This window comes from Cryptomeria japonica, chromosome 10 (assembly GCF_030272615.1).
Source record: "Cryptomeria japonica chromosome 10, Sugi_1.0, whole genome shotgun sequence".
Lineage (NCBI taxonomy): Eukaryota > Viridiplantae > Streptophyta > Pinopsida > Cupressales > Cupressaceae > Cryptomeria > Cryptomeria japonica.
Window position 1 is genome coordinate 201,990,090 of NC_081414.1, and position 64,281 is coordinate 202,054,370.

General features: G+C 36.3%; 1 protein-coding gene across 3 annotated transcripts; it reads right to left on the reverse strand.

The window, feature by feature from the left end:
- Positions 1 to 29,827: 29,827 nt before the first annotated feature.
- Positions 29,828 to 53,415, reverse strand: LOC131031462 (SAC3 family protein C). 3 transcript variants are annotated; one of them, XM_057962579.2, is made up of 8 exons: positions 52,768 to 53,413; positions 52,569 to 52,669; positions 42,426 to 42,647; positions 30,946 to 31,164; positions 30,712 to 30,800; positions 30,481 to 30,574; positions 30,286 to 30,378; positions 29,828 to 30,185 (listed from the first exon to the last, which is right to left on the reverse strand). In XM_057962579.2, exons 1-8 carry the CDS (start codon positions 53,171 to 53,173, stop codon positions 29,982 to 29,984), a joined length of 1,428 nt encoding a protein of 475 aa, XP_057818562.2. In that variant the 5' UTR covers positions 53,174 to 53,413; the 3' UTR covers positions 29,828 to 29,981. The 3 variants fall into 3 exon arrangements, with proteins under 3 accessions (XP_057818562.2, XP_057818563.2, XP_057818564.2); XM_057962580.2 differs by having other exon boundaries at positions 30,712 to 30,797; positions 52,768 to 53,411; XM_057962581.2 differs by lacking the exon at positions 42,426 to 42,647 and having other exon boundaries at positions 52,768 to 53,415.
- Between the last annotated feature and the right edge of the window lie 10,866 nt (positions 53,416 to 64,281).

Sequence of the window (64,281 nt, forward strand, 5' to 3'; positions counted from 1 at the left end):
ACAAGTCTAGTTGTAGGTTGGTAAAAGATAGTTTAATGATATCTAAAATATCTCAAATAGAGACTTTTTTTAGGCTAAATGTCTCTATTTTTTGTAACTCTACCAATGTAACTAGCAATGAAAAATGCACATATATTGTGGCACCATAGATTGGGTCGTATTGGTGAAAAAGGTCTTTAGACCATTCTTAATAAAAAATTGGTTGACAATATTTCTAATTATTGTCTTCATAAAACCAATGTTGTGAGCATTATATGTTTGTTAAACAGAATAGATCATTATTCATAAATGAACTTATAAGGCAAAGAGACAATTAGGGATTGTTCATTTACATGTATGCAGTCTAGTGGATATTATTTTTGTTGATAAATCTTGGTATTATGTTTCCTACATTGATGATGTTTCAAGGTACATGTGGATTTATTTTATGCATTCTAAATATGATTTTTTCATTAAGTTTAATGAATTTAAGGCCTTAGTTAAAAAGTAATCAAATTATAAGATAAAAGTGTTGAGATTCAATAATGGGGGTGAATATTATTTTAAGAATTTGATGATTTTTGTAAGCATGCAAGTATTGTTCGACAAAATACTACTTCTTATACTCCCCAAAAAATGAGGTAGTTGAAAGAATGAACCAAACCTTTATGGAAAGAGCTAAGAGCATGCTAAGTGGTGCTAAGTTTGATAGACACTTTTGGGTAGAAGTTGTAAGTATTTTTTTATATTGGATTAATACATCTCATTATTTAGCTTTTGTTGATAAAACCTTTTATGAAGTGTGGATGGCTAGAAAACCTTCAGTTTCATATTTAAAGGTCTTTAGCTATTAGGATTTTGTTCATGTGCGTAAAGAGAAGCAATCTAAATTGGATCCAAAAGCTTAGAAATGCATTTTTGTTAGTTACAGTGAGAATGTAGAAGGTTATAAGATTTGAAATCTTTGAACTTGCAAAATGATATTTTCTAGAGATGTGATTTTTAGAGAGTTTTAGAGCTTATTCAAGTGAAGAACAACTAAAGGAGAAAAATAAGACAAAAAAATGCACTTTGAGACAAAGATGGAGAAACAAAATGATGCACATATGGAAGAAAAATTAGATGAATCTAAGAATGGAAAAAAAGAGGGTTCAAAGAGTTCAAAGGATGTGCGAGATGATCACATAGAAGAAGATGAGAAAGTATAGACCATTGCTCCTACCTTGAGTAGATCCACCAGTTGACAGGAATAGTCTGCTAGATTTTCATTGTGCATTTTGTTTGGTTAATATTAACAATGAACCTACATCTTTTAGGGAGGCTCTCACTTTGAAGTAAAGTGATTCTTGGATGCAGGCCATGTAGGAGATGATGGCATCAAGGATATTTGTGACACTTGAGATCTTATTTTTTCCAAAGGAATGAAGCCCATTGGATGCGAGTGGGTATTTAAAAAGAAATAGATTAGATGATTGATTAGAGCAATACAAGGCTAGACTAGTGGCCAAGAGCTATGCCTAAAGAGAGAATTGATTTTGGTGATATTTGCTCTCTAGTTGCTAAATTGACTTCTATTAGGCTCCTATTATTCATTCTTGTTGCTTGTAATTTTGAGATAGAACAAATGGATGTTAAAATTGCTTTTTTACATGGGGATATTGAGGAGGAAATTTATATGCAATCACTTGATATTTTTTTTGTTTGCAAGTTGAAGAGATCTTAGTATGGTTTGCACAAAAATCACCCAGGATGTGGAACCAAAAGTTTGATGCCTTTGCATTGAATTTGGCTTATGTTAGGAGCGAGGGGGATTATTGTGTTTAAAGTAAGGTTATTGATGATTATATACTAAGTATTGTTTTATACGTTGACTGCATATTTTTTATTGGTAATAGTTGTTTTATAGGGGAATTTAGCATAATTAATCAAATTACTGGATTAACCACAAAACTGCAATCTAATTAACAAATTTGTAAATACAATGAAAGTTTATTTGAATTAATAAAGAATGAAAATAAATCAATTTAAAAATCCCTTATTGAATTGATATATCGCTTCCATTACTCTTCTCAATTCTCGCAATCAGATGGCTCTCAGAGTTGTGCTTGAAAACTAGGATAAAGACGACACAAGAAATTCAAAGATAGTGGTTGATCAAAATAGGAGAATGATGTTGAATTTATAGAAATTGGAAATGGTTCTCAAAGATGCACTTGAAAACCTGCATAAAGACAACACAAGAAATTCGAAGATAATGGTTGATCAAAATAGGAGAATGATGCTAAATTTATAGAAATTGGAAGGAAATTGAATGGTTAAGATTGATATGCAGACTGAATAGATCAATGGTTAAGATTAATTGAGAGAAATTTGATTGAAAATTAAACTAAAGTGAGCTTAATGGATGAACTTGTTCAAAAATATGATTGAGAGTTAGAAAGGTGATTGAGGAAGTTAACTGAATTAATTAATTAATCAGAAAAGGTGATTGACAATTGAACTCAAGGGTGAGTGTTGGTTAGAAATTAACATGTACTATAGGAATTAGCATGAAATGCATTTCAATTAATTTTGGATTTCAAATTTGGATTTTGAAAATATCCAAAATCATGCACATGAAATGAAATTAGTTGGAAATTAGAATTTGGGATTTTTGAATTGAGAGAAAAATTAATTTAAATAAATTTAAGAAATTTATTTAATTTGGAAGACATTTTTTTTATGGTAAGTGCTATCTTTTATGGGGATAGCTCCCTATATTACTCCATAAAACATACATATAGTTTTTTCAATCACATTACAATAATAGCATAATTTTGAACCAACTACAGATTCTCATAATCTACCAAAGACCTGACTCCAAAAGCTACCTTATCCCTAACCAGACCCGACTTGGTATTCAGTCATCACATACCAACACCAGAGGAAAAAATCAACCCATTACCCATAACTCAAGAAGTGTAGTAGTTGCAATATCAGTTCTCCCAAGTTGAAAAGACTATCTAAAGATGCCTCTATCAACCACCAATCTTTTGCATTCTTAAGCTACCTAAAATCGATCAGATCACCATTCACAACCCCATCTCTGGAAATCAATCATGCTTTCTTGATGAATTTCCTCTTTCTCCTCTTCACAACTCTCTGAGTCCTTTCCTCTCTCCTCATCACTGTCATTCAAATCCTGTATGTTGGAATCCTCCTCAACCTCAGTTTGCTCCTCTTCCACTTTAGATTCCTCTTCTGAATCTGAAGAATAATAATTTGTTGGGTTCAAATATACCTTCAATATACTCTCATTTACACCATTTTGCAATTCACATAGGGCATCCATCACTGCATCCCTGTAGTCTTCTTTCACAAAATCCCCTAGAATCTCCACACATCGCTCCTTCAATTCCAATACATCAACTAACGACACTAACATAGCTTCGTAGATGAAGCCATCGCACCAATGTCTCTCTAGGTTCAATGAAGTATCCACCATTTCCAAAATTGCCTCATAAATATCCTCATCTGCATTAAACAGAAATATACATTGATGCTCCAGTGTCTCCTCACAATTCATACACATAATCCCTACAAACGGAGTCATCCTGTAGCGACAATTCTGCTTACTTTCTCCTAGAGTTGTCAAAACCTATCCAACAGATCTCCACATATAGGTTCTCGTCGCTTCTATAACTTACTAAGGTGGTCTCCAAAATCTAAAAGCATATCAAATCCTGAGTCAACGAAATCTTGATCAAATCTTGTTTAAGATCTCATATCCTTGCTATTTTTGCGCCTGCCACTGTCTCTGAGTTGTCTTGTCCTTCTAGAAAATGCCACCTCAATCTCCAAATTCCTATCTTCCTCTCCCCTTGACTTGGAAAATCATGTTACATTATTTTATATGATGGTAAGCAAAACTCTGATCCCATGTTTGCACTACATGTCTAGATTTCTGATCTTCCTGTACATTTAAGTTCCTTATGAAAAGAAGTGTTGATCGCCTCATATGTCACATACATTGTCTTCCCCTAACCTATACCTTGATGAGGACAAAAGGGAACGCCTTTTTTTATGGCTTCCATTAATTCTTGTGAAGTGTCATCTTGCCTGATCGAGCAAAACTGATTCTCCCCTTCAACTCCCATATTCGTCAGGAGATCTGCCACTCTATTACCCTCTCTATAAGTATGGATAATTTCAAAAACACCAATCTGAGCCAGCAAGATATTGATGCAAGGCAACCATTTGTTTAGTCTCCAATTGTGAAATAAGGAATGAATCATGTCCTTAATGATGACTTGGGAATCTCCTTTTATGATGACCTTGGAGATATTCTCCTTAACACACATGCTCGGACCTGCTTCCAATACTCTGATTTTCGCTTCATTATTTGATATTTCTCCTGAATTACGATACACTCCGCAAATCAAACTCCTATTCTCATCTCTAAGTAATGCCCCAAAGTCTTCCCTCCCAGGATTTCCTTTACTGGCACCATCAAAATTGAGTTTCACCCAGTCCGTCAGTGGCGCAGTCCATTTAAGCTAACTCCTATCCACTTGTCTCTTGGATGAGAAGTCAGGCCCTTTATCTTTCAGAGACCACTTTGTCTCCATATACCTATCCCAATTATTATAGCTATAAGTCTTCCTCTTGGAACTATTGCCACTTATGACTTCCTCTATGGCTGCCTTAATTTTTGAAATAAGTTGCTCGATAAAGAGACTGAGTTCCTTGAAAATTCTCCTATTTCTCTCCTTCTAGACATACCATGCCACCATAGCCGATCCTACCAGCCAAATATCTCTCCATTTAGATTTGACCATCTAAGGCCAAGACAATAGGAAAGCTTTCAGACCTTCATTCCTGACAGTATACAAGTTCACCATATCAAACAGCCAATCCCAACACCTACTGGCATAGGGACAAATGTATAACAAATGATTCATTGTCTCTTCATCGCCTTTACACATTACACATCTAATGGGTCCAGCAATGCCAATGGTCTTCATTCTACTCCCAGTAAGAATCTTTTCATGAAGGGAAATCCAAAGAAAAGCTTCAACTTTAGGAAAAAATTTGTTATTCCAACACAACTTGTGCGGCCAAACTGTGTCCCTCGGTCTATATCTTTTAATTTCATAGCCAAGATTTACACTGTACTCCCCTGATTTGGCAGCACACCAAAGAAGAGTGTCTTCCTCCTCTGACACCAGGATCATCCTAGACCTTAAAATTCCTTCCAGTTTGGATCAAATCTCCTTGTTCCCTATCCCTATATTCAACCACCTAACCCTGTCTCCCTTTAGTCCTCCTTCTTCAAAATTCTGACCCACTCTATCCCCCATTACATTCACCACATCATTCACCCAGTTCTGATCTTCGAACATCTCCCTAAGAGGTTTCTCTCCTTCCCACGAGTCATCCCAAAATTTTGCCTTCCGCCCATTCCTTACTTGCCAAGATAGATACTCATTGATTATGTTTCTACTTTCCCACAAAAAATTCCAAACAACTAATCCCTTATTTACATTTTCATAGTAAATATTCTCTCTAGCTCCTCTGAATCCAAATATTTGCTCCTAAACAATCTGCACTAGAGTCTCTCTGGATATTTATACATTTTCCAGGCTAATTTTGCTCCTAATGCAAGGTTTTGAAGATCCATTTTCCTCAACCCTGCCCCTCCTTCTTCCTTAATTAGACAGGCGGTCTCCCAATTGATCAATGGGATTCTTCTTACCTCCTTCGCCCCTTCCCAAATGAATTTTTTGAGTATCCCATGAAGCTTCTTACTAGCCACATAATACATCTTGAAACATGACATACTATAGATGGGGATGGCTGATAATACCGATTTAATCATTGTTAACCTCTTTGCTTGATAAATCCATCTATTTTTCCACTGCGTCGATTTGGCCTTGCATTTGTTGATCACGTCCTCCCATAGTTGGCTTTGTCTGCTCCCCAAATTGATAGAGACTCCCAAATACTTGAAAGGGAGCATGCCAACTTGATATTCCGAAAGGAAATAAATCTTATCTTGGACCTGTATGTTAGTGTTTGAGAAATACACCTATGATTTCTCTTTATTCATTATTTGTCCAGAGGCCTTTGAGCACTCCTCCAGTACAGACATTATCGTTGATGCCTCCTGCATAGTGGCTTCCCCGATAGCAGCGTGTCATCTGCAAATTTGGAATGAGTGATGGGTTCAAACTAGGAATGGACAAATATCCCTTTCCACCTGCCCGTTCTGCATATCCTTCAGATACTACTACCTAACACTTCCACCATCAATACAAATAGAGATGGGGACAAGAGATCTCCTTGCCTCAATCCGTTATTAGCATCAAATAAACCACACACCGATCCATTAACTAGAATGGAGAAACTGATAGAAGAAATAAAGAATTTGATGCACTCTATCCACTTACTATCAAAACCCATACAAACAAGAACTTATAACATAAAATTCCAAATAACCCTATCATATGCTTTCGACACATTAAGCTTGATCGCCATACCTTTTGTCTTCTCTTTATACATGGAATAAATCACCTCCGAAACCAATATGATATTGTCTGCGATCTCTCTGTCTGGGGTAAATCCATTTTGATTATCAGCAACTAGTTAGGCAAAATCTTTCTAAGCCTGTTTGCCAAAGCTTTGGATATAATCTTATATATCATGTTACAGAGGGAGATCGGATGATAATTCATCATCAACTTTTATGGATATAGCTTCTTTTAGATTGAAGCAAGTAATATATAACAACATTGAATGAAGGGTCATGTCCCTATAGGGTCATGACTCTACATGGAATAAGCCACGTAGAAGTCATGCCCCTACGTGGACATGACTCTTCACCCTTTTATTTATAGGCATCGACACTTGTTGTGAACTAAAACCAATAACCGTGGTAGTTTCACGAACCAGCAAGTTGTTGATATTATCATAGAAGATTAATAATTAGATTTATATATATATATACACACACATCGAAGGTAAAACATATTCATTGCAGTGATCTTATTAAAGTCTATCCTCACTACATATTACCAGACTATTATATTCTCTATCTCTAATCTAAATTCCTTAACATCAACTCACACTCTTGTTTCTTTGGTATAAGCACAATCACGGTATGATTCATCTCCCTCACAAACCTCTTTTTATTTTTGAATTCTTCAACTACTGCCCAGATATCATTACCCATGAAATCCCAACAAGATTGAAAAACTTCAACCGTAAAACCATCAGGACCAGGAGATTTGTGCAGATGCAAGGAGAAGGATGCCTCTTTCACCTCCCCCTTTGAAAAATGGTCAATAAGCATCATATTATCTTCCGTGGAGATCAATATATCAATAGTCTCAGTGATGAGCGGAATGTGATCTTCACTCAAAGGATCTCCTTTCCCCAAAACCTGCAAAAAGTAATCCAAGGCTGCATGCTCGATCTCTTTCTACGAAGAGCACCAATTGTCTTTCTCATCTTTGATGGAAGTTATTTTATTGAATTTCCTTCTAGACTTAGAGGAGGCATGGAAAAATTTGGTACTGGAATCCCCTTCTGCAATCCATAGTTCTTTGGATTTGTCTCTCCAATAAATTTCTTCTCTCTTTAGGATTTCCATATATTCTTTTTCCAGCTTCCTTTCTGATGTGAACTCCTCATTTGTCATACCAGCTATCATCACTTTCTCATTGATTCTTTCCAATTCTTCTTCTATTCTAAACTTTTCTACAAATATGTTTTTGAAAGACATTTTATTCCAAATTTTAATTTTTTGTTTCAAATATTTCATCTTTTTCGCAAAAAAAAAAAACTAGGAGAACCCAAAAACTTGTTCCCTTCTTCCCACCACTTTTTGAGATCACTTTTAAAGTTTGGATCTCTCCACCACATGCTGAGAAATTTGAATTAACTCCTCTAATTGTCTTGTCTTGGTCTAAACTTAACAAAACAAGTAGATAATCTGAGCCATCTCATAGGATAATAGATGTGGTTACAATGAACTTCCCATTAATCCAAAAATCACCCACAAAAAACCTATCCAATATTTTAGATATATTTGAAAAATTAATCCTCCTATTTGTCCAAGTAAACAATTCATTCTTTGGGATCACATCTGCCACTTTGACGGATTTGAAGAAGTCTCTGAAGTCCTCCATGACTTTGGAACTTTTTCTGAGACCACCCGACTTTTTCATATATGTCAAGGATAGCATTAAAATCTATAACCACCATAATTTTGTATTGGTTAAGCTAGTAAACTTGGTCAATAATCTCTCTACATACTTTCTCCTTCTCCTCTGTTTTATTAGGGCCATATACATTTATCAGGGTAAATCCCACTATACCAACAATGTTAGAGACCCAACAGACCATCCAATTAGTTTTGGAGATAATTGGAGACACTAAAGTTCATATCGGATTCCAAAGAACCCCTAGACCCCCCATTGTTCCTCTAGCCACTTGAAATATACCATTCCCCTTATAACAAAACTTCAAGAAATCTCGGACCTTATCATCAGATAGCTTGGTCTCTTGAAGCAAAACTATACCAATAGCCATTTTGTCAATCACTCTCTTGACCAAGTGTCTTTTGTCAGGGGTTGTTAGACCCCTGATGTTCCAAGTTAGAATCTTCATCTACCCCCAAGGGAGGAATTACCTCCCTTGGGCTTCTTCAGAAAATCCAACGCACTAACAATACCTTTTTTAGAGGCTCTATCCTCCCTGACTTGCCTATTGCTCCTACAACCCATACAGCCCTTGGTTCTACCCAATAGAACATTTGTTGACTAGCTAATGCATCTTGGGTCCACGTTATCCAATTCATCACCTTTGATTTTACCATCTTCAAAAAAAAAATCAAACTCATTCTTTGACTCTGGAGATAAAGTCTTCGCCTCCCTAGGCTTGTTCTCAATGACCTTGACCATTGCTTGCAAGAGCAACATAGAAGGATTGGTTGTGTTGTCCATTGCAGTCTATTGATTCTATTTTGAAGCAGCTACCGGTTGGTGATCTTTTCTCCCCAAGCATTGTTCGTTATGCGGCAAACGGAGAAGGTTCTGAGAGATTGTATTATCCTTAACCACCCAATTTTGCTTAGGCCTCCTAGCCAGATTACTCCACGCCCTTCTAACAAACATTTTGCACTCTATGGAAAAATGGAACTTACTTCCACATCTCTGACAAGGAATAATATCCTTCTTGATCTCAATTTGTTGTCTCCATTTACCTTCCGAAGTGATAAGAGTGACATGAGATGGAATAGTTTTCACTGCCGCAATCCTCAGTCTAGCATATGTGTATAAATCCTCCTCTATTATTTTTTCATCAATTTCTAACAAGGTGCCCAAAGCTCACCCAATATTCTCGAGGCTACTAGCCCCCTAGTATTCAATTGGCAAGTTGTATAACCTGATCCACACAGGGCTATCGTATACAGCCATAGGAAGGGGATCAAAATTAGATTGCCAAGGTTGGATGTATAAAGGATTGTCTTCCACAAACCAATTCTCTTGGTGCATAATTTTATTTCTTTTAGATTCTTCTGCAAACACAATCACAAAGAATCCTCTAGGTAAAAACTTCACCACTAATCCCATTCCCCATTGCTTGGCAATCCAATATTTAATGCAGCTTCTTGACTTCTTTGGTCCCACAATCCTGCAAATGACTATATGTTCCTCCCATAATGCTCGGTCTTCCTTCATTTCACTGGAAAGATCAATTTCAGGGTCTGCTTCCCTCTCCGATCTCCACAGACTCATTGTAGTCATCCCTAAAGACACCATTAGAATGTAACTGATTTTGCAGAGGGGAGTTCCTTGCTCTCTCCATGCCTAAGAAGTATTCACTTTCAAAACATTTTAATTTGGAAGACATAGTTAGTTAATTAAATAATTTTAAAAAAATTATTTAATTAGAGGAAAATAGAAATTGAATTTAATTAAATAATAAAGATTATTTAGTTAAAGTAAATAAATCATAATTAATTAAATAATAAATTATTTAATCAATTTTAAAGGAAGCTTGCATGATTGAATGATTAAATTATTAAGATAGAAATAAAATAATTAATTATGATGAAATTTGTTGATTGAATTAATTTAGAAGAATAAATTAGATTAATTAAATAATTAAAGAGTTATTTAATTAATAAAGACAAATAATTAGTATGTTAATCATGAGACATTTTTAGGTGTCTACAATAGCAAGGTGATGGTCAAAGAGCTCAAGACTTATATTTTTGATAAATTTGATATGAAGGAATTGGGGGTTGTAAGATATGTTCTTGGGATGGAGATCAATAGAAATCGTATATATAGAAAGCTTTGGTTAAACCCAAGTAAGTATTTTGATAGCATTTTGCAAAATTTTGATTGCATGGTGGAAGCCAATTAATATTCCATTTTTTGTAGGTACTAAGTTGAGTTTAGACATGCATCCTAATTCTAATGGTGATTTTGAGATGTGTAAGGTTCCTTATGCTAGTGTCATTGGTAGTTTGATGTATGCAATGGTTTGTGCAAGACTAGATATAGCCCAAACAGTGGGAGTTTTGAGTGGGTTTATGTCTAATATTGGTAGGGAGCATTGGAATTTTGTTAAAAGGGTGTTTAGATATTTGTGAGGTACTTCTTATTATAGTTTGGTTTATCATGGTATTTGTCGACTAGAATTTTGCAATGCTAAGATAGTCCTAGAATAACCATTGAATCCTCAAATCTAAGCTAACTTCCAATATAACCTATGAATAATGTGATAAGGGAGCTAAAAGCATAAACCTCAAGTATTCAACATACTATGATAAAAAAACAACTAAGATATCTCTATGAACTCCAATGCAAACAAAGTGATATCACCAAACATAATCGATAAACACAAAAAACATAGAAATAAAGAAATGACAATACTAAACATGAAAGCATGAATCAAAATCTCCCTTGAAGATCTCCATAGTTTTCAATTTTCCTTCAAAATTTTGGTAGAGTTTCCCTTAGAAATATGCAAGCACAAGATAAGATAAAAGGAAAGCTCAAATATGGTGGTTAACCCAAAAAGGGAGGCAAAGATTCGAATTTATAGACATGGGGGAATATGATCAATGATCGAGTTCAAATTGAACACCAAAAGGAATGACAGATCAGATCACGAAGGAGAAACTGTGCCAAAGATGGGGAGAGAGTGGAGAATCTGGTGAAAGGAATCAAAGGACAAGTGGCGGCAACTGTCAGAAGAAGAAGAAAAATTGGTTGAGGTTGTCAAAAAGTGGAGAGAGAGGGAAGGTGGGTGGGAAAATAGAATAATTAAATAATAAATTATTTAATTTCATGAGCAAGAGAGGGGTAATAGTAAAAAGGTATTCACCTTTTACCAGACAAGTGGGTGAAACTACAAATGGTAGGATAAATGTGCTTATTCATTCATTCAACCATGGAGGAATTGATTAGTTAATCAAATAATAAAGATTATTTAATTATAAAAGGACTCTAGAAGAAAAGGATAGAAATAATTAATTAATTATGGGATAAAGGATAATTAATTAAATAATATAAAATTACTTAATGTAGAGAGGGGGGATAGTCAATAGGTTGATTAAATAATTAAAAATTATTTAATTAAGGAAAAAGGTCAATGATTAGAGGAATGTTATTTTTTGGTGTCCGCAGTATTAATTATATGGTTAATTCATTGGACATATAGGGGTTTGTTGATGCAAAATGGGCAAGTGATTGGATAGTCGGAGGTCCACTAGTGACTATGTGCTTACTCTGTTTGGAGGAGTAATGAGTTAGATGCGTAAGAGATAGTTTATAGTTGCATTGTCCACCACTAAAGCATAGTATAAGGCTGCTACACACCTCTAAGGAAGGAGTATGGCTATAGAGACTTCCATAATGGTATTGGTTTTGATTGCAAGACTATGAGGATTAGATGTAATAGTCAAAGTGTTATTTGTTTGGCCCAAAATAGCATGTATCATGCGCGTACTAAGTATGTTGGTGTCCAATATCACTATGTGTGAAAAATAGCTATGAATGATAAGATCTTTATTGAAAAGGTTCACACTTTGGATAATGTTATAGATTCTCTGATGAATCTGGAGATCACAAATAAGTTCTCTAGATGTAAAAGGCTATGGACCTTGATCACTAGAACTGATTCAATTAATTGTATCTCTTGGATGTAATTGCAATGTATAATGTCAAGTGGGAGAATGTTAGGGTAAGCTACATTAACTTTGCATTCCTATGTCATTCATGTGTGTCCATGCTCCGTGGAAAGTGTTCAAGAGGACATGATGTTGGAAATCTAAGCTATGTTTGTTGTTTTGAATGGTGTCTGGTCTGGATATGATCTTGTACTATTGTAGGTTTTTGTATTTGGTGTTGTTGTTGTGTTGTGTTGGTGAAGTATCTCTGGAAAGTTACAGTTGTGGAAAGCTCAATATGCAAGAAAGAGTATTTAATTCTCCAGTAGTAGAATGCTTTGTGCATTCCTCTAGATGGTGAAGGTTATGTTTTGTGGTTCTAAATATATTGTCTATTCTCTACAGATATTGCATCATTTGGTTTTTGGTTTGCAGATTGTAGATGTTTTTTTATTGTTCTCTAATAGTGAGGGCATTTGTTAGACTGGTTTGAAAAGTGTTTGGTGGCCTCCGGATATGAGGAATTTTGTTGCGCTTTGGTGGATATGATTATTTGGTTCATACAGTATTTTAGTTCAATTCTCTGGTGACGTTTCTGCTTTGCAAGTGAGTTATGTTGGTCTGTGATTGGTATGTTTAGTTGTGTTATGTTTTTTCAGTATGCTCATTTGGATTATCTTTATTGGATCATACTTTTTGGTCTGGATATGTATTGGAGGATGAGTCATAACATTGTTATGGGTCTCACCATGGTGTGTAGCAATCCATGTTAAGTAATTTGTATTTAAAAATGTTTTGGCCAACTAGTTACTAAGTTTTATTTCTTATCGACGCATTAAGTTTTGTGTTGACTTTGGAGGATGTGTTAGTGTGTGTGATACATTGGATTCAAATTATGTTGTGAAGGATTTGGGTCCCCTCTTTCTCGTGGAGTGGACCGCATTGATTATTTTTGGTCTAGGTGGTTTATTCTATGCAATATTGTATACTTTGTCTATGGTCGACCCTCAACTAGGTTTTTTATTATCTAACTTGTATTTAAGGGGTACAAATGTATGAGTTGTGAAATGGAAGAAGTGTGAATTGATGTGAAGTTAATGTGAATGATGTGCAAGAAAAATTAATATTGCGGATGTGGGAAAGTCATTTTGTGAAGATCTTTGATGATATATTCAGTGTGACAGTGTTATAAGAAAGTGGTTGATTTCATATATGTTTGCCATGATATTGTTCGCATGCCACAGAGGTTCAAGGATGATTTCATGATCAGGAGATTATTTTCATATCAGTTGTTTTATTCTTTTTATTTTTGGAAGAAAGTGGGTCTCTTGGTAGATCTTTGTATCTTGCCCCAAAGCAATGAGCTTCAGTTGTACAAGTCTATGTATCTTTCCCTAAGGTAGTGTGCCTTAGTATTGCAAGTCCATTGAGTGCATGATACTCCTTGGTAGTGAGCCTAAAATATTGTGTTTTATTTATATTGTGAGTATGATTCTCACTCTGGTTTTTTCTTGTTGGGTTTTCCACATAAATTTGGTGTTCATGTGTTGATAGTTTATGTTTTTCAGTATTGTTGTAGAATGGTTAAACAATGCTTAGAATTTGATAGATTAGTTCTTAGAGATATGGACTGATTCACCCTATGGGTTCAACAATTGGTATCAGAGAAAGGTTCCTATTAGAAGAGATTAATCGTTGAAGTAGATTCAAAATGGCATAGGAACTCAATTTTAAAGCATCAAGGTTTGATGTCACAAATTTTTCTTATTGGAAGGAGAGGATGGAATCTTATTTAGAAACTTTATCAAGTTGAATTTGGGAAATTGTCAAATTTGGCTATACGCCTTCACTAAATGGACCTCAGACTTCGAATGAAGTTAAGAATCATGAGAATAATGCAAAGGATAGAATTGTAATCATCAGTTGTTCAAGTGATGCAATATTTGCCAAATTTGTTAGATTAAAAGAAGTCAAAGAAGTCTAGAACAAATTAAGTCAATCATATGAAGGAGATCCTAATACAAAGCAGGCCAGGTTAATGAATCTGAAACAAAAATATGAATGTCTAAAGATGGTCGATGATGAAGGTGTTGAAGGTTACATACATAAGATAAAATGAGATTGTGAATGCTATCAGAGGTGTAGGTGGAAAGATAGAAGAAAGTGATGTTGTAATAAAGATTTTGTTGACTCTACCTAAACCCTACAAACCTTAGAAGTGTGCTATTAGAGAATGTCACAGTTTAGATAATTAAACAATTGATCAACTCCTTGGATCACTATCTGCCTAGTAAACATTTGAGATGGAAGATATCAAAAGGGAAAGGAAAGAGGTTGCATTCAATGTTTCAAAGATAGTTGAAGATGAACCAGAAGCTATTGAAAATATGGCTAAGATCGAAGCAAACTTTGTGAGAAGACTGAAGAAAGGAACTGGAAAATACAAAGGTGAGTTACCTCTGAACTATTATATGTTACTATTTACTAAGTTGTCATTAGTTTTATGCTCAAAGTCATCCTATATACCCTAGTCGATTAATACTATAGAAATATTCAGTCGGTAAGCACTAAGGGTGTCGGTTACAGAAGAAAGGCTAGTCACCGAGATGATATATACTGAGCTGTCTACCGAGTAAATTTCCTATGTCCACCGAGTAGCAAAGAAGGTACACCGAGTTAATCTAAACCGAGTGGAAATGTGTTACCAGATTCAATGAATCTGGACACATATGTGGAAACGTGTTACAAGATTCGAGAACAAGGAACTGTTATTTCATAGGGAATTGCACTTGAAGATTTTGTATGATTTTGAGGAAGTTTATCCAATGAAATAATTTCTATGTTTATTCATTCGATAAAACATGTGTTTGTATAATCGATGTATGAACAAGATCATCGCCTTAGAGATCTATATAAAGAGTGATTTGAGTATCTAAAAAAAAGGATGGTGAGTTGAAGATAAAATCTTGTGAAAAGATAAGATGTGATGATTGAACAGAGGTATTCAGAGGTCACCGAGAAGATTTTCAGAAAAGAGTTTAAGGGACAGAGAATACAAAAGAGGTCACCGAGATGATCTATCAATTACCGAGGTATGCTATGAGCATGGTAATTTCATATTGAGCACATAGAGTCTGCTATAACATTTCAGATGTAAAGTTGTAGATATTTTGTAAAAGATTTTGATTGAACTATTTTGAATTGTGTTAGAAACCTTTAACAGGGTAAAAGACTCTAACAAGGTCTATAAATTGTAAAGCCTCTAACCAAGCACAGCATTTTATAAAAGTGTTTGTAAAAATCCTTTAGCAAGGTAGATCTAAAGATCTTGATACTCCTAACAGGGTAAGCTATAAGAAATAGCTAAACATGTAGCTCTAATCGAGCAACCTTTATTACTGCAGTAGTGAAGTTGTGGGTGCCATCCCCACCATAGTTTTTCTCTCTAACCTAGAGTTTCTACGTAACCAAAATCTTTGTGTTATGGAGTGAAATGTGTATGGATATAATTTCTATGATTGTGTTTTGGCTTTATATATTATGAGATCAACCATATACAGTTTATGTTTATCAGTAAGATTGTTTTTAAAGAAAAGTTTTGAAGTACTGATTCACCCCTCCCCTCTCAGTACATTAGCTTTCATTGTTGAACCTAACATTATATTTATGGAAGAATTGGCCATTATGCTTCTAAGTGTATGTATAAGGAAGAATGAAAGAGATCTAATGATGATGAGAAGAAGAGTAGACACAAAAGATGTGACTCAAAGAAAAAGACAAATGATAGAGATAAAGGAAAAAGGAGCCTATGTTCTATGGAGACACATTCATTTGAGGATGAAGATGGTGATGACTCAAATGAAGAATCTTTGTTTCTAGCTATAGAATAAAAGAATAAGGAAATTTCTGGAATGCCAAGAAGAATGAAGAACAATAGAAATTCAGTAAGTGAAAATAATGCATTGCATGCCAAAGTGGAATCGAAAGCTTAGATCATTAACTCTGGATGCTCAAATCATATGACTGGTGATAAAGAGAAGCTCATTAATCTTGAGAAGTATGATGGAGTATCAATAAAAAAATTAGGAGAGGAAGTTGAACCTATTTGTGGGATAAGAAGCATTGCAATTGATGGTAAGCATAAAATCGATGGTGTCTATTATGTTGAAGGTCTGAGACATAGTTTATTGAGTGTTAGTCAAATGTGCAATAAAGGTTATGAAATCACCTTTAGTAAGTCTAGATGTTTGATTAGAAAAGAAAAATTTGGGAGATTGGTTGCAAAAGGTATTAGAACAAGTGGAAATGTCTACTATATAAAGGATAAGAGTGGGAGCATGTGTTTGCTGCCACAAAGCAAGGAATGCTGGTTTTGGCATAAAAGAATGGGACATATAAATTTTGATAATATTGTGAAGATTAGTACTACTAAAGTTGTGAGAGATTTACCAAGAATCATCAAACCTACTAATATTGTGTGCAGGGAATGTCAACTAGAAAAACGGACAAAGAGGAGATTCAAGAACAATTAATATTCTACTTCTAAACCTTTGTAGTTGGTTCACAAAGATCTAAGTTGCAAACGTAGTAGGATAAAAGGACTCAATGAAGAAAGATACGTTATGTTGCGTATTGATGATTACTCTAGGATGACATGGGTTACATTCTTGAAAGAAAAATTTGAAGCCTTTGAAAAGTTTAAAGTATTCAATTCAATGGTTGAAAATCAAGTAGATACTAAAATCAAATATTTGAGACTTGGTAGAGGAGGAGAGTTTACTTCAAATGAATTTGATAGAATCTATGTAAAACATGGAATTAGAAGGCATTTTTTTGTCCCAAGAACCCCTTAGCAGAATGAAGTTGTAGAAAGAAAGAAAAGGATTGTTATTGAGATGGTTAGAACTATGTTGAAAGATGCTTACTCAAGGCTCATGTGTATTGGAAAGAAGTTGTGCGTACTACTGTCTATATTCTTAATAGGGTACAAGTAAAATTAAATCATACTAAGACACCTTATGAGCTTTGGAATGGAAGACCTCTTACTGTGAAGTAGTTCGGGATCTTTGGAAGTGTTATATCAGGAGAGATGATGATTATCTAAGAAAGTTTGATACTAGAGAAAATGAAGGGATATTTATGGGATATGCTACAAACAACAAGGCTTACCAATTTACACAATTAGGGAATCTCCTTAATCAATAGAAACTTTATGTCGTTTGTTGCCTTGTCGTCCACTGCTATGTCGTCCACTGTGACTATGTTGCAGTCCGCTAGTGGAACACAATTCATTGCTAGTGCGATGCAGTTTGTGGATGCGGCTAAGATTTTGATGATTTTAGCAGCTGATTAGGGTGTGACAGCAAATGCTATCGCCACTAGGGTTTTGCAGTCTCTCGTTGTTGGATCTGGTGCGATTGTGTCTATTGTTGTTGGCTCTGGTGCACAATTTCAGCAAGGGTTGAAGAGACAGAATGTCGATAGAGGGTTTATACATGTTGCAAATGCCATTTGCATTAAGCTAAAAGTGGAGACGGAAGAGGAAATAGATTACAATGTTTCTATTTTTTTTCACACAAGGAGTTATCTGTCGATTTAGAGGTTTTTGGCCTAGCCTCCCTCAACTGCATTCTTGGATCTCAGAACACTGGGAACCACTCATTATGAGTAAAGTTCATATTTACCCCATGGCGAAAAGGTTTTTTGTTGCAAAGTTTGAGAACGCTTAGGACATAAATATAATATTATGTGATCATTATTTTAGTTGGGAGGACAAATTTATGTTGATGATTAAACCTTGGCAGTCGGATTTCAATCCTTCTTCTAAAATGTTTAACAAGATCCTGATTTGGGTTCAGCTTCCTAATTTTCCCCTTGATCTATGGGTTGATCCTCTTTTAGAGAAAATGGGTGAATCCCTTAGTGATTTTTGATGGTGGATGATGATCTTCTGATATTCTTCACTCCACCTTTGCATGTATTCTAGTCGAAATGGATGTTTCAAAAGGGTTTCCTACTGAGATTGTGCTCAAATCTTCTAAGGGATACTAGGTTCAATATTTGGACTATGAGGGGATACCTTTTTCGATGTAGAAGATGTTTTAAACAAGTCACACGGCTGCACAATGCGGATTAGAGAAAAATACTATGTCACCTTCGTGGTGGAAAGGGGCTTCTGAACAACACTATATGGTTAAGAAAAAATCTAAGCAACCTAGGAGTGTTTCTCAGGTGGTTGCGTTGGATTCTCAAGGTGTTGTGGCATCCCCACCGGAGACCACAAATGGTGGGAACGTTGATGCAGCATCTTCTTTGGATGTCTCAAAGGGAGAGAATGTTGATACTGAGCAGGTTGTACCTAGTGATTCCCCAAATGTGAGAGGGATTGGGCCTCAAGCTTCTATGTCTTGTGATAGCATTTTGGCTATCAATATCAATGGCTCTTCTAATGTTGGGAGGAATGTTGTTGATTACCCTGATATGGTGAACACTCTTTCTGTTGGTTCTCTTTCTCAAGTTGATGGTGGACCTTCGTTGGCTTGGCATAACAAGGCAACACAGGTGGAGGAGGGTTGGATTACTATTAAGGGTAAGAAAGATAAGCTTTCAAAACCCTCTTTTGATATGACTCTCTGATCCAACAAGACTAGTGTTAAGTGTAAATCTTGATGGTTTTAGTTTGGGGGAGCCCTGGCTGGATTTTTTCTAGCCTTTCTTTGGTTTTGTTTCAGGTTGTGGGAGCCTTCTGTTAAAACCCACGTCTTTTTTGGGGGGATTTTTATTCCCTATTTGGCTTTGGCTCTGTCCCATCATTGTAATTTTGAAAATTTCTTCTATGGGATTGTTTTGTTGTTGTGGTTTGTTTGTGAAGAATAAACATGATAGTAGAAAGTACAAATGTAAAAGTTTGTGAAGAATGGGGTCAGATTGCCTCTGAACCTAAATTGAAGATTGAATTTGAGATTATTCTAGTTGTTGGAAAAGAGAATGTTGATCTGGAAGGCAATAGTGAAAAAGAGACAAATGAAGGAGAAGAAGAACCTAAGCAAGTATCCAAGACTCCAGTCGGATATGTGCAAAAGAACCATTAAGAAATTTAGATTATTGGAGATTAAAAAACAAAGGTGTTTAGACAAGAAGAAGAGTTGTGGAAGCCAATGAGCAAGCAAATTATTGTTTTCTTTCACAGGTGGAACCAAAGTCTTATGAGGAAGTAAGCAAATAATAAATTTGGGTAAAGACAATGGAAGAAGAGCTTAATCAAATACAGAAAAATCAAACATGGGAAGTGGTACCCAAAACAATGCACAAAAATGTAATAGGAACTAAGTGGGTGTTCCAGAATAAGCTAAATCAATAAGGACAAGTCACAAGGAATAAGGCAAGGTTGATATGTAAAGGTTATTCACAAGTTGAAGGTATTGATTTTGAGGAAACTTTTGCTCCAGTAACTTGGATGGAAGCTATAAGAATGTTTCTTGCTTTACTTTAAGGTGTATCAGATGGACATTAAGTCATCTTTTCTAAATGGAGAACTTGAAGAAAAGGTATATGTTGAACAACTAGATGGGTTCAAGTTGTCAGAAGATTTGGATATCATTTTCAGGTTGAAGAAGACATTATATGGACTCAAACAAGCACCTAGGGCTTCGTATGCTAGATTTTATAGATATCTGTTACAACAAAATATCAGAAAAGGTACTACTGGAAACAATCTTTACTTTAAAGTTGAAGGTAGCAAACTACTGGTTGTTGTTGTTTATGTTGGTGATATTATAATTGGAGGAAATGATGATCTATGTAAGGAGTTTGTAGAAGAGATGTAGAAGGAATTTAAAATGTTAATGATTGATGAGTTGTCATTTTTCTTGGTTTGCAAGTTACGCAGCTAGATGATGGAATTTTCACTTCTCAAGCCAAATATGTCAAAGATATGTTAAATAAGTTTGAAATGGAGAATCATAAACCGATTGCAACCCCCTCAAAACTGTCGGTTGTAAGTTGAGAAAAGATGACAAATCTTCGGAAGTTGATCAGAAGAAGTACAAATCCATGATTGGAGGATTGTTATACTTAACCACCTCTAGACCAAATATCATGCATGTTGTTTGTTCAGTTGCAAGATTTCAGGCTAATCCAAATAAATCACATGATCAAGCGATAAAGAGTATTTTTAGATACTTGAAGGGAACCCTAGATTTTGGTCTTTGGTATAAGAAGAATGAAGATTTCATGCTAAAAGCGTACAAATATGTTGATTGGGCTGGATGTGTTGATGATAGGAAAAGCGCAAGTGGAGGTGCATTTTTTTTGGGAGACAAGTTAATCTCTTGGTTAAGTAAAAAAAGATTCAATATCTCTATCTACTATGAAAGCATAATACATTGCAGCGACATCTTGTTGTACTCAAGTTATGTGGATGAAACAAACTCTTAAAGTATCAGAGTAGTGTATGATGAAGCTATTCCCATCATATGTGATAATACTAGTGTCATGAATATTTCAAAGAATCTAATAATGCATTCAAGAACTAAACATATCTCAATTCGGTATCATTTATTAAGAGAGAAGGTTGTAGAAAAGGAAGTTAGATTGGAGTATATTTCTATTAAAGAACAAGTTGTAGACATATTTACTAAAGCGTTGGTGAAGGATACTTTTGAGTATCTCATGCTGGAATTAGGGGTCATTGCCCCTCCTTTCTCTAACCAGATGTATACATGAGGTGCATCTTCTTGGGGGGAGATACAAGGCTTATGTGTTGTCTCTTGGATTGATGTTGTTGTTTCTCTCAAGGGGAGAAGTGGAGTATGTAATTTCGTTTGGTTGTTGGAGAGTATTGGTAGAAGTATTGGGTCTCATGGCAGCTCTTTGTATCTTGCTCTGAAGTAGTGAGATTCAGTTGTGCAAGTCTATGCATCTTGCCCTAAGGTAGTGCACCTTAGTCTTGCAATTCCATCAGGAGCATGATTCTCCTTGGCAAAGAACCTAAAACATTGTAATCAATTTTATTTATAGTGTAAGTATGATTCTCACCATGGTTTTTCCTTCTTGGGTTTTCCATGTAAATCTGGTGTTAATGTGTTGATGGTTGATATTTTTCAATATTGTTGTATAATGGTTAAACATTGCTTAGAATTGGATGTATCATTTTTAAGAGATGTGGACTAATTCACCCCCCCCCTGTCAATCATGTCGTGGGTTCAACACATGAGAGGAAAAATATTTAATATTTGTATTCTATGACAAATTATATTTGTATCTTCAAGAGGTGAACATGTGTTGAGGGTTACAAATCAAAATGGGATAAAATACCTCCTAAGAGTTCATTTTTTAAATGTGAAGTCCATTATCCTAAGTTTGAATTTTTGCAAGTAGTTTCTTGCCTCTTGTTTCGAGTTACCACAATGTATTTCCCTCCCACAAGTTTCTAAAAATGGAGGCATGAGATGGTAGTGTTATGAGTTAAGTTTTTGCAGGTAATAGGGTCCTACCAAGTTGATTAGAAGATAGTAGTGAAGTTTATTATTCGACATCTCTTTATTGAAGATTAATAATATATACATGCCCTCTTTCTCCATGTAAATTTGATGTCTCTTATGGTTTGAATATTTTTATACGAAAGTTGAATGTATAAGCATATAATCTCAATTTGGTTATCTTATGCTCAAATTTGCATATATGTGCATAAGTTAATATTGCAACTAAATACTTCACCTTGTTTTCTACAATTTTATCAGTCGCGCTTAAGAAAAAAAGCCTACTTGAAATTTATTACTATTAAGATATTTATGTTTAGTGATAGTGATGAATGATAATGGATAAAACTGGAAAATATTTTTTAGTTTCCTTATTTCTTATTGATGATTCATAGGGTCTAATCCATAAACATCATTGTTGCATCTATGTTAGGCATTAGATACAAAAGTTCAATTGTGATGGCTTGAACCATCAATGTGGACCAAATTCTACAATTTGTTTCAATCTTACAAAACTTATTTTAATTTTTAGATTTTAATTACACCACTAAAATGACTCATTGTTTGCAATATTGAACAATTCTAAAAAAGACCCCTTAAATTACTCTAAAATAGATAACATGACCTAAAAAATATATCATCACTAACAAAAAAAATCGCTTTTAACTACAATGAAATACCCTCAAATATAACTCTTGTTTTGACTTAGAACACCCCAAGCTAATAAGAATGGCTCATTAAAACTCTTCAGTTTCTAGTAATCCTAAAAAACAAAATCCCAAATAATTTCCATGAAGATTGTGTTCAAAACCTCCTAAGTGGGGCATGGATTTAGGAAAATGTGAAATTTTCCTTAAGAGACAGAAATTGATCTTTGCTTTAGAGAAGGAATGCATTAAGAGTGTCCCAATTTAGGTTTGACTACTTGGTTCACTAATGGAATATTGGGAGGATGTTTGGTCCAATATTGCTAGCTCTTTTGACCAACTCATTAATGTTGACAAGGTGAACAAATCAAGAAAATGTTTATTTTTCATGAGGTTTCATATTAATATTGATTTTGATAAGTTACTTCCATATTTTATTACCTTATCATCTAGATTGGGTGTATGGATGCAATAGATAGTGTATAAGGATTCCCTAATGTTTAGTCACTATTGTCACATGCTTGGTAATGTTGTTATTGGGTGTAGGATCTATAGAGGAAGGAATAGTCACAAGCAGAAAATGGATCAAATAAAGTCATCTCTTCCTCAAGGTTTAGATGAGGTTGCCCTAGGGAAAATTAGAAAGGTGATTAGTCCTCTTGTAGACATGACTAATTTAGATGGTGTTAATCTTGTTTTTGAGAATGGATCTCATATTGATGAGAGAAGATTGAAGGAGATTTATGAGGTGACTATTAGGGAAGGCTTGGATGGGGAAAAAGTACTTAACCCTTCTCTTGGGTCGTAGTGTTCATCCAACAAGATGGCCTCTAATAAAAAAAATAGAAAGATGGTTCATGGCGAGAAGCATTTAAATTAGTAAGTTAGAGTCTTGGTATGTGCAATGGGTCTGCTATAAATCAATAATAAGAGTATTTGATTATTCTAAAAATAAAATTCAAAATTCAACTTGTTTGGGTCAAGTTTGTGTAGCTAGATTTTTTAATTTTCTTTCTAATGTTCATTTGAAATTGTCTTCAAAATCAATTTGTACATGTCCATTAGAACCCATCTTAAATCCCTTGCAGTGGCATTGTATTGCCTTGCTACAAGGATAAGGTTGTCCTCCACTGGGTCCCTCTATTGTTGACTGTATAGCTCCTCAATCAAAATCTTGGTGAATATGAAGGAAACAACAAGCTACCAAGAATATTATTATCGGCTAGGGTTTCCTATTTTTTCTCTACATATTGGTTGTTTGCATCTGTCTTGCATCATACCGCAATAACTATGGGACTTTTTTAGACTTTTTTATGGCCACAAACAACTTCAAACCAACAATTGATGGCTAGATCTATACATGCTTATTGATTATTTTGTTGAGAGGGTCCCCCCTGAAAGCATGCTCCAAGATTGGGTTGCCAAGGCATGGACCCCTCATGGGATCTGCCTTGTCAGCGTCCAAAACCTTACCGAAAACTTCTTTCTTTTTCATTTTGTCGAGATTGACCATGTTCAACTCATTTTTCATAATAGCCCATGGTATGTTTGGTCATCTCTACTTGTCTTTCAACCATGTCCTGAGACTTATGTCTTTCATGACAAGTAGCTTTGGGTCCCAGTCTAGGTTGAATTATGGGGTCTTCCTCTACCTTGTTGGCATTTTCTTCTTCCCTAGGAAAGGTTATTTGTGTTGAACCAGACTAGTTCTATCATGCTCAACCCAAGAAAAGGGTCTATGTTGAAGTTGATTTGTCTCATGACCTCAAAGACACGATTGACATTTAGATAGGAGGTCTTTGTCACTCTTAGTGTGTGCTCTTTCGAAATCTACCTAATACATGTTTATGTTGTCAATCTTATGAGCATAAGATTAGTAATTGTTAGTTGGCTACTTCAAGGACTAAAACCCCTTGGAGGGGTTATAGAGCCTCTGCACACCTCTCCTGAGGTAACTAAGCCTAAAGAAAAGTGGATGATGATGACGCATAAGGGCAAGGCCACCTTGTCAGGGAATGTGCCTGCCAAGCACTAAGAGGCTATTGTTTCTTAACTGGCCCCTCTAATTTAAAACCCTTCAAACAAGGGGAAAGAAAGTATTGTTCCCGATGATATTGAGGATTTTGTTCGTCAACTCATTGTGTAAACTCATCAGCCAACCTTGGTGCTCTCAACTCAGGCTCATCATTTGCATCATTGACAAAACCCTTATGGTCATGTGGAGGAAGATGAGATTGTTCTAGAAAAAAGGACTGGATTGCCTAGTTTTTAGCCGGCCTCAAACTTCTTGTAGAACCAATTCTCGTCTCTTGTGGATGATAATGGCATGCAAGAGTTTATTACATTAACATTCTCTCATGGAATGTCTGAGGTCTCACTAGCCACGCCAAGAAGTATTTCATGCAGGATACTTGACAAAATTGTTCTGGCATTGATGTGTTATGTCTTTAGGAGATTAAGATTGATTCTTTCATGCTCTTTGCAACATGTCGGGTTATTTGGCTAGCTAGCCTGTTTTTGTCTCCAAACAAAAGGCTAGTCTTGGAGGGGTTGTTATGCTTCTTGCACCATGGTGACATTCTTGTGTGATTGATCATGGGTTTGATCCTACTTAGCAATTAGTGTCGATCCTCATGTCAACCAAAAATTATTCTTTTGGGATCATTAATGTTTATACTCCCACTGATGTTGTTGAAATATCTTCCTTCTAGCAATGGATTATGGATTCAATGCCCCATGCCACTTGGGTTATGGGCAAGGATTTCAATATGATTGAGGTGGTATCTAACAAAGAAGGCTTATTACCTTTTCGTTGGACAGCTAGTGAACAAGAGGCGTGGTTCTATATGTGCAATAAATTGATTCTTTAGAATCCCAATTCATACTGCTACCATCCTCAAGTTGTTTGCCATACGTGGAGCATTTTTTAGGTGGGAAATGACAAAGTCCTTAAATGGCTTGATCATGAACTGATTACGACACAATATTTTTTTGTTTTTGCTTCTTGTCAAGCTCTTTCAATTGTACCTCTCCCCGAGGTCACTCTATTAGACCACTACCCCATTAAGTTTGGCATTGAATGGTATGTGGGCCCGGTGTAGCTTTCCAAAACATAGCTTTTTAAATACTTCCTTGCTAAGTCACAAGCCCATGTTGGCTCACATACAACGGGTTTGAATCTTGAATGTTGTCTCATTCAGACTTATTGGTGAATTGCCTAGTGGAACTGTGCGATCTAGCGCATGTCCCATTTCCTTCGCATTTATGGATGTCGACTTGTTATTTTCATCGACGGTCTTACAAGGCTACCACCTTGGATCTCCAATATACCATGGAAGCGCTTCTGGTCAACCCTTTCTCTCCAAGTTTGGAAGTTTGGGTGGCTCAATTACGTCAATAGAAGCAAATTGTTGATACACATTCTACTAGAGGAGCTCAAATCAAGGCCATAATACATTGGTTAAAATTTAGTGACCAAGCTTTTAAAGAGATTTTTTTGGCTATTCATGCTCAACACTCTTCACCAGGCATCAAAAAAATCAAGACCAGATGGTGCTTTCTGAGCTACCAAATATTCTCCGAGTGTTTGTGTGTCATTATGAGAAAGTTTTCACTACTTAAGAAACTTCTCCTGAGTGAGATAAAGCTCTCCAAGAATGTTTCAGAGTTGTGCCATGTCGGCTCTTTGAGACCTGGCATAATTTTTATGAGCAACTCCTCAACCTAGAGAATTTGAAAGAGGCTTTGAGCTCCATGGCAAATGACAAAGCTCCTGCTTGTGATGGTTTTTCATGCAAGTTTTACAAATCCCTTTAGCCTTGTGTTGGTTCTGACCTTCATAAGGTCTACTTGGAGGCTTTTTATAACCAATCTTTAGGTTAATTAATCAATAAATGCAACATCAAATTCATACCTAAACTTGGCGATCCGAAGATCACTTGCAATTGGCGACTGATCACACTACTCAATGTCTCCTACAAAATCATAGCTTAGGCCTTAGCTCTGAAAATTTATCATTTGCTCCCTCAAATTGTTCATCCTAAGCAAACAAGATTAATTAAATCCAGATTTTTTTTGGATGACATCATTGTTGTTTGACAAGGTATGGAATGGGCCCGACTGTCAAAATGGAAATCCCTCTTCCTAAAAATTGATTTCACCAAAGCATATGATCACATTGAATGGTCTTTTATTTTGGCCATGTCAGGGGTTCTTAGTTATGAACCTCAGTTTATCCAATTTGTGCAAAATGCTTTTTGGGGATGCATTGTTGTGCATCATAATTAACGGTTGTCATTCTTCTATGTTTGTGCTCTAATGTTCCATCCATTAAGGGTGTCCTCTTGCTCCTTCATTGTATGTTCTTGCTGTTGAAGGATTTGGGTATTTGTTGGAAAACTCCATCTCCGTTGGGAGAGTTTAAGGAATTGCCTTGCCTAAGTTAACTAACCAATTAGTTAATGGGCATTTTGTGGATGATTCTTTTCTCACACGCATTAAAGAGGAGCAAAACATCAAAGAGGCTCTTTGGTATCTTGACACCTTTTGCTTGGCTTCTGGTTATGCCATTCAACGGCATAAAATGCAGTGTTATGGCCAATATTTCCTTCCCACAACTTCTTGTCTTCTTGGCTATGGGTGGAAGTGGATTGGTCAATGGGGAAGTTTTTCGCTTTCTGGGCATTTGCTTTTCTTTTCAAGCGTCTCTCGCCGACTTGTGGGATACGATCCTTGCCAAAATTGAGAAGAAACTCTTATACTAGATTACTAAGCCTCTTTCTTTGGCTGGCAAATTCTAGGTCTATTCTAAAATCCTTGCGGTCACCCATGTGTATTATTCTTCCTATTGGGCCCCTTCCAATGCCTCTTATTTGAGGTTAAAGAAGCTTCTTCATGATTTCTTATGGGCCTCCTCTGAATATCACAAGGTTTTCACCGCATTGCTTGAGAGTTCTTTTGTCTCCCATGGGATTCTAGTGGGCTTGGTCTGCTCTCCACTCAGAGACAAGGATTAGCCCTTTGTACCAAATGGATTGTTTGTGCTCTCTCTAGTGACGAGGCTTGAAAGATTCTTCTCAGACACTGTGTTTCCTTTGGTTTTCTAGCTCACAAGCCTTCTTGGAAGGGGATTGGTTTTCAAACCCTACTTGTTATGCCTAAAGTTGTTCAAATTGAAAGCACTTTTGTTGCCAAAAGAATCTGGCATGCTTGGGAAGTCGTCAAGCGTTGGCTCTAGTAGGTTGGCTTCGGCTTTCAAGATGGATTATCTTTTAATCAGCATAACCTTTGGTGGTCTCCTCTCATTCGTGTTCAAGGCCTCCCCTTGGCTCATTTGTCATGGGTTTGTGTCTTGCGGTTTCATAAGAAGGGCATTCGCACTACCTGAGATTTGTTTTCCAAAGCTACTATGGCTCTTTGCACTTGGGAAGATTTAAGAGTTCAATACCATCTCATACGACCAGTTTGACAGACATTCGACACAGTTGTGTTGGCTCGACCTCTGAATATGCTATATAAGCTTGGCATTCACTCTATCAAGTCTTGGTGGAAGGATTGGCGTTGGCATCCCAACACTGTTTTTTGTAATTACGAGTCGCAGTTGGGCTACCGCTGGCTCTCTCCCTAGCTTCTTATGGCCCTGGCTCTCAATTTAAGGTGGCATTTGCAGTCACCGTTTGTGTGGCAACAATGTTTTAACAACGTTTGGTTGATTCACAGAGCCAAAGCTTCCCGTTTTGCTTGGTGTATTCTTTTCCAAGGCTTGCTTGTGGGCTCTTGTCTTAGACATATGGTAGTCCCAGACTCGCGTTGTCTATTTTGTTGCCAGCCAAAGACTCTGAAACACCTTTTTTGGTTTTGTCACCATGCTCAACACTTGTGGAGTTGGATTCATGACTTTTTCTGCCCCTTTTGACTAGAATCCTTTTCTTGGCATATGGTTTTGTAGGGGATTGGCCTTGCATTCCCTTCAAGTATACCCAAATTTGGCATGCTTTTAAGGTGGAGATTCTCTTTTCTTTATGGAAAGATAGAAATGTTGTTACTTTTGCTCACACCTCTATTAATACTTTTGTTTCACTATTTAATAAGGCTACTATTTGTAACAATAGGCTACTTCAGAGTCAAGTGTAGGCAAACAAAGTGGCCCTTGAGGTTTCTCGCCTTTAGAAGCTACTAGCTCATTGGGGTAATTGCCCATGTACTATGGCCAAGGTGCCCTCAGACAGTTATACTTCTCGCAACCATTCTCCACCTTGTGGCCACAAACACGGACAAAGTTTCTGAGCTTGGCATTCCCAGTCACCAAGATCCTAGGCCCCTAGCTGCCATTTTGGTGGAAGGGGTGGTTTTGATCAATGGCACTCTGCCTCTCCCCCATGTAGATGATCAACTTCTAGGTAGCCTATGAGGGATACAGGGTCGTCTATTGGTGGCCCCTCAATTGGATATAGCCATTTCACCAAAGAGGATTGAGAATAAAGAGGAGGTAGACACAAATGTTGTCGAGGGGTGGTCCCTTCCTAATGTCACACCGAACCCGATTGATGTATGGGGCAAACCGGATGATTGGGATCCCCCTACATAGCCCTCTGAAATTGCTCTTGCCACTTGAGTGGCTTGTTTTTTATGGTTATCTACTATCTAGGCTTGGCCCATATGACCGTTATTTTGTTTATTTGTTATTCTGCTTTCCGAGCTCTCTGCTCATTTGACCCCAATTTAGCTTTCCGAGCATTGCTCGCGTGACTCTGAAGGGTGACCTTGTACCCCCTATATTTTTTTGTGGATGTGTATAATATATTTTTAAATCAATAGATATTGACACAAATATTCATCAAAATATTAGTATCATTTACTTCCGTGTATGATATGTAATTCTGAGAATAAATGGGACCCTTGAAGTAAAAATTACCCATGTGGTTTAAAATTGGCTAGAAATATAGCGAGATCATAAGTGGATGTCAATAAATATTTACAATTGAACTTGTGAGGCTCCCTCCAAAATTTGGAGACGACAATAGATCTTTCTTTTAACCTCTTTCCTTCATATTTATTTCTTTGTCAAATCCTCTCAAACTAAATCAAACTAAATACCTCCCTAATATAAAAAATCCTCATCACTTGGATTCTTTAACAATTTTAGAAGAATAATTGTCAAACGATCTTCCATTCTTGAAGATCATTGAGAATGCGGCAAAAAAGATAAGAATATTCCCACAATGAATGCTAGTGATTAACAAATTGGTGAGTTCATCTCTGACCCAAGTTCTGTAACCTGCAATTCAATTAAAAAAAGCCTGGATAAGTTATCCAATCAAAACCATTGTCGTAGTAAGTATTTAGCACAAAATATATCTAAAAAGTCTGCATATATGATGTGAATGACGCATCTGGCTTATTATAAAAAATATCCATTAATTTAATTTAGATATTAAAATCCACAAGTGCTCAAGAATGACTAATGAGACTTCAGAAAGAATAGATGACTTAAGTAAGAACATAAAGCAGAGGAAAAGTCTATTAAATAAATTAGAAAAAACAGCATCAGATGCAATTCCTGATAGCCAAAAGCGATGCCAAGTACCTTCTCCTGACATTTTAATTCAAGTAGAAATTAGCAATTGTGTTCATATCGTTTAAACTTGATCTCCATGTTACAATTATTGGTAATAACATAAATGAAATGCTGCTGCCGTTACTAATGTATACATATTACTGCAAGCTCAATTTCTTCTTCCTAATTTCTAAGCAATAGGAAGAATCTAATTTTCCTTCTATAATAGGACAATTGTAGTATGGAGATCCTTTTTCAGGAAAACTAAAATTGAATTGTTTTACAATGAGAGACTTAAATCCTCTGTCATCAGTGCTTGTTGCAAGCCCACACAAATTGCAGAAGTCCTCCGTGTCAGATTCCTGCTAGCAACAAAATAAAGTGCATCATGATTCATTGTGTATGAATAATTCCTAAAGTACAAATTTGGACCACAAGAATAATGTAGTTTGTGTGGCATACAGTCATCATAAGTAATCCTGCAAGGTCACACAACGGGAATGGGCTCAATTTGTAGCTGCTATGATTGATGCATGCAACTGCTTGTGCACGGACCTGATTAAGAAATAGCATTAAATTTGTGGCAAAAATTTCTTGGAGATGAGATAATATGGACTTTAGATACGTGACTATTTTTATGTCTAATGAATGATTCACCTCATTAAAGTAGCATTCCATAAGGCATGCTTCAAGATATGTTGCTTCCCTGGCAAGAGTAAAGAAACCCTTGAAATTTCCCATATGATAACACCTGCACAAATGCATTGAAGAACTGAAAATTCAATGAAGCTTAAGCTTGGTTACTGCATGAACTCTATAAGATAGAAAATGGTAAAATACCTAATGTTTTAATAAAGTAGAAACCAGTTGGTTCTATTCATCAGTTACCTTAATACATTCCTTGCAAATTTCATCTCTTTCGACTTCAGTAATGTTGGTCTTACAGTCTGAAACCACAAAGAAAGTGACTCCCCCTGCTATTCTAGGGAGTTAAGAATCTCATAATACTGGCTATACTAGAAGCTTGCAGCTATTGCTGGATATTCATGACAAGCATATAAATTATATTAAAAATCCAGTTAACAAACTTTTGACTTTTGACAACAGAACCAGGAACCACACCTGTGGTAAACTGTGCGATCTCATATTAGCAAGAACATAGTAAGAATTGAATTCTGCTTGACATCCAGCTTCAGAAGAGCTCTTCATATTGGCATTGTAAAGATCAAGAAGAGATCTGAGACATTTGGATAGCTGTTCAAAGTTCAAGTGAAGCATAGATGTATCCTCGTTGCTGCTTAATTGATAAAGCTTGTGCTGTGACAGAATGTGAAATCTAACCTGCATTATAAAACATTTAATGTGTCACTACACTTTGGGCAGGAGACCTAACTGAAACTACCTATGAATATATTTATTATTAGCCAACTACAGCTGAGCCTGTTCACAATTTTATTGTTTTATCAAAGACATCGTCAAGAGAATAAAATAAAGGGATTCTTTGCAGATAACACTTAAAGAGTTGTTGACAAAACACAATGTCTGCCTCCCAGCTTGGAAATTTATTACCACGAGAGACTTGTTGTGACCTAATCACACATCACCCTATCTCAAATAGGGACCCCCTAGCTTTTAGGCCCTTTTGGTCGTTTGGTCTTGGTTTTTTTGTGTGTTGGTAGCAATCTCTTCAATCTTTCCGCTTTGCGGATGTTCAGGGGTCAGTTAGAGTTAATCTACTTCTCTGTCAAGCGAATTCTATGAAGTCTAGGGCCTGTTTTGTCCTTTTTCTAGGGTTTTGCCTTTTGTCCTAGATTTTAGGGGTTCCTGTTAGGGTTTTTGGAAAACTGAACATACGATTGGAATCAGGATCCTTCAAGGGACTCCCAGTAAAATTTGAGCCCAAACAGAGCAACTTTCTATTTTTAGAAAGTCCCTATTTTTTAGGGATTTTTCCGAGTCCCGGAATGTCGTCATTTTGCCAAAAATCAAACTTACTATTTTATTAATTTCTATTTTTAGTAAGTTTCTATTTATAGTAAGTCATTCCTGCACCCTGTCTAGGGATCTAACGCTGACACCTTGAAGGTTTCTATTTTTGGAAAGTCATTACTAGCAGAGTCAGTCAGACAAGGCAACAAGGGTCAGACGTTCGCAGACATTTCTAATTCCGGAAAGTCAGACAGTAGACAAAGAAAGCCAGAAATGGGTCAAGTGCTAGAAATCCATGCCTAAAATGGAAAGCTCGGGAAAACACTTCAAAATCTCAGGAGGTCAAAATATTCTAAGTCTAGGAGATTAAATGATTGAAAAATCCATGAATCCATGGCACAAGAAAAATCCGCCCAAATGTGCAATTGGGCACCAAAATGGGATTCCCGTGGAGAGAAGGAAAATCCATGAATCCATGGCATAAGTAAAAATCCGCCCAAATATGGAATTGGGCGCCAAAATGGGATTCCCAAGGACAGGAGGAAAATCCGCGAATCCATGGCATGAACAAAATTGCACCCAAATGTGGAATTGGGCGCCAAAATGGGAAAAGCAAGGAGAGAAGGAAATTTCCATGAATCCTTCTCCTAGTCAAAATTGCGCCCAAGTATGAGCTTGGGCGCCAAAATGAAGATCCCAAGGATTCACAAAGAATTCCATGAATCCTTCTCTGGGTGAAAATTCCGCCCAAGTAAGGTGGAAGGCACCAAAACAAGATGTCCAAGGATAACAAAGAAAAGATGAAATTCCTTGGCCAAGTGTGATTTGCGCCCAAGGAGGCAGTCATGCGCTGAACAGAGGGGGCCAGGGACAAAAGGAAAAATCCATGAAGCCCTGGCCAAAGCAAAAATCCGCCCAAATGTGGAATTGGGTGCCAAAATGGGATTCCCAAGGACAGGAGGAAAATCCATGAATCCCTAGACAGAGCAAAATTGCGCCCAAGTTTGCAGTCAGGCGCCAGAATGAAAAGGCCAAGGACAGAGGGAAGAATCCATGAATCCCTGGCCAGAGAAAAATTACGCCCAAGTTTGCAGTCAGGCGCTAAAATGAAGAAGCCAAGGACAGAGGGAAAAATCCATGAATCCTTGGCATGGTGAAAATTCCGCCCAAGCTAAAAAATTGAAATTTTGCCTAAGGCATGGAATCCAAGGAGTCAAGGAGGAATAAAAAGCAAAATTCCCCTCGGGCAAATTTTCAAATTTGCTATTTTTAGACACCACATCTCGACCAAGTGTGGAAAATTTTGTAGATTCGAAATCAGGATGAAATTCCCCATCCAATGAACCTGACTCCTAAATTTTAGGAAGATCCCTAAAAAATAGGGATGTTGAGAAGAGGAATGAAAATTCCTTCGAAAACAGGAGATGACAAGTTAGAATGGAATCGAGCAAATCCTAAGAAAATCCTTCAAATTCCCTCCAAAATTGGAAAGAATGAAATCAATGAGTAGGCAGAAGGAATCTTCCAAGTATGACGCATGACTTGGAGCATTTAAGGAAAATTCTAAATTTGAACTCATTCGCATGGGAAGTTGCCTTTGCATGGCGCAGTGATTGGGGAAAGTATGACGCATCATGAATGCAATTGCTAAATTAATGCCCCTTGAGAATTCTACATAAGATTGGAAAGGCATTTCATTTCTCACGTGCAAGATTCAGGAAAGAAGAAGTGGAGAAGTGAAGAATATTCATACTTAGTCTCTGTTTTCATCACTTCGAGGTGCTTCCAAGATGGCGGAACCAAGCAAGGCAGCTACTATCTCCAGGCAGACATTATTGATCAAGGCGGAGATAAAGAGTTTTCTTCCTCATTCTCGGTTGAATTCAAGATGGGATGAAATCAGCGATACTAATTTAGGCACATTCAACTTGGCTGCTTTCAAGATACAAATGTTCGGAACAGCAGGGCACAACCCTTCCCCGATAGCTGTCAGAATTGTGAAAAATGGAATTGTTGCGGCAGCTGGTTTTCCTCCTGCTATTCAGTGCCCAGACTTGGTCTTGGAATGTGTAGCACATTACAATCTGGAGCGGAAAACAATCTCAACGCCAGATGGCAAGTTGTTGGCAACATTGACTCCGGAGTCAATTGGTGAGGCTTTCGGAATACCTTCACATTATTCCATGACGTACAGGACCAGCAGCAGAGCTCAGGCAGTATATGAAGCAGGTCCTGCCAGGTGTGCTGATTTGATCAATAAGCAGTGGTTGCTGAAGCCTAGAGTGCACGCTTCCAAGATGCCCAAAACTCTTACAATCTTCGAGTTCAAGCAAGAGTATGTAGACTTGATAAAAATGCTAAGCAGAGTAATGGGATGCCCACATTCGGTGAACTTTGAGGCCTGGATGTTCTTCTACATAGGCGAGATCATGAATTCAAATACTATCAGGTGTCGGATCAAGTGAAGGAAGATTCAGATTTGACACAACCTGAATTCGAGAAAGTAAAAGATCAACCTATCCAGTTGCCAGATTGGTCAGAGCCTGAGGTAGAAGATTTGAATATCTTAGCTATACCAATGCTGAAATTCACTAAGCACTGGATTGACAGGCAAATAAGAAAGTTGGTGGAAGAAAATATTCATCTAACATACCAGCTAATGGGAAATCTGGATTCCCACAGTGAGGCAACTGAAAGCTCTACAGGTTCAGGCAGGAAGGGAAGCTCGGATGGACAAAGGGAAAAGTGCCCCAAAGAGGCCAAGGACAACAAAGAAGAAGGATATCCAGCAGGAAATCCCACACGAGGTTCAACAGGAAGCCCAGCAAGAGGAACCTCCACAAAAGAGAGCAAGGACAGAAAGGGAGCATTCACCAGTTAGTTGCTCAAGCGTGCGGGAAGTAGAGATGTTTCCACATTCCACAGGTCCACTTCCAGGGAGCATTCCAGCACCCGATATACTCAGCATCAATGCTTCACAGGGACACTGTCAACCGAGAAGTCAGAGGCAAAAAAGTCCCCCGCACCAGGAAGAAGCTCGCCAGGACAGCTTCGTGGAGGCTATCCTTGGTGAAATGGAGGAAGAATCTCAGGAACAGGAGCGTGTAGAAGATCATAGCCATTCCATCCCCGCTCCAGACTGGTTGATAGGTAGGCTGGGGAATGAAGCAGAAGGAGGAACCAATCCTACTCAAGAGTTAGAAGAATTATTGAAGAGGATGGATCGGCCAGCGGAAAGAAAGGCTCCCCAGAAGTTTTCCAAGGTTGTCAAGGAAGAATCTGGATCCCGGACCTTGCACATTGCTAAACCTACAGTGGATAAAGATAGGAGTGAGATTAGGCAGGAGGATTACGTCATCAGACAAGTTGATCTGGGCCATGCTTCCACAGGTCAAGTAGTAGGAGACTTTGAAGATTCCTCCTTAGCCATAAAGGAGAAATTGCTGAAATCGAAGGCAAAATGTAAGCGGCTGAGGGAAGAAAATAGAGTCCTATGTGAATACGTCAGGAGTTTCAAAAGACCTCTCAGGGAGGCAGGGCCTTCATTCACTCCTCCGCCTTCCCTTCCCAAGGAAGTGGTTGATAATGCGGAACTTGTTAGAGCAATGGCGCAAAATTCTCGGGAATGGGTAGAGGATGTTTATGTTGAGGCAAGAAAATTCATTGAGGATCTAGCTCACCTTCATTCGAAGTTCGTGGCCCTCCTAAACAAATTAGAGATAGCAGAAGGATTATGGGAGGATGTAGATGTTTACCAAGACTTAACCATTTCGCGACTCAGGGCTCTGACGAAGACTCCGAGGCAAACTCTGGTGGACGGGAAAGTGATCCAAGAAAATGAAGCTTATGACTTTCCTCGATGGTTCTACGCCATCTGTTTAGGAAAGAACACCCTTGACAAATTCAGCATTGACTCTGTCACCTTGAAGGAGTCTATCAGAGGGATACAGGAAGAAATCATTAGTGCCATGGAAGCTTTGTTTGCAAGGAAACTCAGTGACGAAGGAATAACGGTGAACTCCCTGAAATCCCAGTTGCACGATTTCTTCTTCGTTGGTGCGTTCCCTAAGGAACATTTTGCAAAGGTTTCTTCATTCTCCGGTATAATGAAGAAAACGCAGGAAGTCATGATAGAGTGGGAAATCTTTTTTTCCAGGAGTGAAGAAGAAATTGCCTTGATGGACTTTAACATTGAAAACGTGCCAAGTGTCTCCATCGGAGAACTGGAAGCTGTCGTCGGCAGATTCATTGCATACGCCATAAATGAACGAGATAATGGTTGTCCATTTTTGGACGAAAGTCTTTTGGTTGAATAGTAGTGGCATACTTATTGCTAAAGGAATATTGACTAGGCGTGGGTCCAGTCAATGCATGTCACCATCAGATAGGGAATCTTCTTGCATGTCGCCTTTTCATTATGGTTTTATGACAGATTCTTTGTGCATGTCGCCGTCATTATTGCTGAAGGAATATTGACTAGGCATGGGTCCAGTCAATGCATGTCACCATCAGATAGGGAATCTTCTTGCATGTCGCCTTCTCATTATGGTTTTATGACAGATTCTTCGTGCATGTTGTCGTCACTTGGAGAATGATGGACATTTATGATGGTGTCGGTTATATTCTGGGCATAATCAACATCATGGGGCACATTTAATGTGCAAGTGGGCGCTATTTTAGGCTTTTTTAAATTAATTGTACATGGGCATAATGGGTTATTAATTGCCGATTCCCACCTTGTTGCACCTTGAGTGGGGAATCTTTAGGGCAAACCCTAATTAGGGTTTTGCATGTGATCATGGCTTGAGGCCTATATAAGGGGATGACCCCCTCATTTGTAAAGAAGGAGAGACTATCGTCAGAGATTGTTGCTAAGAGTTTTTGAAGCAAACACTTAATACATTGTTCAATTGTTGGTGTGTTCTTGTGTTGTTTTGGAGCTCGCATGGTCTCATTCTCTTCATAGGTTAGATTTGCTTTCACGTTGTTAGACGAACTGGATTTGATAGGATTACTTGTTGCAAAATTCGTGCTCATACTTTTGGTGTCCAGGTGATTGTTGCATACCGTGCAAAGTTAGCCTGAGCCTCCGTTATACGTGTATGTTTAACTTCGATTATCAGAAGAGATTGTTCGATTTGATGGTTTCTCTTGATGATTTGAAAATCTTTAACACACCCTCTGAAGATTGCACCGCCTTCGTGTAGTTGTGCGTTGCTGGCAAAGCAAAGCGTGGTTGGATTTTGCGCAAGTTACCCCATCTCCTTGTTCATAGGATTAGATTACTTTTAGTCTATTTTTTCTCTGCCCTATTCCTATTTACTTTCCACATAATTCAAAATCCAAAAGATCCAAAACTAGAGCTTTAATTGCAAATCATCCGTACAAAAATCCTCGAGCTTGCATAAGTTTCTTCAACATACGTAAGGCCCCCTTGGGTTATCAGCAAACCCATCAAACAACTGAGTCATGTCCACGCACTGAAGGAACCTTGGAATTAGCCGTTTGAACTTTAAGCAATCCTAGCATACAGATTAATCTTGATCAAGAGAGAATAAGGTGACCATTGGTGACTTTATTCTGTGTTAGACGCGGTCATAAAAAAACACGTCAACAACACTGTCATGACTCATGCATACTACTTTGAAGCACTTGATGATATCACTATTTATCTATTTGTTATCCAAGCCCATGTGTACATGGGAAGGGGTCTTTGTGGAAATTGAATTTTATTAATGCCAGTGTCTCGAACTCATAATATTCATTTATAACTTTCATTTTCAATTGTATACTGTCTTCTACTTATGTTCCATATAATTGTGGTTGTAGTTATCTGAGAGAAAGCATATACATGGCTTAGTGCTTGCACTGAAGATACTTATATCATATATGCTAAAAAATGAGACTGCATATGTGTATATCAGTGTGCCATGCAACTAAAGATAAACTTGCTCTCTCTCTGTCCTGATTATTAGGGTTCTCACATTAATTATGGAATTATTACCTAATTCACAATTAATATTAATTCCAAGTTCATTTTTTTCCTGTCATTAATCATGATTTAAATGAATCCATTTTCAATAAAATTCAAATCTAAATTGAGCCAACTGGCAATTTTGTCATTCACTTTAGTAGTTATTTAGATGTTATGGACCAAAAGCAATACTCCAAAATTTTAAAATCATGACTTCCCTTGAGAAGGTATTCTAATGTCAAATCCTTATGTTGGATATTGTTGCTGCTAGGATATGTTGTTGTCATTGATGTAACATATTCCTGTGCTTTGGTGTTGCGGAGAGTTGTTTGGTGTTCCGATGATTGCATTGAGTCGATATGGTTGGTTTAACTGTTTAGGATGCTGGAATACTTTATTTCTTATTGGTTTCAGTGATCCGGAAGCTTACTTGATCATATCATTTAATCCGGTTTGAAGTTTAGTCTTTTTGTTCAGTGGTTGGTAGAGTTTGGTATTTGATCCGTTGTGTTTCAGTATGATCATATCTTTGGTTGCGGATTTGGGATAATGTTTTGGATGTTCATGCGTATCTTCATTTCAGATGGTTCGTGATTTGGTGCTCCGCAAGTTATCTTTCTAGTCCAAATTGCTACTGTTTGGTGTTTTTGAGAGTTAGCATGTTGATCGATGAAGATTTGAATAAGTGGTGTTGGTGCAATTATTGCAGATGGTTCTAATGTGCTTGTTGGTGTTTCCTGATCATGTCCTATTTGTTTTGGTGCTCCGCATTGATCATTGTGTGCGGTATTGATGATTTTGCTGATCCAATGATATTCTTCGTGTTATGCGGTATTTCTGATGGTATAACATGTTGTTCTTGGCGAGATTTCCGGTGGTGATGCGTGTTTGGAGATTTGGTTTAGGTCCATTCTATGTCGTCTATAACCTTATATTGGTCCGGTGGTTTATTTATGTATCATGTGATGTAATTTTGTAATTAAGGGTTGAGGGTTTGGCCGAACCTTGTAGTCAAGGTTGATGAATTGTATAAATAGGTGTTAGAGTCATGTAATTTGGGTGTCAATGTGGTGTTTGCATTATCAAAGAGTGGTGTATGTGTGCATAATCGAATTTATCTTTCGATATGATGTATTGAGCAGAGATCATAGTAGCAAAAATCGTTTAGGGAAAAAATCGGCAAACCAAAAGTATAAGATTTTTTGAAAAATAGGGAAAAAATGGGATTAAAAAAACATAAAAAATTGTAGAAAAAGAGACAAAAACTATATTTTTAAATAACTTCAGGGCATTTCCATAGCATAAGATATAAAGAGCAAATAAAAAAGAATTTAATCCATGAATTGTAGAAAATATGTTTTTGTTGTTTATATTCATATTATTGATTACATAGGCAAATAATGAGTTAACTTTTTAAGAGGGCAGTCACCAAATAATTGTCTAAGTCAGATCAAATATTAACTAAGTCTATGAAGTAACTGAGATCAAAAGTTAACAGACAAATAGTAAAAGTAAAAGCCATTTTGAAGTGATCCAAGAATTTCATTGTGATTGAGGCAAGGAAATTTGTAGGGTTAATTCAATATTTCACAAAGCTTATCAAATCATATTCCACAATTGCAATGCTTTATATCATAGTAACAAAAATCATTTGGAGAAAAAATTGGCAAACCAAAAGTATAAGATTTTTTGAAAAAATGGGTAAGAAATTGGATTTTAAAAAATCGTAAATTAGAAGAAAAATAGACACAAACTACTTTTTTTTAAAACTTAAGGGCATTTCCATAGCATAGAGATATAGAGAGTACATAAAAAAGAGTTTTAACCCATGAATTGTAAAAAATAGATTTTGTTGTTTATATTCATGTTGTTGATTACATAGGCAAATATTCATTTAAATTTTTTAACTAGCAGCCACCAAATACACCAAATAGTTGTCTAAGTTTGAGATCAAAGATTAGCTAAGTCTATGAAGTAGCTAAGATCAAAATTTATCAGACCGAGATCCAACTATTGTTAGGAATTTAGTAAAAGTGGAAGCCATTTTGAAGTGATCCAAGACTTTGCCATTTTGAAGTGATCCTAGACTTTCATTATGATTGAGACAAGGAGTTTAACCCATGAATTGTAGAAAATGGATTTTTGTTGTTTATATTCATATTGCTGATTACATAGGCAAACATTCATTTAACTTTTTAAAAGGGCAGTCACCAAATACACCAAATAGTTGTCTAAGTCTAAGATCAAATATTAGCTAAGTCTATGATGTAGCTGAGATCAAAATTTATCAGATAGAGATCCAACAATCGTTAGGAATTTAGTAAAAGTGGAAGCCATTTTTAAGTGATCCAAAAATTTCATTGTGATTGAGGCAAGGAGTTTTCTAGGGGTAGTTCAATATTTGAGAAAGCTTATCAAATCATATTCCATAGTTGCAATGCTTTATATACACTGATGGCAATTGGTAAGTCTTTTATATGGGGTAGAATTCAACAAAAGGCACTTGTTTAGCTGAAGTAAAAGATTAGCAAGCCATTGGATTTGGCAATACCTAGCTTGCAACTACTATTTTAGGTAGAGACAAATTTTAATGATTGTGTGTTGGAGGCTCCTTTATTACAACTATGTAAGCTTGTTTGTTGTCATTCAGATTTATTTCGTGGAGCAATTTAGATATATTGCTCACATAATGAATTGCATGTCTTTGTTTGAGCAAAACTTAATTATATCAATTATAAATTATAAATCATATATCTATATCTACATATATTAAATATGTCTTTGAACTTTTAGTGTTGTGGTAGAAAAACTCCATTGGTGAGGTAGCCACCAAGGTTCAAACCCCTACTAGGCCATTGAGCTCGTGAGCTTTCTACCTTTGTTGGGTTGTTGAGCTCGTGGGTTTGAACAAGTGAAGTGTGGGGAATGATGAACCCCCCGAAAATGGACAAAATAACAAACTTTTTCAACGTTGATTCCACATTGACTCTGATTTTGTCTCAGACCAACCCTATTTCTATGCAATTCAGTAATTTCACGTGTTTTTCTAAGGTTTTGCAAGTTTTTACAATGATTTTTTTCACTTTTTTGCCATTTTTGGGGTTATTAACATGATTTTAACGTGATTTAAATGCAGAAAATCTTTGAAAATTGGGTCAACACTTGGCCAACGATTTTTTCATGAATCAAGATTTTTTCGGAGAATAAATCGGCTAGCTCCAAGATTCAGGATTAATCGGGTATAATTGCAATTTTTTGCAGACTATTGCTTCATTGGCAGAGATTGTTGCAAAGCAGACAAATGAGCTTAACAAGAACTGTCATCAAGCATAAGCAGTTGCTATTTTTGTAGTTCATGTAATCTGTCATCAAGCATAAGCAATTGCTATTTTTGCAGTTCATGTAATCTATCATCAAGCATAAGCAGTTGCTATTTTTGCAGTTCATGTAATCCAGATTGAAGTCTGGTCATTATTGTAAGGTAGTGAACCTTCCCTAAGGGTTGGAGCCTTCTAGGTCATTATATTTTGAGCAGTGAGCTCTAAGCAGTGTGCCTAATACATGTGCATTCCCCATTGTAATATTTAGACATACTACTGCAGAGTATCATCTTATTGTGGGTAGGTTCCCACCAAGGTTTTTCCCTTAACCGGGTTTTCCACGTCAAAATCTTGGTGTTATGTGTGTTGATGTTATTGTCTTTATCTTTATTCTTGCTACAGATGATTGAAATCTGAGATTGTGCTTAATTGATTTGATTTGGTGAAATCTGATTCACCCCCTCTCAGTTTTCCTTCATTGTTGCTGCCAACACCTTATTCTTTGTATCTTACCTCCAGAAATTCAATGATAGGCTTTGAATCACATTCACTCACTAAGCTTGTATTATGATTATCAAGGTCTACAATTAAGTTACCTTGTTTGTGCTATCCTTATGATTCGCAAAAGGCACCATCAACTACCTGTTCTGATCCCTTATAAATTTATATCTCCACTAGAGCTGGCCCTTGTCTGATAAGCTTAGTTACTCTATTTAGCTTCTTTTTGTGCAGGATCCACTGCTGCCAGTGTATGGCATTGCCACTTCACACCTCAAATTAATCAATCTTGCCCCGGACCCACCAACCCATATTTTGTCTCAAAAACTCACCATAAGCAAATTCTCCCTAGTCAGCATCAACTATAAATTATATTTGTGGTATGCCTCGCAGGTTAATGAGGCAATTACATGCCATTGGTTCATGTTAGTTATACATACACCCCATATGCACAGGCAAAATATTTACGAGAAATATTTACAATGCTACAAAATCAACATTATTCCAGTGTTATCATTTTATCATTAAGTCAACCAGAAAGTTGTTTTTGGGTCATAAGCAAGCCAGATAGCAATTTGGTGTAAAAGATTTCCCCTTTTGAAGTCAAGGGCCTTTCTTTCCATTTACTTTATATATAGTTCAAAACTTGCACCTGCAATTCTCCACCTCATGGCTGAGTTCGGGAGTAAACTGGAGCTTGAAAATCCACCTACAGTAGTATTCTTTAAGTTGGATGCATACTTGGAGTTGTGGAAATTGATCAGCAAACCAGTAAATGCTGGATTACCATATATAAAGTTTGGAAATGCAAATTAACTTCTTATAGCATTATCATGTTTCTATGTGCATGGTAAACAGAAAAAAATCGGGCAGCAACAAACCATTTGTTCATGCATAATGATTGCTTCGTGGCTAGTGATATTTTGCATCATTAGCTCCTGGCGGATTGCACGTGTACGATCAAACACGAAGTCATGCACAACCGCAAATGCATGTTCTGAGGTGTCAACAAGTTCCAACAAATATTCCATTGCAGTCAATAGCACTGGAAGAGGGCGTATATCAGATGTTTGAATTTCTGAAATTGAGATAGTCCTGCAAAACTATAGTCACAATGTAAACATGTCACTTCAAAAATCTGTCATATTCAATATCATCAAATACTACCTATCCAGCATTAGTTTATAAACAGGAAGCTACTGTACCATTGGATACATTGACAAAATTGAAACACGGGCTCTATAAGGAACTGTTTTACGGTTTACCATCTTTTTAACTTCCTTGCAATGAGAGCAACTAATGAATTATGTATTAAATGAAGGGAATTCTGTTGGTAATGCTGGATGACCAAAACAGGTAAATGGGGCTCAAATAAACAATTGGCAAAAATAGGCATTGAAGGATTCACAGTCTAAAGCAATTCCCACCAACAAAGAGCCAAAGGGGTCAAACTAGAAACCCTGAAACAAATACACCTAGAAAATAGAATAATAAGATGATACCTGCAGATGCTAGGATAAAGGGTGCCATTCACGTAATTCTTGATTAATCATATTTAATTATGTAGATAAATAATTTATAATCTCCAAACATGTTGGAATGGTCTAATGGGATGCCCATGTAGGTGGGGGCATTATTTATTTTTCAAGATTCTTAAGATCTTGTATAAGGCATTGAATAGTGGAGTTATATAAATGGTCAAAATTGGGAGTTTAGGGTATTGCAGTCAATAGCACTGGAAGAGGCCATATATTAGATGTTTGAATTTCTAACATTGAGATAGTCCTGCAAAACTAAAGTCACAATGTACAGATATGTCACTCTTCAAATCTTCGTCATATTCATATCATCAAATACTATCTATCCAGCATTAGTTTATAAATAGATAGCTATTGTCCCGTTGGATACGTGGAAAAAATTAAGACATTAACTCTATAAGGAACTATTTGAGCATCTTTTTAACTTGCTTGCAACGAGAGCAACTAATGGGCTGTGTATTAAATGAAGAAAATTATGCCAGTATTGCTGGATGACCAACAGAAGCAAATGGGGCTCAAATAGACAGTTGGGGAAACTAGATATCAAATGATTCGCGATCTATTATCTAAAGCAATTCCCACCAAATAAGAGCCAAAGGTGTCGAACTAAAAAGTATAAACCCTGAAACAAATATACATAGACAACAAAATATAATGATAATACAAGTAGATGTTAAGATAAGAGGTGCCACTCGCCTTGCAATCCTAAGTCTTGATCAGTTGTATTTGATTGTGTAAATGATAAAGAATGTATGATCTCCAAACATGTTAGAGTGCGCAAAATGAGATGCACATGTATGGGTGGGGACATTATGAAAGGAAGCAAGGTATGTGGAAATGCTTCCTACATCAATCTAAGGAGGAGATAGTTCAAATTTTTACCAAACCTTTAAACAGCTACAGTGAGAGGATGCACAACTTAAAACATAAACAATTCAGTGATAAAGCATAACACAGTTTACCCCTCCAGGACAAAAAACCCACACTCCAAAAGCACAACCCAATGTATTATTTGTAAAGAATAAAGTTACAATACACTTCTAGAGCACATCTACTTATTGTAACTCAACCTATATAACTAAAAACTTAGATTCATATATGTTGTAGCACCACAAAATGGATCACATTAGTGAAAAAAGACTTCAGACTCTAGTTAATAAAAAGATGGTGGGTGGTTTGTATGGTTAATCTATGGATTTTGACTTTTGTGGGAACTGTGTTTGATAAACAAAGTAGAGTAAAGTTTAACTTTGATAGCACTAGAGCAGACAGATTATTAGTTATTAACTATAGTGATGTTTTTGACCTTGTGGATGTTGTTTCAATTAAAAAATCTTGCTACTATATTTCCTTATCAATGACTACTCATAATGTACTTAAATTCATTTTCTGAAGCATAAATCTGAAGTTTTTAGTAAATTTAAAGATTATAGGATTCTTGTTGAAAATTAGATGGATCGGACAATAAAAGTATTAAGATTAGATAATGAAGGGGAACAGTATTCTAAAGCGTTGATGATTTTTGCAGATATAGAAGCATTGTAAGACAAAAAACAACTCCATATACACAACAAAATGACATCAAAAAAAATATGAACAAAACATTAATTGATAGAGTCAAAGGCATGATGAGAAGTCGTTTAGTTGGATTAGTGTGTTTTAGTTTAGATTGTAAGAATTGCTTGTTATTTGGTTAATACTTCATTAACTGCTTTAGTTGATAAAACATTATATGAAATTTGGAGGGGTAAGAAACCCTCCATTTTGCATATTGGAGTTTTTAGTTGTGAGGTTTTTATTTACACATCTAAAGAAAAATGGTCTAAATTGGATTGCAAAGCTAACAAATGTATTTTCATTGGTTATGGCAATGATGTTAAAAGTTATGAGCTTTGGAATACTCTTACCTCGAAAATTTCATATTTTAGAGATGCAATTTTCAGTAGACTTAAGAAGTCTGATCAAATACAACCAAAAGAAAAGGAAGAAAGCTATGCATTTGAAACCAAAATAGAGAAGTCGGAAGATGCATAGCTGAAAAAACAACAGGATGGACTGGAACATAAAGTTCAAATTTAGAGAATTTAAAGGAAGAACATGAGTCTCTTTCTAAACCCTTAAGAAGGTTGACGAGGCAACAGAAATAGTTGACAAGTATAACCCAGTACATTTGCATTGTGTATTTTTTTATCTTGTATTGATGATGAACTTAGAGTTGTGAAGGAAGATATTTCTTCGAAATAGCATGTCTTGGATGGAGGCCATACGAAATGAGATGATGGCCTTGGGAAAAAGTGAGAATTTGGATTTAATTGAGTTCGTTACAAGTGGGTATTTAAGAAGAAATTCAAAGCAGATGGATAGTTGAAAAGATACAAGGCATGACTATTGGCAAAAGGTTACTCCTAGGTTCGGAAAAATTGATTTCAATGAAGTTTTCTCTCGTAATGAAAAGCTAGCTTCTATTACATTTCTACTTTCTATTGTTGCTTATAATTTATAAGTAAAGCAAATGGATGTTAGAGCTACTTTCTTGCATGACGATCTTGTGGAAGAAATATATATGAAACAATCTGACAGATTTGTAATAAACAGAAAAGAGAATTTAGTTTGCATGTTGAAACTTGAAATAATAACTGGATGGTCTAAAGTAGTCACCTTGGATGTGGCATCAAAATTTTGATGCTTTTGTATTAAACCTTCGGTTTGTTAAAAGTGAAAATGATCATTGTGTTTATTTGAAATTAATTGAGATTAGTTGCTAATCATTATCCTATATGTTGATAGCTTGTTAATTGGATATAGTGAGGGAACAAATAGATAGCTCCAAACATAATTGTCTAGTGCTTTTGATATGAAGGATTAAGGGCTGTGAAGTACATTCTAAGTATGGAGATCAGCTAGGATTGGGTTGCTAAAAAGCTTTGGCTCAGTTAGAGTATGTTCAGACCATAGTTCATAGACTCGGTGAGTACTCGGTGCCAAGAATTTTCCCCTAGGATTTTTTCCAACTTTATCTTGCCCAGTGTTTTTTAGCGATTTTTTAGACAGAACTCGCTACATTTTTGGGTTTGATCTCAACAAGTCCAATAGGTCAACTCGCACCATGCCAGCAATGTATCGAATATGCAGAAAAAAAGATGGACTAAACACTCCAAATTTATAAGAATTATTGTTCCTTTAGAAAAATTATGAAAATGGTGTTTTCCATAAACAGCTGTGCAGTTTTGAATGTCTTACATTTGGAGTTGGTGGTGGGGACTCACCCCTCAACCTTGCCCTATAATGCGACAAAGAACACTCCAAGGGCACTACACCCAAACCCCCACCAAACTCATTTTTTGTAGCTACATTTTGCATTAAATTTAATTTTTTTTCAAAAACTGAACTGTTTTCTAAATTGTTAAGCTTTTGCCAAGTTGAAAATTTTTGGCTTACAAAGTCCAATTTCGTGAACTATGGTTTAGAGTCTTTAGACTATCTTGTAGAGGTGTATGATACATGACTATAAGCCAATTGATATTCCTTTATAACTTAATACTAAGTTATCGTTCGAGGATAAGCGTAATGTTCCATAATCTAGTGTCGTAGGTAGTTAAATGCATGTTATAGTTTGCACAAGACTAGACATTTCCTATGTAGTGGGAGTTCTTAGCAATCTGCAACATTAGTAAAGAGCATTGAACTTATGTGAAAAGGATTTTCAAATGTTTGCAAGGGACTTCCAATTATTTTATTTGCTATCATGGGATTGATGATGTCGGCAAGTTGCTTGATATACAGGGATTTGTTGATTCAAATTGAGCTAGTGATTTGGAACAAGAGGTCCATAGGTGGTTGTGTGTTTACTTTGTTTAGAGAATCTATCAGTTGGATGAGTAAGTAGCAAACTATAGTTGCATCGTTGACTATAAAAGCGAAGTATATGGCTACAGCAAAAGTAAAGTGTGCACATACTTGTGATGTAAATAATGAACAAAAAATAGTTTTTGGTTTGATGTATTGCCCTCCTTTGTTCCTAATTTTGATATTGAAGTTACTAACGTTTGTTTGCATAAGGATAACAGAGGTGGCTACAATTGATGATAAAACTGTTGAGGTAAATATAAGTGTTCACTAATTTTCAATTTGAAGACCTGGTGATTACATGCTTGTTGTCTTCCTCATGCAGAGTGTGCTTCAAAGGGGTTGCTAAATATTATTGTTCCAATGATCGAGGAAGAAGAAAAGATGTGACATAGGTCTGATTTTAACAGCATATATGACACAATAGATTGCCAAAGTGAACAAGAAATGGAGGGAGGATTTGACGAACTTGGTGCTTCACTCGAGGTGTCTCATGATGGCAATTTTTATGCTGTTGAAGAATGCATCAGTACATGTGAGAGTGATGCAAGCTGGCCACATGTTATCCAAGAGATTAATATAAATGCTGTTGATTATGAATACTTTCTTTGCGGGGATCAAGCTTCTCCAACTATGGATGACAGTTGTGTGACAGAGCTAGAGTATTTGTGTCCGTCCAGCCTACAAGAGATAATGATGTTGAACAACAACATATAAGCCAAAATGAAGATCAATAGGTTGTTCAACTTGGTAATGTGCCAGAACTTCAAATTTTTCAATCTGATTTGCTGGAAGAAGATCTTTGTGCAAATCAATGATGTGATGTGGCATAGTTTTCATTGCAATGGGAGTTGGAAGGATTTTATTTTTGCTTCACTTCATGTGAGAAGGTCAACAGATGCAACAACAATGTGCCTTTGTGTGAGGAAGGTTGTTGTCCCTCCACAAATTGTACTTCTTTTAACACTCAATTAATTTCAATATTTTTTATCCATGCTTCTATTTGCACACATGATGTATCATTAGATAGGTCTAACACCTATTTTTTATGGCTGTCCTATAATGACAAAGTTAGTAGTGAAGTGAATCTTCACTACATGGAAAATATTTGTGACTTGAAGCATGTAGGAAAATGGCTTCATTTCTTAATGTTGGGCAGTGAATGAAACTATGGCCTAAGGGATATCAATAACTTCAATTAAATGATGTTTGACAGAGGCAAGAAATTGCTTCAGTTTGTTCATGGCCGTGCGCCATAGGTGTTCATGTAGGGTCTCACCTACAAATGATGTTGTGAGTACGCTTGCAATCATATCTTTATTTAGTTCATGCCTCCATGTCTTTGGCTGCAGGTTATTGTCTCTCTGTATATAGTGTTTACCTGTTTGTGTTGTATTGTTTTGTGAATATTAATGTGATGTGCCATTAGATACCTTCTTTGTCGTGAGGTCCTCCAGTCCCATTCCGCATTGTGTTTTGTTGTGTCAAATATTGTGGTTTGCAACTGGAGTTTTCTGGATTTTCACAATGTCTATGAGAGACACACATCCCCAAGTAGAGCCACTATTGGGACTCAAATTTGTAGTGTCATTTTTGCTTGAGTCCCTTCCATTTTGTGTGTCTGAGTGATATTTGTCCCATTGTTTATAACTGAGCCGAGACATCCTAAATGGGTTCCCTATGTGTCAAAAGATGCAAAAATCCATAAAATGTCGAAGTCTAGCTTGCTTATGGTGTTGTGTGTTTGCTAGCCTTTCGGACTTTCAAGGTTGTCCATACCTTCATACCTTCCCTACTGATCCCGACAACCCACTTAAGTCCTTGTTAAAATTTTGTCTAAGTGTTGTTTTATCAGAGTTTCAAAGTTTCCCATCCCCCAATACCATTCCTTTGGCATTCCTAAGCCTTGAAGCTCAGAAGTCTATTAAAATTCTAAGTCCTTTATATCCACAAAATTTTCGAACTTCCTCATCCATCTCATTCCTTGGTACCCGTTGCCTTCCATCTTTGCTTTCCTAGCTCTAATACCTTGCACTCCAAAAATAGTTACTAACTCTAGCAAGGTTGAACTTTTGGCCTTGCCCTTAACCAGGTACCCATTTCCACCAACCTCAGAAAGCCTAAAAATCCACTGATTGCTCTATATAACCTATTGGAGTTGGAAGTTAAGCCTTGTTTGGACACCTCGATCCTAACATCCCAACACATTGTTCCAATCCGAGTTCCCCTTTCAGCCTTCCCCCATCTCACATCTCCTCTAGCATGACTTCCCTGTCACCTTGATTCCTCAATTCCCTAGTGCTCTAATCCTCGGCATGTGGTATGTGTTACTCTAACCCCAAATAGTTCAAAACTCCCACCATTTTCCACTATGACTCCCACCTACCCTCCCAGATATCCTGACATCATTAATGCATCTCAGTATCCTGCAATTACCAAGATTTGACATGTTGGCACCTGAAAACCACTACTCATCATAAGGGCATCAATCTAACACCTTTAAGACTGTGGAGATGATGACCATGCTGTCTTAATGTAGCGGTTGGTTTTGCACACATTTTTGGTTTTAGAGGATCCTGAAAGATGTTTACAGCAGATTTTGCAGATCTTGGCTTGAGGAACATGTTGCACTAATTACATCTATTCAAAATTATACGTAATCGTAATTATATGTTTTCTCTTGTTGCATTTGCTAGAATGAATGTAATTTGAGTTTGATGGTGTGTGATAGCGCCTAATGTATTGTAAAAGCTTTGTAATAATCACTCCTTTAATCCTTGTGGGTCATTGTAGTTCTGGTTATAAACCATTATGTCTATCGCATGGATGTAATCTTTGATTTTCATGATAATGAGGATCTAGTTCTATTGATGTTTTATCTTGTTGCATCTATTTCCTTTGTATTGTTCTAGACTTTGTTGCCCATTGGAGTAGATACTGGTCCATATCGGTGAAGGTCTAATCGCCCATCATTTTAACCCCCTTTGTTCTACTTGTGTAGGAGTAGGAGTAGTTTTGTTCGTTCACGATCCATCCAATACTCTAACCAGGGACATATCTTAAATAAACCTTGAATGAATTCATCTCATGTGAGTCATGCTAGCACATGTGGGTCAGCTATATAGATTTTATTGCAGCCAACCTTATTTGACCAAGTGATAGCTTTTGGGGTCAAGTATGCTGGCTGCTATCATCTTAGTTGCTCGTTTTGTTTGATGCAAATACCTATTAAGGTATACCGCTAAGAACACACTCCTAAGTCTAAGTTGAGCTCAAAGAGTAGGAGAGAAAACCCACTCTCATAGTGTTAGCCTTCAACCCTCCATATCTAAGGATGAGAGCAAGCTTTACTTTCATGATAACAACTTTAGCCTTGAAAGTGAAAATGTCCTAGGAAGTGGAGCTATGGTTTTGGAACCCAGCACACTCCAAGAAGCGCAACAGGGTATCAATGCGAAGGTTGAATGCAAGGTTACCAGGAGATGAGGGTACTTGGAGATGCTGGAGAGTGGTACTAGTACAGCTAATTTTCAAAAATAGGAGACGGGAGTACTTCAAGATGCCAATTTTTTTCATATAATTTAATAATTTCTAGAAAATATCATGACATAGAACTTTGAAAACAAGAACAGTGGTAAAGTTAACGTTAAATTTAAAATTGAACAAAAGTTGAAATTAAAATTGCTTATACTGCTGGTACCATAGCCAATCTAAATGGCTGTGCATTGGGAACAAAGACGTTTCCAGTACCGGAGACACGTCTCCATCTCTCCATCTCCGGTATGCATCTCAGGGGGTAGGAGACGCATCTCCTGGTAACGTAGGTTGAATGATTATTTTTATGTTAATACAACATTTACCTCCATTACAAATAAATATTGGGCACCAACTTATCTCCCATAAATCTAGAGGTTGACTATAGTCAAATTGGATCACCAAGGTTGAGAATCCTATCTTTAATGAGTAAGACCTTGCATAAGTTGATTAGGTGGATCTAGAGGTAGCGGAGGATAGAGCTCGAGTAGAACCCTTGGATGTTGTTGTCATTGATACAGAAGCAGTTATTATTGCCACATCATCACTAAGAATGTACCGTAAAGTATTGTAAGGACTTGCTATACAATAATACAACTATGGATGTTGAGAGAGTACTGCAGGCTCCTCTAAGCATAGGCTTATGCATTTAGTTTTGATATTTGTTTTGATGCCATTAATTTCATAGTTTATGAGTTTTGTATACATTTAACAATATTTATATATTTAAATATGTTGTTTCCTTCAGCTAAAATCTGCTTTTATAATCATGTGATTGATGTATTTATGTATGTGATCAAAGTAGCTTATATTTGATTGGTTTATTGTGTTTATTTATTGAAAGGTGCATGATAGAAGTTTTAAATCCTTAAAAATCTCTATATTTCATGATTTTTTCAATTTATCAAGTCTTTGCAGTGACCGAGTTTGAGTGCCAAGTCCAAGTCTCATAACATTAGTTTAAACTCATGGTTTTGAATATCACTTGATATTTTTTTATTTCCAGCATTTCTATGTATTATAGGCATGGAATAGTGAATTGTAAAGTTCTTTCCAAGGTATTTTAATGCTATCGATTTACTGTTAGAGAGAGAAGTGATTGTATTAGCGTATGCACTTTTGACATAAATACAAGTTTGGGTCTCTTTTGTGGTGGACTTTTCTTTTGAAAGTATTTCTCCGTGTAGATCTAGAGCTATAGTTTGTATTTGTTATGCTTATTTCTTCATTGATTCCTTAATTTCATTTGCTTTATCACACACTTCATAGAAATAAACATATATTGTCATAATATTTCCATTGTATCATTTACCCTCTTAATTAACGGTAGATAGTTTGTAGCTTTTAGGTTTCTCTCATAATAAACATAGAAGCAAAAAAAAATTCGTCTGCCTTTTGTATAGATTGCAAGTAGAGGATTATGATTCTAACCATTTTTCTTCGGCATTACTCTATCCACAGTCATATGAACTGAATAAAATTAGTAGAAATATTCACAAGAAAATAAAATAGGAACTCTATTGCCTAAATGTTTCCGATCCCAGTATTGTTCCATTTTCAGATTACTGGATTGGCAATATTTGCTTTAGTCCCAATCTCGGGCACAAAGTGGAAATCCATGAGTTCAACAATCTATAAGGTAAATGAACTGGCAGATTCCATAAGCAAGGTCTCGTATGCCAAATTGATGGCTGTCTTGGGCGTGACTAAAAACCAACCTTTTCTTAATATGAGAAGTCAGCTAGCCCTGATATTCCATAGTACTGCATTCTGTATTTTCTTTCTTAGTGGAATTGCAATGAAGGGTAACATGCTTCTAATGTCAAAGGCTTTTCTAAAAATTAACAGACAATTTCATGGAGTGTGTTTCTGCAGCCTGTCAAATCATGTAATGGTTTATTAGGATTTAACTGTGAAATTTTGACTCAAACTTTGTCAACCTTTAGTTCATGGTTCCCAAATTGACCGACATTTTGAGGGGAAACATATTGACAGCCTAAAATGCTATGAAAAAACAAGTTCTGATTAGTTAAACAGACCACGATATTATTACAATCTCAGAAACAGTAAAAAGTCATGTTTCAAACAAGTGAAAATGAAGGGTACCTTTTTCACAGCGAGTTTAGCAGATGTCTTGTGTGGGTTCCCATTCAGCCTTTCAAAAACTGCCAAATCTCTGAGCTGCTCTCTTTGAGTACGCTCCTTGGCTGTCTCAATACAACCCCAACCGAATTTGTTATCAATAACCCAACTGAGGAATTCTTTCATGTCAGCTGAATGAATAAATGGATCGACAGATGCTCACCGGGACACATATCAGGACAAGTGCCAGTTAAGAATGGCCGCCGTTGACTATCTTCCTCTTCTAAATCTGCATTAGTTAATACCGTACTTGTATCCAGTGAAGGGGGATGGGAGTTTTCGTGCCCTTGCCCTCTATATTTGTTTGAATTATTTATGAAGTTGTTTGAAGGCCCCTGAGATTCACCTGAATTGAGATAGGACGATGAGGGCCTCCGATTATTATGTTGTCTTGGGAAACTAGAATTTGGAGGTTGCTGAGTATGGGAAGGAAATTTGTCTGTCGTACCATCATCCTGTCGTTGGTTGTAGATGGGTTGATTCAGATTGGCTCTTCCATTTCTGAATCGACCACCATGTGTTCTTCCCCTGCTGTAATTGCCTTCGTATCTTGCCCTGTTCCGTTCCATCTCAGCTCAAGAACATCAACCAGAGGCACTATGACTTCATAATAACTAATTGCCTGGCCAAGAAAATAATGATTGAGCCCATTTCCATTTAACGCCTAAGCACTCCTTTGTTTTGGACGACATTCTGGATAGCATTCTACAGTTCTTTTATTGTGATAATGAGACCTTGCAAGCAGAAGTTCACCGGAGAAGGATACTCGCCGTTAGGGAGTTCCTTAGGACACGGTCCCATGGACGGGGCTCCGGCAAGTTTACATGCTCATGAAATACGTAATCAATGTTAATAAGTGTAAAGTGCAGATTGAAAGCAAAAAAACATCAGCAACAATAAACAGAATATATGGACATAATAGATCAACACCCTAAGTTAAGTTGTTCATCAACAATTGATTAGATCCATAAGAAAATAGAGCATTGATTTCTTTTATTATTTGGAGTAGCAAATATACACGTTCTCTTAAATCTTAAAATGTTTTAAATCTCTAATTATATGTTGAACTTTTCAAAGTAGATGAAGAGTCAATATCTCACTTATAGTCCACAATCTAGACCATGCTCCAATAGCTAAGTTTGAAGATGCCCTTACTTTTTCAAGCTTAATTTTTGAGAAATCCAACTTATCTTTTGCAATAGCTTTAGTCAATGCATCTGGAGATTTGAGGCTAGTATGAATCTTCTCCAATTTCAAGTTACTTTCTTCAAGTGTATTTTTGATAAAATGAAATTGAGGCTAGTATGAATCTTCTCTAATTTCAAGTTACCTTCTTCAAGTACACTTCTGATAAAATGATATTGAAGCTCTATGTGCTTTGTTTGTGAATAAAAGGATAGATTTTTTGCCACACGAATTGTACTCTTGCTATCACTATACAATATGAAATCTTGTTATTTACTTCCCAATTCAACTAATAGTCATTGCAATCGCGTATAGTGGAGAGAGTTATCACCTTCTGCAATTGAGAATCCAGTTGATCGGTGCCCCTATAAAAGTAAACACATACATATTGATTGTCATATTTTATCTAGCTCACCAACCATGTCGAAGCCACAAAAACCTTGCAATCATGCATCTTCTCCTCTAAACCTTAAAACATATTGTGATGTGCCTTTAAGTATCTTAAAATCTATTATACAATCTATCAATGAATTTTCCCTAGATTACTCATATACCTACTAACCACTCCCACTATATGAGCAATGTTGGGTGGTCTTGTGCAAACCATCACGTACATAAGGCTCCCAACAACAAAAGAAGGAGACATTGTGTCCATGTACTCCTTTTATTTTCATGTGTTTTGTTCACATCTTAAAGGATAATTTGAAGTGGTCAACTAGGGGTGTGCTCACTACCTTAGTATTATTCATACTAAATTAATTCAGCACCATTTTCAATATATATTTCTCTTGTGACAAATTTATTTCCATCTGTTTTCCATCTCTAATTATTTTCATCTCAAGGATTTTCTTTGTAGCACCCAAATCCTCCATTGAATTATTTTTTCCAACTACTATTTAAAGTGGCTAACAACAACCATGCTAGTTTTTGTCACTAGCATACCATCAACATACAATAATAGCAACACAAATTCACCATTGATCATATTCACATCTAGTTTTAAGTTGCTAACAACAACCATGCTAGTTCTTGTTACTAGCATATCATCAACATACAAAAACAACTCAAATTCATCATTTTCCAAAGTCTTATTATACACCTAATTATCAAATTCACATCTAGTAAAATTTTGAGCAGCCATATAAGAATCAAATTTTAAATATCATTGTTTTAGCACTTTTATTATGATGGTGGAAAATTAGGGTTTCACTAGTTGAGCCTTGTAAACTAGAAAATAAACTAACTTTACAACCAAAATATTGAAGGAAGGGAGAACTCAATTGATCCAATGCATGAAGATTAAATGCAGATCAAGTTTTTTTTCCTTCGTCTAGTTGAAATTGATTTGACTGTATTTTAATGCTAGATCTTAGGTTAATGATGAAGAATTGGCATAAAACAACAAAACCAACACAATGTAGACACGAAATGTAGACACTGAGCTAAGTTTGAGCAGAAGAAACAAAAGAGTACCTGTGATAGCAAGTTTGGCTTGAAAGTGCGGGACCGTGTGGCAATTTACATCTCAGTCCCTGATGTTGGATGCAAACTGATTGGAATCTTTTGGAATCAAGATGTCGCACATAATCTATTTCTAGAAGCTCATCAAAAATCCTTGGGACCATGGTGATTTTCATTATGGTCTTTTGATTTTCACCCTTACAAAAGTCATATCTAATCACCATCATCTCCTCTGCCAAAATCTCTGTCTGTGGCTCTTGGATCTATCGCTTGCACATAGAAAGAAGGAAAATATCGTTGTTAATGGGGATTTGCCTTAGGTCAACCCCAAGTTTGTAATTAAACCAAGTGAATTAATTGAATTGAAATGTAATGGAAATGTTGAAGTAAAAGCTTATCTTTTGAGGATAAGGTTAGATCTAAATTTGAAATGATTGAATTGGAACTTAATACCTTGATGAATCTGATGGGGAGGGATTCTCAAAGAGAGTCACACCTTGCTCAATAGATAGTTGAATGATGTTTTAGTGGGCTCCTATCACTCTTCACTTGTCCATTAACAAGTCAAACACTCAAACTCTCTTGGAGTGCTCCCTATCAATTTGTGCTCAATGGTTGCTTCAAGCATGGTTGAGATTCACAAGGGTAAATCCAACCACTAAACTATCCAAACCTCCAACATGTACTTAGGGGGTGTTCTATAGATGTTTCAACTCCATTAAAGTGGTTCTTCAATTGGATTTTCACTCTTTTATCATCGCTCCCTCTTTCTCCTATTTTCTAGGTCTAGTAGCCCTAGAGCCCCAATTAACCCTACCTTGCCGGTTTTTGGGCAATTACTCAAAGAACCTTCCAACACCTTTGGTGATCTGAGTACCCTTTTGGACAAACTTTTGGATCCACTAGGGTAGGCAGTTTGGTCTGTCCGTACTGGTTTGGCTCCCAAAAATGGCACTTTTGAGGGTTTTAGGAGTTAGCAATCTTCTCCAAAAGGTTTTAATGGCTTCTACACCCTGCCACACCTCCACCTCTTCACTGAGACTCTGTCCAGCATCACAGTTCCATGCCAAACACTTGGCATATTCACAACAACTCATCCCTGCAAGCAAATACAACATTTTCAATCATTTTCCTAACTGGGTTGTTGGTGTAAATAATTATTCATCATGGATATTATTACACCTTACTTAAGTTTACTTAGGTACATGCATTTCATAGTAGTTTGGGTATGAGACACTTGGGTGTTTGTGCCACATTGGGATAGTGTGTGTAGGAGAATTTCCAACTTTTATGGTGTGATCTTGTTGTTACACTCCACATTCAGTTGGTGATCCACCTCATGTGGAATATTATATTGTTTCTCCTACCTACCCACACCTATTTCCTACCTACCCTTGTTTCTTATTGAGCCACATGCCATGTTTGTGTGCTCACATATCCATATAGCCTTGCCTATATAAGCAGGCTCATATTCATTGTAACAACAACGATTGATGATCCAGTTGATCAGTATTTTCATCTTGATAGAATACAGTTTATCTCTATCATATATTTTGTCTCTCTTATTTGTGTTTTCCATTGCCTCTTGATCTTGGCAAAATCTCACATATAACAGAGCTCGCCTAGGAAATGATGGCAAGTTGCTTCCCAAAAAATTCCAAGCCATTACAAAGCATATATACACTGTACAAAGGTTACATGAATTGAATCCCAAGGGTCATTGAGAAAAACTCAAGGGATTTCAAGTTGGAACCATGATTGGGCTCTTGAACCCTTGCTCAGATCGAGAGCAGTACAATAAGAGATAATTTGTAAACACACTTCAAAATTGCACTAAAGAAAGATATAAATAACTCCTAAGCAATAAAATATCATACACTAACCACCATGAAATAACAGTAGCAAGGTCAATCCATTTGGTACGGACTACTGCTACAAAAAATGACAAAATATAAGGCAAAATCTGGAAATTGTCTTCAAATTCTATTCAAACTTGCTCAAAAATGTTCCAACCCATGTACAATCATTCTCAGAGCATTTTATATGCCATTTTTGTCATAACCAACTCTTCATTGGTTTCCTAAACACCGATTTTCTCAAAGATGCAAACTTGTTCAAAAAGTTGCAAAAAGTTGTCAAGCAACAATGACAACTTTTGCTCAAATGTGCATTTTTGCATTTTATGCATTTATACTCATACTAAATCTTCTAGGATGACTCCCTAACATCAAAATGACATTCCTAAATGCCTAATGAGGCTTTACAAGATGTTTTACATCATAATGCGAATTTATGTCATTTTAGGCTTATAAGGGCTCCTAGGCCAAATTTGTGAAAACAAACAACCTAGGTAACAATCATCCTTCAAATGACTATCAAACAAACATTTAGACCTCCAAGTAGTCCATTATTAAAACACTAATCCAAAATATAGACTATCACACCAAAATTTTGAAAATGCATCAATAAATTGGTTAAAAACTAGGTGCTCTTGCACCAGAATCTTACATTGAAGTCTCCATGCCAAGGTTGATAATGTCATGTAGGATGTCTTCATAAATTCTTGACAATGGATGTTGTCATGAATGCCTGGAATCTAAACTTTGACCTCTCCTTCACTACCTTAATGATGTTTGATTACTTGCTCACTTAAAATTTAAAAAATGCAATTGAGATCTTGATAGAGATTGATAAAGAGATTATGGAGAGGGATCCCAAAATAAGGGGGTTAGGCTTTCTTTTATACCTAACTACACAAAACATGTTTGAAATTTTGGGGCAAGCGGACACTGAGAATGTTTTCTCACCTCTAAGATGTGATCGTTGTGGGGTCTACCAATCGGGACTTAGATTTGAACAAGGTCCCACTTAGATGCAAAAGGTGTTGAATCTAGGTGGGTCTGAACATAATCAAAACAATATTAGGGAAGAGGAGGTTGGAATGTGAAAGTGAGGCCTAGGTTAGCGACGAAATTGTGTATGGATACAATTTACGATGCTACATCTAGTTCCCACTTTAGTGGGAGTATGAGCCGAAGCTCAAATTCTCAGTTAAGTACAGAGTACCATTGAAAAACTTTTATCAAGACATTAAAATGGCAAGACACACCAAGCCCCCAAGGACTTAGGATCTTATCAATCTAATATCAAGATAAAAGGAGCAACACCCGAAGAGAAAAAAAAACATGACTATGCTAGCCTAGTAAGGCTTGTGCTTACTATGAGACATGTTGAGAAGGAAAATTTTGAATTAAAAAATTGGTGCAAAAAATAACAAAACAAAAGGCTTAGTTTGCAAAGCAATCTGAATAAGTGAATTGAATCAACTACAAAATGGGTATTGCAGTAGGCACCAAACATGTCATGGTGTGTGCACAAAATGTAACAACGAACAAAGTATATTCCCCCATGTTAAAGTGATTGTATGTGACTTGTTGAGAGCAACTACTTTAAGGTACTATACATGCATCTGAAAGAAAAGCACGTTGCCACAATGATATGCCCCCAAGCAAGGAAAAATCAAAGGCAATGGTTGCAAAACATAATGAGAAAGCACATAAGGGATTCACTGACTATGGTCAGTATGTGTTTTTTATAAATATGTATATCAATTATGATTGCATTGAATTGATCTCATTCCCTGAAGGTAGTGGAACTACAAGCACAATAGAAGAAGAAACATAATATGAATAAACAAGTGTCTTTTTGGGTCAACATTATAGAGACCAAAACGAGATCTCAATGGTTTACATCATCTCCAAGTAGACAACACAGAGGCATATCTATGAACAATAACACATGTATGACATAGCATTGATATGGCACATAGAAGAGTTGAGATACAAATAGAGGAATGTCACAATAGATTCAACCTCTTTATTACCTTATGCCAACAGAGAAACAAGGGTCATCCAAAGACAGTCCAACATAACACAAATACATACCAAGCAACACATCATGAGGGAAGAACATTACGCACAAGCAAACACATATAAGAATGCATGGCACAGATGGAACTAGTCAAGTGATTCACATGCCCCCAAATCTTTCTTACCATGACTTAGAAATGGTGGACAAGATGCAAGAGGAGAAACATGAGCACGATAGATGGAGCTACTACAAATTCCAAATAAGGACCATGCTCTAATGATGAGTCACTTTGTTTATCACTGGGATCTAGGATTGATGCTTTTGAAAATCTTGAATAAAGCTCATGATTAATCTCAATAACCTCATACATATCATCAAAATCATTAAGATAAACATTGTTAGCATGAACAACATCATCATCCATATCATCATCTAAATTAATCATAATAGGATCTTTCACATGTAAAGGAAATGAACCATCGTTTGGCATAGACATTTTTATTTTCTGACGTGGTGGACTGAGTTGAACATCCTCCCTAGGATTTGGTGAAGGTTGGAAAAATGGGACCAGGTCAACATTTGGGGAGGAAATGGTTTGGGAAGGAAGCTCACGAGCCTTGGCACGTCGTCTACATCAGAATTCTCCTGCACAATGATTTTTCTTAGTTCGACTCAAAACTTGCGAAGGTTGGGGATGAATCAACATAGGCTTATTTTATTCCCTTGTAGGGGGGGGGGGATGGATGAAACCTCACTAGGTTGAGAGATACAAGATGTTGGGCATTTTCCTTTCTACGATGTAGGGGGTGAAACCACAACATATAGGGGAGGAATAAAAGGAGTAGGAAGAAGTCCTTGTCCAAGATGAGGAGGAGGAATATCCATAGGTGAAGGGTCTTTAGGTTTACTCAAGGTTGATAAAATCTCACTTTTTATTTTTTTATAAGATAAGAAAAGAGCATCATTTCAAGGTTGTAAAGTTTCAGGTTGTTTAGGCCAAAAGTAGTCAAGTGTGAAATTTCAACATCTTGTTGTGGGTTGGTAAATGCTATGATTTATCATGATAATTTTCCCATTATGAGGAAACTTCAAAAAATTTATGGGTGGTAGTTTGGATATCTTGCATGGAAGAGAGCCAAGGATGTCCTAACTTCACACAAAATTGATTGGAGGTAGGGATGATATCAAGGGTGGCATCAGGCACTTAGTACCAATCTCAACCAGAAGAGTGATAGAATCTATAGTAGGACAAGTGAAACCATCATGCACCTTGATCATAACATTAGATTTTTCATTTTTTTCTTGATGGAATTGTTGAGTAAAGAGATTTTCTTCAATGATAACATTCACCATACATACTGGATCAATGAGAACTCTGTGTGAGAGCTTTCCTTTAATCTTTGCAGTAATGTATAATGGTCCATCAAGTGCCTTAATATAGTCTCCCTAGAGTCAAAGGTGATGTAAGGCTCAAGTTTAGATTTGGGCTTTTCAATAAGGTTCACAACATTGTTAGATTCCATGCTTAAATCATTCGAATTTTAGCTAAGTTTTTTAGACTCAACCACATTAGCAGAATGAGAAGGCAAATACTTAGTGAAGATTTGCATTTTTTATTAGGAGTTGCTACAGACTTGTTTCCTTTATCATTCACACTTGCCACAAATATGATATTGGAATCAATAAGATATATGAATCTTATTTTTCAATTTGTAACATTTTTTCATATCATGACCCGCTTGACGATGGTATTGACAAAAGGCTTTATGGACAAAAGAAGGTGGTAGAGGCTTAAATGTGTCTATAGGTTTGATGGAAGTAAGTTGCAACACATTAGAATTCATCAATATAAGCATTATACTATGTAAACATTCAGAGAGAGGAGATATTTCTTTTCTAAAGTATTTGGATAAAGGGGCCACACATGGTGTTGTGGCTATCACTTGTGTGTTTATATGATTAGAAGAGTTATATTTGATCTTGATGAAGCCTTTATTTGATTTTTGAAACTTGTAGTATGATTGTGGAGCGCTCTCATTCTTATCAACCATAACCATTGAAGAAGAGAATTCGAATTTGTTCACTTGAAGCTGATAGTTATGAAGCACCCCACACAATTGTGTGAAAGATGCATAATTCAAAAAATAGAAGCTTATCTCTATTATCCTTTTTTAAATTAGAAATAAAAATTCTTTGAGCATCACCATCAGGCACAGGATAAGCAATTTGTGAATGCAAATGTTATATCTACCACTGAAATCAAACACTTTTTCTCTAACTCCTTGCTTACAATGAATCGAAATAGTCATCAAAATAGTCAAAGTAATTTGAGGACCAATGTTATTTTGAAATTGTTAAATGAATGCATTAGCCAATTGCGAAAAAAGAAATAATAGAATAAGGAGGTAAAGAGAAATACTATTGCAAAGCTTTATCTCTAAAAGTGTGAGCAAATATTTTTGCCATGAGTATATGATCATGAGAGAAATCACTACACAAGGCTTTGAATGTTTTCACAAGAGTCAAGGGGTCACCTTTTCAATTATATAACTCCAATTGGAGAATTTACACATTCTTAGGAGCAACCGCATGAACCACAACATTGATATTGGGCTAGCTACATCATATTTGGGAACATTGAACTTACACTTTGAGCCAAGTTATTGATAGTGGCTTTAGTGGATAAGTTTGAATTGGACATGTTTGATTGTGATGGAGGTGTAATGTTGTGATAGGTAGGTGGAGGTAGAAAATAAGTAGGTGGAACATTATGATATGTGGGTATAGGAGATGGTTGGGACACAAATGGAAGGCTAATAGAAGGAAGTGTGTAAGAATATTGATTAATAGGGTTTCTCCCATGACTAACATGTGTAGGATTAACATTTAGTGTGGAAGTAGACATGATAGAAGATGTATATGTAGACACATTGGGCAAGGGTTAGAGTAACCAAGAGCTTCAACAAATAAACTTATAGGCTTAATATTGGTATAAAAAAAATGATCAATTCCATGTAACACTTCCACACCTATCTTACCTCTTTGAACCATTCTCTTCGACCCTTCAATCAAGGAGATTGCCTCATTATTTGGTTGTCCTTGACCCATGCATTGTTGAAGCTCATACAACTCATTGTTAAGATTCCTCATTATTCACTAGTAACCCTAGTTAGTGAGTCATCGTCATCATGAGAAAACTAAGGGGAATTATTCTCCATAATGTTAGGTATGTCTTATGTGGGGATCAAGGTTTCACCCAAATTCCTATGGAATAGATTATTCAACATAGGCTCACACCCCTTAGTATTTAAACTTCGGGAAGTCATAAGTCTATAACTTCTTCTCACTGGGATGTTGGACGTAGATGAAAGGGTAACAAAACTCATGCACAAAGAAGGAGATGTTGAATACAAAGATTTGAAATCATAATATTTTTTATAATGTAAGCTATATGTATGGTTAAACAATGCAATTTCTTTATAAAATGATTGACCAACCAAATAGATACTCTAAAGAAATGAGAGATGTGATAACTAAATACTTATAAATATAAAAATAACATTCCATAACAATCAAATCTAATCATATAAATGAGAAATTGTGCAACTCACAAGCCAATTTTGTTAAAATAAATTAAGGTTTTTGTGAATTGAACGTCTAAATTTATGTAAATTAAGTGCATAAATGATATGTGAGTAAAATATGGTTTGATTAAATTCATACAAATTAAATCTAAGAACAAAAATAAAAATTAATCCAAGTACAATGTTGGGTTCACCAAAATGTAATGGTGAAAAATTAGGGTTTCACAAGTTAAGCCTTGTAAACTAGGAAATAACCTAACTTTCCAACCAAAACAATGAAGGAAGAGAGAAATCAATTGATAACAATACATGAAGATTGAATGTAGATCAAGTTCTTTTTCCTTCATCTAATTGAAATTGATTTGAATTTATCTTAATGCTAGATATAAGGTTAATGATGAAGAATTGACATAAAACAAAACAAAAAACAAGCTATAGACATGGAATGTAGACACAAAGCTAAGTCTAAGAAAAGGAAACAAAAGAGCACCTATGACAACAAGTTTAGCCTAAAGTGTGGGACTCTATGGGAATTTATGTCTTGGTCCTTGATGCTGGATGCCAATACATTGGAATATTTTGAAATCAAGATTTCGCACAAAATCTATTCCCAAAAGCTCATTAGAAATCCTCGAGATTGTGGCAGTTTTCATCCTGGTCCTCTAATTTTTGCCCTTGCAAAATTCAAATATGATCATCGTCATCTCCTTTACCAAAATATCCATTTGTGGATCTTGGATTTTTCACCTACAAATAGAAAGAAGGAAAATATTGTTGTTGATTGGGTTTTGTGTTAGCTCAAACCCCGAGTTTGGAATTAACCCTTGATATGAATTGAAATGTAATGGATATGTTGGAGTAAAAGCTTATATTTTGAGGATAAGGATAGATCTGAATTTGAAATGCTTGAATTTTAACTTGATACCTTGATGAATCTTGCATTGAAGTCTTCATGCCAAGGTTGATATTGGCATGTAGGATGTCTTCATAAAGTCTTGATCATGGATGCCATCATTGAATGCCTAAAATCTGAACTTTGACTTCTCCTTCACTACCTTAATGATGTTTGATTGCTTGCTCACTTGAATTTGCAGAAGTGCAATTGAGATCTTAATTGAGGTTGATAAAGAGATAATGGATAGAAATCCCAAAATGAGGGGTTTAGGCTTGCTTTTATACCTAACTACACAAAATATGTTTGAAAATTTTGCCTTCGAGATGTGACCATTGTGGGGTCCAAATTTAGGCTCCTTTTTGGAGGACCATGACATCGGCATCCTAGTCCTACCAATCAAGACTCAAATTTAAACAAGGTCCCACTTAGGTGCAAAAGATGTTGAATCTAGGTGGGTGTGAGCATAATTAAAACAATATTAGGGCATAAGAGGCCAAAATGTGAAAATGGGGCCTAGCTACAAAAGAAATTGTGTATGGATACAATTTACGACACTTTTATTTCAAACCATACAAACTTTGATTAAGTTTGCAAAAAAAAAATCATCTTTATCTTCTTTTTCAAATCCTTTAGGTTTCATGTATGATTCTTCTTCTATGTCACAATGTAGAAAGGTTATTTT

Coding starts and splice junctions, on each gene's coding strand:
- LOC131031462 (XM_057962579.2), bottom strand. CDS start 53,173: ATGGAACGGAACAGGGCAAGATACGAAGGCAATTACAGCAGGGGAAGA. Junction 30,801..30,945: donor GATCGCACAGTTTACCACAG/GTGTGGTTCCTG, acceptor TCCCTAGAATAG/CAGGGGGAGTCACTTTCTTT. Junction 30,379..30,480: donor TGGAATGCTACTTTAATGAG/GTGAATCATTCA, acceptor TTTCTTAATCAG/GTCCGTGCACAAGCAGTTGC.